Genomic DNA, 61,904 nt, shown 5'->3' with positions numbered 1-61,904 from the left:
AGGTGAGGGTCAAAAGGACAAGAGGCTAGTCTCCTTATGAGTCTTTTATGGCTATTTGATTTTTTTTTTAAGGCAGAAGAGAATTAAGGGAGAATGGAAAATGAGAGCCTTCTACTCAAAGTGAGTAGACACAAAGTCTACTCTGCATCAACTGGGAGCTTAATTGCAGCATCTCCAACCCAGCCCAGCCCTCCAGAATAAGACTGTATTTTAACACCATCTCCTAGTGATTCATATGCCCATGATGAGAAACTTAACTAGTAGTCAGGGTGTAGTAGGCCTGAAGAGATGCAGGTGTTCATCGCGGTAGTAAAGGTGAGGAAGAGCAGCAAGATTGAGGGGGAACACAACGTTATGAGGGTTCAAGTCTGAATTCGGCCCAACATTCCAGGTAACTTCACCCTTTTCACTTGCCTACAACTCTTAACATCACTGTTCTATACTCCTGACAAGCCATAATCTTCCTGTTTCTTTTCCACATTTCCTGCCCTGGTCATCACTTCCTTCACCATTTGGTTTCAGTTTTACCTCTTTCCTTCACAAAATCTGTCTTTACAAATTTTGTTACACGGCAGTTGCACACGTGTTGTTATTGTTCCCAATTTGTTCCTGTATATTGCTTACTAAGACCATATAACTTTCAATAGGCCAGATGCTCAATAAAAGTTGAGTAATTATGTTCTTTCAGATCTTCAACTTATGTGCCATAACAGATGCATACAACAGTAAGTAGCAGTCTCTGCCTTCCAGTAAAGAGAAGAAAAACAAAACACTAGAGATAAGAGCTTTGGTAGGGCAAACCCTACAATTTTAAGAGCTCTTTCATTCCACCTAAGCTAAGTAGGTATTAAAGAGAAATCCTTGATTCCCAGTCCTGCCAACTTGTTTTCATTATACTTTTATATCCGAAGTTTCGAAGGATCTATAAAGCTTCTCTAAATGTTTCAAAGGAAGTTATTAATGTATCACATAAACCATCTGTTGGTTTAAGAGGAAGACAAAACCCAAACCAAAATCTAAACCATAGTTGTTCTTTGGACCACATATTATGGAAACCACTCAAATGGATTATGCAATAGTATTTTAAAACTGAAGAAAAACACTAAGATAGTGTTTTAAAATAGTTTAATAGTTTAAAATAGTTTAAAATAGTTTTAAATTAATCTGAAATTGTGGTATCATAATTTGACAATGTAGTCTAGTTTAAATATAAAATTAAGTTTCCCTTAATATACATATAAAAATTACAAATCAAAGGCTAAATCTTAAAGACATTCAGAAGCAAGGATTAATTAGGAAGTTTCAAAAAACTTCCTATGATTAAAGATCTTATCTCCTTTATTAAAGTGAGGATTAATCTATGCAAATTGGCTTCTCTTTGCAGTGGCCCTAGCAAACAAGCTATTTGAGGTTATTATAGAACTGACAAGATGTTGCCTTCCAAAAATGATATTAAGGAGGAATTAATATATATCCACATAAGGAATTCTTTATTTTATGCTCTTCTCTCAATCACCATTTACTAGCAGAAAAATTTGAAAGTGATCCCTTAGGGGAGAATAGAGAATTTGTATAACAAATTCTATGGCCCAGAACTGTCTCCCATAAACAGGTATTTCTTTGAAGATTTATCCTTTATCTTAAAAATTTGTGCAAATCTACTCTATAATAGATCCATGGTAGTTTTTGTTTGAAAAGGTATTCATTCAGATAGAAGTAAAAATGACACTAAAAAATATATATATATATATGTATATCCCATAACTGAGCCAGCACTTAGCTCACATCTCAGTCTGAGAACAGCATATGCTATAGACCTGCCTCCTCTCCACCCAGCTGCATCATATTTGTTGTAAAACTGTAAAGACAAATACTGATCACACGATTTGTTCTAGGTGTGTGTGCATACATGTAGGGGACAGAGCAGTCTTAAAACTTCTGTGAATGAAAGTTTTTATTTTTACACCATGATCCAATTCTAGTTTTTCTTTTTTATTAATTGAATTTAAAAATTTTTATTTTTCAGCCACATTAAATTTATAAAAAAGTTCTCTCACATTACACTAAAGCATTCCTCATATTTTATTTCCAGTGCTCATTTAATGAATAAAATCACTTTAATGGGTCTCTTTTGATTAACTCCTTCAAATATACATTGCCTAAAATCTGTCCAGGTCAAAAAGGTTGATCCTGCAGTTACCTATGTAGACTCTGCTAAGCTATTACAAGTTCAATATAAATTGAAGTCTTCCAGAGTATAAGATTAATATTACGGTAACACTGCTCATCTGTTTCCACCAAGCCAATCTGGGCAAAGTACTTTGTTAAAATTCTTCTTCTGCCTGTTTGCTGCGGGACTGCTTGAGCTGCTGCAGCCGCTCAATGGTTTCAGAAATGGTACGTTCCCCATGGACTTTGTTATCTCTTGTGCGGATATTAACGGTGCCACTGTTTTTCTCTTTTTCACCAACAACTAAAACAAAAGACATAAAGCTTTGTTAGACTTAATTTAAAGATATGGAAGGATTCATATTGAACATGTGAACAGAAATGATCCTGTGACTCAAAAGCTATGCAGCTTCTAATATATTAAAACGTATATAGGAGACCATGTGTAGTTGGCCAAATGATTTAAAAATCTATTCATTTAAAAAAAATAGATAAAAACCACTTTCCAATACCTAAAACTACTGTGCTTACTGAGTCACTTAATCCAGCTAACTTAATAATAAAAACTTACTGTATAAAGAAATATGAGGTAAAGGGGAGAAAACTTTCAGACAAACCATTGAAGACTTTTTTCCCCTACAAACCAAAATTTTCCTTTGTTATATAGTTGAAGAAACATAATAGTTTAAGAATCAGGACAGGAAGGAACTAAACAGATTCTTGACCACAATTTACTTAAGCTTGCCTCAAGATTTCAGTAGATTTCCCTAAAGTTTGGCAAATTTTCTTTGCTAAGTTTCCTTTCTTACCTAGGATGAAGTTATATTGTGCTAACTGTGCATTTCTGATCTTCTTATTCAATGTACAGCCTGGATCCAGATCAATATCTGCCATGAATTTGGCATCATGGAATTGTTGCCGTACCTATTTAAACACAGATATAGAATTCATCAGATCTAAAATTAGGATTATATTTTGACTTTAAATGATTTCTTTCATTCAACATAGGATTTAGATAATCATGCAAGCATTAAAAAGGAATGCTAACAGATATATTGAAGCATATATTACTAATTTATGACTTGGGTCTACATTAAAACAATCAAAATAATCTATTTTGCTCGAGATAAATGTTTTAGAAAATCCTTAAAAATCAGAATTTAGGCAATCGACTAAATTCAATCAGCTCCTTTAAAACATACATTATAAAGAGAAAGGAATCCTTTTGAAAACATATCTCAAGTTCCTGATACTGTTGCCAGAAACAGTAGTTTATCATCTTTCATATAACATCCAATGATGGATTTACAGTCTAATGGAGAATATAGTATTTCTGATTCCACAAATAGGCTGCCAAGTTGGAAACACAAATCCATTCATTTTTGCCATTTATGTGTGCAATAGTCTTTAAAATAAAATGTTGATAGCACAAACAATAGATTAAAATCATCCCAACAGCTTCTTCTCTGTTTCTAAAAAATGGAATATAAATTGCCATATAAAATTGTCTTTTAATACTGTGTATAATGACCTAATTAAACAGAATTCTTTAAGAATAATTTAAAGATCAGATTTGAGATTAAAAAAGCAATACACTAGATCCAATTTTAATTTAAAATTAGACTAAATAAACTGGACTAAATTTTCTATCCACCTGAAAACCAATTATCATTAATATGACAAAAGGATCTTAATGAACCATTTAATTTCACTATCACTTCACATGAACCTCAGATTGAAGAAACAAAAAACACCATGTACTCAACACTTCTAAGAGATGGTCTTTAAGTGAATAAATATTAAGATCCACATAACAGAAAGTTTAACAGATTCTCCTGGCCATTAATTAGTTCCTTAAATTTAAAATAGAATAATAAAGACTTAATAGTCTGAAAATAATTTAGAGCAAATTAACAATGAGTGAATATATTTCTGCTATATGAAAAAATATATTTCTGCTCATAAACAGTATGCTTTGAGAGTTTGTCATTTTATATCTGGCTGAAAACAGTTACAGTGGCCAATAATGCAAAGAAAGGACAGAAGGGTTAGAAGCTGGAGTTCCTTTCTTATTTCTGCCATTGAGGCAGAAACCTTGGGTCCTAGTGTAAAGCCATAGGCAGTGACCACCTGTCCTTTTTTTACAAACACAGAAGTTACAAAGTTTCTGCCAAGCAGAATCACTACCACAGTTCCACACATAACACTAAGGAGAAGGGTAGGAGTTTCTGGAAGTTCTGGTCAAATGCAGAATGAATTTTCCCATGAAAACATCTTAGGTAAGGCTGAAAGTGAAACAATAACTATCAGGACTCCATTAAGTACCACTAGTAAAACTAATTTTCTTGGGTTGACCTAGGTGCTCAATTATTTCTTTCAACTTTCTATGGAAAAATATTCCAAATGATTTCCAACACACTAATTTTTCAAATCCAAGCTATATGTAAATTTGGGACTATTTGTGAATGCCAAAGTTTATGTCCTTGGGGAATATCATTTTGAAACAATGTAAATTACCTTTACCTTTGACTGTATTATACACAAGCCTTAGCTTAACTAATAGGTTTTTATGCCTTAATGATCATTAACCAATTAAACTGCTATGATTTTAAAAGCACACAAATTTCAGAAGGGTTCTTACAGAGTTTAACAATTAGAGGGCCAGGATAAGTCTATACCAGGGGTCCTCAAACTTTTTAAACAGGTGGCCAGTTCACTGTCCCTCAGACCGTTGGAGGGTTGGACTATACTATGAACAAATTCCTATGCACATTGCACATATCTTATTTTGAAGTAAAAAAACAAATGGGCAAAAACACTCGCACGTGGCCCGCGGGCAGTAGTTTGAGGACGCCTGGTCTATACCTTCAACTGTAACTTTAAGAATAAAACATCAGTATTTTAGTTTCTAGATATGGGAACTGTGTGCATATGAGATGGGCAATTCTGCAACTGAGGATAATTGCAGAGCCTGATAATTGCAGAGTGTTTAACATCTCTGGTCTCTAGTCATTAAGTATGAGTAGTACTGTCCTTTCTTTCCCCTCAAGTCAAATTAACCACCCTCCCCACCTCTAAATGAGAACCCCACCAGCACATAATTCCAAATGCCACTCAACCCTTAGAGGGAAAGGGGAGGTCAGTACTGTCTCCAGTTGAGAACTAAGATAACTAATACAGACTTTTCCTACTGTGTGAGCTTTCATAATGCAAATAAATGCAATTAATAACCATGGAACACTGCTTCTCATCACTTACAAATAAAATTAGTGTGAAGTAATAGAAACACGTTACTTATTGGCTGGTTTAATGTCCAATTATTTCCTACAGACAGTTAAGACCTGAGTGCAATTTATTTAGATAATCTGAAAACATAATGGTTTTGATGTTACAGTATTGTTCATTTATCAACTTTTAATCATTTGAAATTGCTTAGTATGGAGTTACCACTATAGCAGAACAACTACCCTGAAAAAAGTTTCAAATAGCTAAATAAATTTGCATTAAAAATGAAGCAAAATTACTCTTTCATAAAGAGCACCTTAAACTGTATTTTGCATTTGAATTTACATATCATACTGAGGTACTCGATATTTATTTAGTTTTTTAAAATACTAAACACTAAAATATACAAGTATATATAAAATATTACCTGAATATGTCTTATGATCATGGAACAATGTGGAAAAGCATTAAAGAGGTTAATATCTATTCAGGCTTATCACAGATTAAAAATAATATTGCTTGATATCACAAGCTTGCCTTACTAAGAATACAGGGCTTAGAAGATTTGAAAAGCTTCAACAGATATTAAATTGAAACAAAAGTCATATCTAAGGATTACCTTTTGGGCATATTCATCGCATGTTGGTCCAACTGGAACTACCATTACCTGGCGAGGGGACAGCCAGAAGGGCCTTTAGAAGATAATAAAAATATTTAATGTGGATCTGGGAATACTCACTAAACAAGGACAACACATTTCTTCAATATCTTTTCCTAAAAACATGTAAGGGCTACTTTTAAAACTTAGTTTTTTAAAAAATTATTCAATAAAAATTAAGGGAAGAAAATTCAGAAAAAAACTAATCCTAACACATAAAGTTTAAAAAAAATGCTTGGCTTCTAAAAGATGTTAAAATATTTGCTTACAGTGATCAGCAAGGCTGAACAAAGTCAGTCAAAAGCCAACTCATTTACTCAGTCAAAAACAACAAAAGCCATAAATCCCAAAACAAAGTTACTTGAGAAACAATCAAAACAACAAAGATGCTTCTTATTGAATAATAATTCCTAATTAGAAAGTATTATATAACATTCAAACAAATCAAGTCCTGAAATTAAAATAATAATAGCCCAGCTTATAAACAAATATTCTTAATGCTAAACAATTTGAGTTTAGATTGTGATTCCTTACTTTTTAGTGAATGCTTGTCATTAATTATTGAGAAATATGACTGAGGAATTAATGAGATGTGGCTCATAAGACCATCATTTTATTGTTTAACCCTGTATTATTATATTAAAGACAGAAACAGGAGTTTGCAGGGTTTTGCCCTGAAGGAATGTGTGGACTCAATGGTTCACTTATTAGAGGCTGCTATCATGGAAGAGTTCTCAAATCTCCAGTAAGGATGTTTTCCAAGGAGGCTTCCCGGTATCTCAAAATTTGTGAGGTTCCCTATATCTTGAAAGACAAGACAAGGCAAATATGGCCCACAGGATGGGAGCCGGAGACGCGATGAGTGCACTTTGCCCAGAGACGTGCCCCGGTGGTTATAAACAACCTGTTTTATAGAGATGGGCTTCCTGCTCTCTCCTGTCTGTCTACCTTTAAGTCCACTATAACTACTCAAAGAAATATAGTCATTATACCTCTTTTGTTATAACTTTGTTAATTGACAACTACCTCTTAGAATTTAGCCCCTGAAAGACTTTGTACCTGTTTGTTCACCTAGATAGATTATAAGCCCCTTGAGAGGACTTTAGACCCTAACCCACTACCTGTATCCCCTAGCAACTGCATTCCCTGATATGCAAATATGTTACCCTGACAACTGGTAATTGATGCCTGTGATTATAAAAACCTGTATGAATCTAACCATATTGCTGGCGTTTATGGAGATACGCAGGTCTCCTAAGTACCCCTGCTGTGTTATATCTGATCTTTTTATATATATATAAAACTATAAACTATACCTTAGTCTCTGTGTATTCTTTTATTTCTCTCTGTTGCCTATCAAAACTATAAACTATACCTTAGTCTCTGGGTATTCTTCTATTTCTCTTTGTTGCCTATCAATTTCCTTATCCTCTGTGGTGACCCCTATCTTAGAGACTTGGCTCCATGGGGAGAAGCAGCTGCTCTCCTCATGGGCCTGCCTCAAATACTCTCCCCTGCAATTAATTAGAAGTGACCAACTGAAATCATTCTTTCCATCTCCTAACTAAATTGGATAGCAGACATTTCTTCCAGTTAATTTATACTGATTAGACAAAAAGAATGATGACAATTACCATTTGCCCCCATAGTTTTCAGTGAGGATAGCAATCATTCTTTCCACTGACCCCAAGATGGCTCGATGAACAATCACTGGCCTTTTCTTATCATCACCATCATGGCTATAACGAAAAAAAAAATTTGTTTTGCCTTGTTACGTATATTTTCCCTTATATTCTTTCCCTGAAGAAGAATATTTAGGGCAGACACCAAAAACTCACCTTACAAAAGTAAGATTAAATCTGATGGGCAACTGAAAATCCAGCTGGATTGTTGCACACTGATGGTACCGACCAATTGCATCTTTAATCTGTATGTCAATCTAAGAAGCAAACACTGGGTTATTAAGAGATGCTGTTGATATTAAATCTCGACTCATTAGTGAGATTAGGGCTGACTTTTCTTTTTTAACTTATTTTAAAGTAATCTCTTCTTCACTCACAAATGAAAATCACATTATCCAAATATACTTTGGTACTGACCTTTGGACCATAGAAAGCTCCATCTCCAGGGTTTAATTCCCACTTTTCACCAAATTCATTCAGACTGTTTTCAAGTTGCTAAGGATAAAGAAAAAGTAATTTATTTCTGTTCACCTGTAACTTCTCTTCTTCTAGCCTAATTTCAAACTAAAAATACAATAATGACTTTCATGGATCACTATTCTTTGCTTTATAATTTTGTCTACTTAAACACTCTCCCACAAATCCATTTAAAGCTCAAAACCAGAAAAAAAAATTAAAACATTCAATCATTTCTGAAATACAAAAATCATACAGAAAAAACCTAGCTTACTCAAGCCTAGGAACCATTTCCAATTTTCTTTTGCTTTTATCCATTTAAAAAGGTTTGACTTTCTTACATCTCAGAACAAGCCAATTTCAAACAGTATTTGAAGAATGCTGAAAAATACCACTTACTCTCTCAGCTTGATTCCATACTTCAATATCTCCAAGGAATTTTTCAGGGCGAGTAGAAAGGTTCAGTTTAAAAGAAAATCCAAATACACTATATACAGTACGTAGAAAATCCAAACAACCTTTTATTTCATCCTCAATCTTTAAATTAAAAAAACAGAAACAGTGGTTACTTTCTTTGACTTTCTTGACACTTGTTTCAAAGTATTTTATTCCACAGGGTCTCATACCTGCTCCATGGCACAGAATATGTGTGCATCATCCTGCTGGAATCTTCGTACACGGGTGAGTCCTGTGAGTGCTCCAGACAGTTCGTTCCTATGAAGTACCCCAAAATCAGCCATCCGCAGAGGCAACTCTCGCCAGGATCTTGGCCGATGATCAAACATGAGGCTGAAGAAAAGAGAGAATTAAAATCCACTGATACTTAAGTTTATAAGAATAAAACTGCTCTTCTAACACTACGTTTAATTTCATGAAAAGCTGTCAAGAAGTCAATGATTCTACTTGCCATACAAATGACATTCCTCAAATACTGGGCTTTACATAGCAATAGAAGCACTTATATGATTAAAACAGCAAATAAATGATAATAAAACCAACAGCAGCTAAGAAAGAATAAAAAATGTATTCTCATAAGCCTGGGGTCAAAGCGTTGTGCTCAATGTCTCCATTAATTTGAGGACTGCCTTTAAGTGCTCATATTTAAAAAAAAAATCTCAGCTATATACAAATCATTTATAATACTGTAAACTAAAGTTAGATTTGCTCTCTTGTCAATCCCAAAGGTGCTTCAGTTTCCTTGTTAGTCTGAAGGTACTTCAGAAACTGAAGAATTTCAGCCAGCCTTGGTGGCTGACTTGAGGCCAGGAGTTCGAGAACTGCCTGGGTAACATAGCTGGATCCCATTTCTACTCTGGAAGCTGAGGTAGGAAGCTGCTTGAGCCTGGGAGTTCGAGGCTGCAGTGAGCTATGATCAGGCCACTGCACTCCAGTCTGGGTAACAGAGCATATAAAAAAGAAAAAAAGAAAAAAAAGGAAGAATCTGGTAAACAGAGAATAAACTCATCTGGCTTCCTGACCTATAACCCAGCCTTTTCATGGCAATTCCTCTCTCACCTCCTCTGCCCTATAGACCTAGATCCTAGGAGCTGTGGACACAGAGCTACCTGTATCCCCCAAGTTGCTCTTTACTTAACATTCTGGAGCAGCCTCAGGGAGGGAAGATTTTCTAAGAATGTTAATTCATCAGCAGTAGGTTTTGATACAACAGGTTTCTTTTTCCCTTTAAAAATTTTTTTATACAGACAGGATCTCACTGCTATGTTGCCCAGGCTGGTCTCAAATTTATGGCCTCAAACATCCTCCTGCCTTGACCTCCCAAAGTGCTGGAATTGTAGGCATGAACCATCATACTGGGCCAGAACAGGATTCTTAAAACAAAAAAACTCAAACCTAGATAATTAACTACATTCCATATTCATTCTCCCTGTTTTATATTCTACCTTCTATACTGCTATAACCCCAGTGCCATTATTAAATGTCTAAAGATCTAAGGAATACAATAATAATGTTACATTTAAATACTCTTCTGATTACATAATTTGTTTTTAACAAAAATTCTTTTAAAGGAGAGAAAGTAATCTCGGACTAATTATGGCATGTAAAAATCTTCAATAGAAACTCAAAGCTGCTGAATACCAGTGTCCTGGGCAGTTCATGGGTTTAAGAGCAAATAGCTCCTTTTCCACCTCAAATGAGAACATGTTCTCGCTGTAGTGCTGCCAATGGCCTGAGGTCATCCAGAGTCGGCTGTTGTAGATGTTCGGGGTGACTACCTCCTGGAATCCCCTTTTCCTATATTCACTCTGATAGAAAACAAACAGAATACATAAGTAGGCAAATAAATGCTCACATTTCTGGTGGGAGTAAAAATTTAAAGAGTTATACTATCTAGTGAAGTTCAAGATGCATATACACCATGACCCCGAAGTTCCATTAGTAGGTATATTCCAAACAGGAAACTCTTAGCATACATACATAAGGAGGCTTATAAAAACAATGCTATTGCAGCATGGTTAGCAATGTGGGAAAATTACACATCAGTGTCCATTAATATATGAATGAGCCCACTGTGGTAGTTATGTAATGAAATAGTGGGTAACACGTGAAAATTATCTGGATTTCTAAGTATGCAAAAAAAAAAATATAGTCTAAAACATAATGAGGCTTCATATATGTTAATCTGAAATCCATAAACACATAAATAATTTAAGAGTACATATATATGGAGTAGATGTAGATAACATAGACAAAAGGAATCCATACCAACTTCAAAATAGTAGTTTCTTTTAGAAAAGGAGGGGTATGAATCAGAAAGGAGTGCTAAAAAGGGCTTTTTAAAAACTGTAGGTGTATTTTTTCACATCTTTAACAAAAAATCTGAAGCAAATGTAGCCAAATGTAAATATTTGTTAAATCTGGGTAGTGAGTACATAAAATATTGTTTATACTATTTTCTATAAACTCATGCTTGAAACATTCCATAATTTACAAAAAAAAAAAAAAGGAATGTAAAGACTAACTTGTTTTTTTCAAAGAAAACACAAATGAAAGGTCAAAGAGAGCACAGAGCTTCTATATAAAGGACTATAGGTCCCACTTCAAGGTATCAGCTTCCATCTGCACATATACTTATGTATATGGACAAAAATCACATATTAGAAAGTCTATGAGACCTCAGATTTCTACCTTTATTTATTGTTTTATATATTTCTTCTCAAATGCAGATTATCTTTCCTTTCAGCAGACCTATTTAATAAAATCATCTTATATCCTAAATCTTCAGAAGAAAATGAATATGGTTTATTTACCCTAATGAATTCAATAAGCGTATTATAAATGTAGGCTCCCTTTGGCAGGAAAAAGCAACTTCCAGGGCTGAGTTCATGGAAGAAATATAGTTCTTGGTCCTGGGTAAAAAAAAAAAAAAAAAGCAAAAGAATATTAATATATAGGTACATGCCATCAACATAAACTGTGGTGTTCTTGAGTTCAGAATACGGTCATGGTATCTCTATTTTAATTATGCCAATCCTGAATTAACCCATCACAACATTTCTAGTGTACAATTTAATGGTACAGAATTGCAGCTGATTTACAACTTAGCACAAGTACATTCCCTATTACATTCCTCAGTCCTGTCAAGCTTACTCAAGAGTGATGTGGAGCAAGAGACTCAATTCTCTTACCACCACTATAGTAGCTCTCAAGGTTTTTAATTCCTCAGAGCTCCAAGATCTTGGTTTTTGTTGTTGCTGTTGTTTTTGGTTTTCTTTCTTTCTTTCTTTTTTTAATAGGAGGGGGAAGGAAGGAGACTGGGAAAAAGACACTGATAACAAAATAGATGATGGAGATGAAGTTGGCTGGCTTTGTGACGGTTGAAAGAAACACATCTTCCTGCCTCCTTGCTCATCACCTCTCTCACCAAATCCCCAAAGCTCTAGAGAAGGGCCCGCCAATCCCTGCTGGCTGGAATGGCACGGAGTCAAGGGAGATGGCACTGGATGCTGCCTCCAGCTCAAGCTTCATGACCTAACAGCCAAAGACCACTGGCACAGAGAAAACCCTATTTTAAGGGAGAATGTTATCAAACCTGACTTCCAGTTTAGAGGCTATTCAGGGGTAGAGAGATAAGTAAAAAGGAATGACAGCACAGAATCTAATACTTGCTGTGTAACTGTGGGCAACAAGTAGATTAAACTTTCTGGGACTTTATTTCCACATTTCAAAAATGGGTCAGTGAGAGTAGATAGTTTCCAAAGCCTAGTTCTCCCAGCTCTATGAAAGCTGCTATACTTCTCTTACAGAAAACTGTAGGTCACCAGCATGTTCTCAATAATAGTAGTCAAAATGCATTTTTGTGTGGTACTGAGCACACTTCAGAAAGATACTACAATTAGCATTTATAGCTCATATAGGACATAGTACCATAGTTACTTGAAAGCTACAGCATTGCTTCAAAATGAAAATCCCAGTTAATACAGCTAAATTCCAAATGAAATTGAAGAAAACTCAGTCTAGACACTTTAACATACCCTCCCAATTTTCCTATGATCTCGGTTTTTAGCTTCCTCTTGAAACTTCTCCCACTCTTTCAACATTTTAGGATCTGGGAATGAAATGCCATAAATTCTCTGGAGAGTCTCCATATCTGCTTTGCCTTCCCAGTATGTGGAGGAATTCTAAGGGGAAAGAAAGGATTAACTGTTAAACATTCAAATTTGTAAACACTGCACTTACTTTAACTCCCAATTGCTTTGAGGTCTAACTAGGGTGGGTCAGACTCATTCTGCAGCACAAAGTTGGCTGTTTTCTTTTTTTTTTTCTTTTGAGACAGAGTCTCGATTTGTTGCCCAGGCTAGAGTGAATGCTGTGGCGTCAGCCTAGCTCACAGCAACCTCAAACTCCTGGGCTCAAGCTATCCTTCTGCCTCAGCCTCCCAAGTAGCTGGGACTCAGGCATGCACCACCATGCCCGGCTAATTTTTTCTATATATATTAGTTGGCCAATTAATTTCTATTTATAGTAGAGCCGGGGTCTCGCTCTTGCTCAGGGTGGTTTTGAACTCCTGACCTAGAGCAATCCACCTGCCTCCGCCTCCCAGAGTGCTAGAATTTGGCTGTTTTCTTCCCTCAAAAAATGCCCACCCATCAATAACCCTCAACCCATAATTCCACGAACATTCCTCTGACAGCAAGGGCATTTCTCATAAAATGACTAAGGAAAAATGGAAATGAGCCAACAAACAAATTTTGAAATAACTCAATTACTATCCTGATTTAAAGTGCATTTGTAATAATCACCATTTATGAGCTAGTATAAAAACTGGTAGGATTAGTTTTATTAAAAAGAACGACTTGGGTAACATTAGACATTATAATTTAGACATAAAAAGGACAAAAGCACATATTCCTACAGCAAAGTCTCAAAGCTTGTAGAGTCACGATGGCTTGATTTTGTGACTCCCCCAAACCTCCATCCCTTTATGCTTGCTCTGGTGATGGCGAGTCAGTACATCCTTGAAATACTTTGAATTATAAAAGACTGATGATATACAGCACCCAGTTAGTAGACAGCAGGAGAAAAAGATCATCCTTGCATATGTAAGAAAAAAACGGTAGAAAAGAGAAACCAATGGAAGTTTAAACACACAACCATATGAGATATATATGTTTATTTAAAAGTACATTGCTTACTTTATGTATCTTTAAAGTCTTAATTTTGCCAGTGTGTCTGACGTGAGGACCTCGGCAAAGGTCTATCAAGGGGCCACACCTAAAGATAAAATGAAAGAAATTTTAAAAGAGACAAAATGACATACATGCCAGACGCATTTAATGACATTTGATATTCTCACCTATAGACTGTGGTAGTTGGAGTATTCACTTTTTCATTCAATATCCGGCACTTGAACTTATTGTACTGAAAATAGGAAAAATGATTTCTTTAATAAATCTTCCTTTTACCTCTAAAGACTATAGCTAAAATATAACTCAAAGAACTACTTATCAGAGCATTGTATAAATATAAATTATCAATATTTCATGTTTTAAAAACATTAACTTTTTCTAAAGAACAAAATATTAATAGTACACTAAACTCTAGTGATACAACTTCAAGTAACATTAATGAATAATATTAAAGTGGAGGTCACATATTATGGTTCAATATACCTTAAACATTTCCAGTAAAGTTTCTTTCTTAACTTCCAATCTTTCAAAAGCTTGTTTTTCTTTAATGATTTTCTTACATAAAGCCTCTAAAGAAGAGAAATCATTGCTGGACACACCCCTGAAGGAGAAGAAAGCATAATCTTTTTCCATTCTAATCACACCATGGCTTAACGAAATGTTTATTTGGAATATTTTAAGGGTTTTAATGTAAACAAATTAGATCTTTGCATCATATATTAGAATTTTAAACCAAACATTTTTATAAGTTATTTTTATATTTTATATCTCAGTGGCTTCTACCTTGGTCATCATGGAGACCTTTCCTACTCATGACCACTTAACTCTAACCAGATTCCATTTTATTTCATAACATACCTTAGGGCTCTACCTCCATCAATCTAGAGCAGCAATTTCATTAAAGCCTCTATTACTTGAAGTAGATTATAACATTCCAACTTTTGATAATAGGAATACTTAGTGACTATGAAGCAATGAGTTCTATGTCATTCTTCCTTTGTTGAGAGGTCTTTAAAAATAACTTATGGACCTACAGTCATTCAGACTTTATTTTTCTTTATCCATCCAGTTATATAACATACCCTTCTTCAAGATACATGTCATAATAAAATCCATTTTCTATTGGTGGACCATAACATAAACATCCACCGTAGACTCTTTCCATGGCTTCACCCATTATGTGAGCACTCGAGTGCCAATACACCTGAAAAGTTAAAAATGGGATGGTTTGAGTCTTGGCATACAAGTTGTAAATTAATGTGGTTGCTTGAAACTAGACAGATAAAATTTACTCAATACATAAAAATCTAAATTTACAAATCTATAAACTACAGTGTGATTTTGTACACAGCCAAAATAATTTAAAAGGCTTCTAATTACTAAATTATATTTGTATCTTAGAAATCATCCAGTTTAGTTGTTTTCAAGCTAATTATATTCATTCCAGCATCATTAATTAAATGGGATAGACCTTGTTCCCTGAAAACAATTGCTACTCACAATGTAACTGTCTTATTGACTGCAATGGTCCAAGTTCTTTTGAGTTAATTGCACATAGTCTCATGTCCCAGACACCATGACACACAGTTGGCTATGGAATATGACTTAAGAATCAGAGTTTTTCCTTAACTGGCCCCAAACAACTAAGATAGCACAACTTGACCGCACAACACAATGATAAAACACAAGGACAAACACAGGGACAATGAAATCAATAGCGGTACTTGATTTCATTCAAATGAGTCACAATAAATCCAAAGCAATGTTTCTAAAATTTATTATTAAAATTCCATAGTGATATTAAAAAATTCTCATAAACAACTTACGGACTTCAGAATAAACTTGAAAACCACTGATCCACTCCACTAAAAGAAAATCTTTATTTTCCCTTTATGTGGTAACATAGTCATAAAGAAATAAGAAAACTTTGCCATCAAATGCAGGTTGATTTTTATAGTTCTATTCAGCAGATATGTACTCTTGAGAAAAACTATGGAAATAAACTGTCCAGTGAGGTGAGTACTTTTAAGTAATGTTCAAATTTATCTGTTAAATATATGCGACTTGCTAAAGTGCTCACTAATAGTGTAAACAATTTTTACTTGCATAATCAATTTTTTAAAAAATTCCCAAAACATTTCCCCATTGGAGTATCTAGAGTGAAAATAAATTTATTCAACTTTACTTCTTAATTTTCTAAGACAAGCACTTTTATTATGTTGTCTAAACAAAGAACACAACAGAAGATTTCAAATATGACAAGACATCAACAAATCTGAGCCACCCGGTGGCAGGAGTAATAAGCTGGAAAAGATTGCAAATGTGCATCTTCATCCTAAAATTCAATGAATACTAAATAAAACCTTACTGCTTGAGCCGCCTCATCCTCAAACTTGAGAAGCTCCAAGGTACAATCTTCCTCCAGGGGGCGATCCAGGTCCCAAACAACTTCATTCACTTTAGCAATAACAGTGTTGTCGGCCAAGCCTTGACTTAAAAAATATACACAAATATATAAAAACAGAGGCTCTAGCAAAATACTCAATCTAAGAACAGGAAAATAAACACTATATTATATTCTAATACTACATATATTTTTTATATAGACGTATCTATATCTTTCCAAAATAAAATGGAAAAAGCAACAAAATCCAAAAAATCTACCTAAGAACGTAATTGGAAGATCCTGAAAATTCAGAACACTATTATTTGACATTCCACTTTAGTACGAGCCTCGACCATAGTCAATAGCCACAGAGGAAGGCGCACAGCTGAGCATCGACTTTAGCATTAATAACAAAACTTGACTTTTCTAATTTTTCATTTATCAAAATAAAATTGTGAACATTTAAAAATAACATACTAAAACATATATGTATACGTTACCTATTCTGATTTACATTACAAGTAAAGCTGCCTATAAAGTAAAACAAGCTTTCAGTGCTTTAAAGCTTTCCTCATCACACAAGAGCAAAACGGATTCGTCGTCAATTAACAGCACAAACTATAGTGTGGACTGAGTGCCGGCTGTGGGCAAGGTTTCGTGGCCAGTACCGAATGCTAATTTGTTAGCATTGCAGACACCTCAATGCTAACAAATAAGCAAAATCAATTTATAGTGCTTTGATTAATCTTTTGATTTCTCCAAATCAATTTTCTACAATGCCAAGATATTTAGACCCTAAAAGGAAAAATAAAAGGCCTATTAAATAACCTCTCTGGTGCTCCTCTGGCTTAAAATGTGTACCAGACCCTTTTTTTTGAGAAGCAATGCTAACCTCAGAATAAATGCTTAAGATAACAGTATTAATAACAAATATAATGGTAAATGAAGGACTATTTAATAGAACTATTTTTGTAATATGGATAAAAATATTACCTAGACCCCCAGTACACAGTACAAAACATAAAGTATCACCAAGTGATGAAATGTCAGACCCTCACAAGTGTAAAAGCCACAGGAGTTCTAAGGAGGGGAAAGCAGCAGAGGTCAGAGTAGTTTGAAAGGTTTTGAGGTTAAAGAAATAAAGGCCGGAGGATCAAAAGTTTGGACAGGAAGAAAAGAGGAGATGGCATTTCAGATGAGGGCATGGGCACAGACACAAGTGAAGATGCAAATGAAAAACCATTTGCTTTGGAAGCTGTGTGGTTAGAGCAGAGTTGAGTAAGGTGAGCCAGATTATAGATCTGAATGCACAGCTAGAGAATGACAGTCTGTAATAGTCTGGACATCTCAACAAAGGCAGGCAACACTCTCCACTATGAAGAAAAAGCATATACCCATTACACTGTTAATCTCAAATAAACCTACCACCAGAAGGCTTTAAGCGAGCTAGGCTTGCTGTGTTGGTGGTTCTTTCCTTGCTGTGTAACGGTTTATAACCAAATATATGCAACCACTCTTACATAAAGATCAAGAGAGAAGAATAAACAGAAGGTAAACAAACAACAAATTACTTTCCATTTTCAATGCTCCCACTGACTTTCCCATAGGTTACAGCCAATGTTTTCTTTCCTCCTGAGATCAGATGGAGCCAATAAAATAAATAATATGCCTTTCATAAAACATGAGTTTGGCAGAAAGAAATGTATTCTATTAATATCATATCAGTGTAAAACAGTTTTCAGAAGATTAAAGAACTGATCAAAGGTGACTAATGTTCTTTAACATTCTTTGGGAAGAAAATGCCTTTCATGATCCAAAATGGTGCCCTGAGATGCTAATAATAGTTACTTTGAAAATGTAACACAGTTACACATGGACCATACTGGACCACTACAATTTTTCAAAGAAATCTATACTTCTAAGATTTATAACTAAACTTCAAAGAAAAACTTTTTGAAGCAAATGGAGCATGTCTTTTTCTTTCTTCCCTTTCATAGTCACCACCAATGATCTGGATCTTTAAACAGCCTATTATTCATGCTATAATTTATCACAGAACAAAAAGTCATTCTGACTTTTGTAAATATGTCATAAAATACTCATAGCAGATCAGTGACTTAACTCCAGAGCTAAAGCCCATCAATGTTTTCTGTAATTCAACTTAGAATTCTGCAATTCTCGTAAAAATATTAATATCTTCCAATTGGGGTCACCTGATTAATTACAATGCAATCTAGAAGTCAACATTGTAGAAGATAGAGGAAAAAGTTCCTGGATTAAAAACAGTCTGAATTTTAATGATATATGCATATAATCTCATCAACCTGACCTCCAAAATTGTCTCTCAAATGAAAGGTTGAACTGATATTTAAAGGTCTATCCAGTTCTCTATTATTTCACATGGAAACTTGATTGATATTACAATTTCCTTATGTTCTATGGAGTAAGGCAGAAGTAACTGTAGGCAGAAGCACTTGTCAAGTTAACTGAAACACTCCATTCACTTTGTACAAAGTATTAACCAATGTCCATGGTACAATAAATGCTCATAGCTGACAGGACTAACTGCTTCTACTTCCAACAGGTGCATAATGGGCTTACCAAGAATCAGGAATGTTGGTTCCGAACCTATTTTTGTGCTTTTTATTTTACTTTTTATTAGTAGGTTCAACAATGAAATTGATGATAAACATTTGACAACCAGTATGGTGATTTATATGGTTCAACTCAATACATAATTATTATAAATAAATTTAAAAATACAGAAACATAAATTAAATAAATACTACAAGTGAATTATGGTCTATGAAAACCAAGTTGAATGCTTGAGAAGGCTTGATAAAGGTAATTCACAGAAAAAAATAGTGTCGAGTTAAATGTGGATGAAAACATAAAAATTTGGAAGGATTCTGCACTCAGACTGTTTCTCAAATGTGTTAAGATAATTTAAAAACTCTAATTAGCACTCTCTATCCCAAAAAGCCTTGGCCCTATACATATATTAATAAAATATAATTAGTGAATATATATGTATTTACATATGTTAAGTTAAAATGTTGAAGACCAAGGTTGGGAAACTTATTCTATAAAAGGCCACTTAAAACATTTTAAGACTTTGTAGGCCATACATGATCTCTGTTGCATATTCTTTTAGTTGTTTCATTTTTTCAACCATTTAAAAATGTAAGAACCATCCTCAGCTTTCAGGCTGTACTAAAACAGACTATAACCACTGTTTGCTGACACCTGGTTTAAGATATATATATCAATTTATGTTCTCCCAACTTTATCATTTTCTGATAAACTGACCAACTATTGATCCCAATCATAACTGATTAAGAAAGCTTTTACTCTATTACAAAGTATGCATCTAATTCTGTTACATGAAATATTAACAACTTCTTCCCATCTCAATAAAAGTTTTAAGATAAAGTCTTTGGTGGATTTATAAAAATAGTATATTTTTTTCATGTGTCATATATTAGTTTCTTACCCTTCCTATGTGAGATTATCTAGCTTCATTTTTAACTTCAAAACTAGGACATTTAAGTAAAAAAAGAGGTGAAACACTGTCTACCTAGTTTTGTGACATTTATATCAAATAGGATTAATAATATAAAATGCCTCATAAGACCAAAGTAGACTCTTTTGAATAAAAACTTTGAATTTTGACTATAAAGCTCAATTTCATCTTGATTGTTTAAAACCTCGAATAATGTAAATTAAGCACATTAAAAACATGGAACAGTGACATAAAAATATCATGAGAATAAAATTTGGCAAGACAATAAAACAAAGTTTAGTTAGGTTATAAATTACAGAAGGTCATGACCAATGTAGCTCATACCTAATTCCACAAGCAATTTGATATGGGGTAGTTTTCCAGGATTCCGCATCGACCTGTTTACCATCAGGCAACGTGACTTTAATTGGCCTGCTATCTTTTTCCGCCTTTTCTGCTAGAATGGAATCGTGTTCTGCTTTTAGTATATTATACATCTCGAGACGTGTGTAAATATATTCAGGCCAAGGATTCAACTGCAAGACAAAAAATGAGGAAATAATCAGTAAATATTTGCTTTCCTTTTTAGAAAAGGGAAAGAAATAACTAAAATAGATGATGCACAAACCCAGTATTACTTCAACATGTTAAATGGGCTGCCAAAATCAGCAGGCACAACTTCAATCTGGTCCTCAGTGAAGGTTTAAAAAAGGAATTAAATGCCCCCTTCTTATAATTTTTATTTTAAGAAATCTTTTAAAAAATAGAAAAGTATAAATAACAAATATGTGGGCTGCCAAAATGCTGAATTGACAACAATTACCATTTTACCATTATTTATACCAAGTGGTTTTATTTTTCTTTTAAGATGCCCTCTTCAGATCTTTTCTAACTAAATGATCTTACAAATAGAGCTATAAATACTCCATTTTGCTTCAATTTTCTTCAGATGATGGTCTGATCAGCCTATTATCTCTACTCACAACTATAAATTCATTTGACTTATGGAATCCCACTAAGTAAAGCATTTGCTGAATTCAAAGAAGCCATGATCATCTTCTTTCCTGGAGTATTTAATTAGCAAAGAAACAAAATAGCACCATACTACTTTCATAGCAGATAAAATGAACCAAAACATTTTATATAAAACACCCACTCAGGTTCCCCAAAGTTTGGCACAGAAAGAAAAGAAGAGACAACAATCAAAGATCTGACTCCCTCTACTGTCATAGACTCTATAAAACATTTTAAAAAGCGGTTAGTGAATCTGTGGTCACAAAATAAACTACTAACATCTACAGCATTTACAATCTTCAAATAACATAAATATTAATAGTGTGAAAGGAGATGGCTTACTTTTACCATGAACTTCTATCTTCATATGGATTTAAATCAATCAGCCATAATTTATTCAAATGCTGTAACCCTTAATTTTTTTTTTTTTAAAGAGACACCTTCACTCTGTCACTGGAGTGCAATGGTCCAATCACAGCTCACTCCAGCCTTAAACCTTGAGCTCTTGGGCTTAAGCAATGCTCTTACCTCGGCCTCCCAAAGTTCTAAGATTATGGGTGTGAGCCACCGTGCTTGGTTGCCAACACTTCTTTAATTTTGATGATGCTATCCAAAATTCTATATATATTAACATAACACACTTAATCTGAAAGGAGTATAAACTAGTATCTTGAGAAACTGACTTGGAATAACAGAAAACAAAAACCAACCATACTATATAGATTCACTGTCTGGCCAGCTTCAGAATGGTGGTTTCTGGTGGTTATGGGTCATGATTATCCACACATTTCCCTAAATATCATAGCCAAAATAAGAATAGCCACAACATTAAAAAAGTACATATTTGTATTTTCAACCTGTTCAAACACAATTTCTTTTTTTAAAAAATTTTATTGATTTTTTAATTTACTTTTTTAGAGATAGAGTCTTAATATGCTATCCAGGCTGGCCTTGAACTCCTGGGCTCAAATGATCCTCCCACCTCAGTCTCCCATGTACCTGGGATTACAGGCATGAGCCATCATGCTTTGACTAAATACAAGTTCTTAGAAAACAGTAAGTTTCCAATGAGAAGTAGTTTCATTTTTTTTTCCTCCTTGTACAAAATTTCCTTCCTATTTCAATCATGTCTTTTGAAATGGAAGTCCCTAATATCTTTACAATTTCTTCCTACATCAGTCTTTCCCTTTCTTTAGTCACTGATTTGCTCTCTGGGAGTTTTTCATCAAAGTTTCACAGGGTTCCATAAATCTTCAATGGTGAAGAACCAATGAATTAACACAAACTCAGAGCCTATCACTCTATAGTAAAAATGTGAACACCTCAGCCCAAAGCACATTACCTGGTCCTATCCATTCTAAAGCACCAGTGCAGTCATACCCACCTGCACAATATTATATATCCTACTACAATTATCATCATAGCCACTTGGCATTTCCTACTCAGAAGAATTTAGTGTCAAAATTTATTCAATATTCATTAAGCAGATGCTCTGTGCCTGGCTCTGAGATTACAAAGATGAATAAGATCTGCACATTGCCCTTGGAGGGGAATAAGACAGGTAGATAAATGATGAGAGCACAGAGGAGGAGGCAAAGTCTTGGACATTTCATCGTACTCTCTTTTTTGTCAGACTGATCAATAAACATACATAATCACGTGTCCCACTTTCTGAACTCTCTGTTCAGAAAAGTCCTCTAATTGCATTCTTTATTTCCCATTTCCAGGCTAATTCTCAAACTGTGACATAATATCATGTACAATTACATTGAAAGTATATAAAAAAATCAGGGAACACTTGTATTTTTCCATTTACTTGTAAATTAAAAATTGCACAGTGAACAATTTCGCTCACAATTATAGTGGGGTAAAATGGGCAAAAGACTGACCACACATAAGAGAACTGGTTAGGCAGGGCTCCAAGAAACACTACACTTGATCATCTTTAAACTTACCCTAAGTAAATGGAAAGACCATAAATTTAGTACCTGTAGCATTCATAAAAATGGCTCTTTAAAGTCAGTTTATTGTGCTACTTCTAAAAAGCCTATTCCTTTGTGATTTTTCCATCTGGTGGTTTTGTAAAGAGTCTCCAATAAAATAGCAGCAATGACTAAAGCAAAAAGTGAAGCACAGTTTGTAGCAGGTCAACTTCAAAAATAAAGCAGAAAGACAAGCTTAACTACCTCCTAGAGCAAAACACCCAGGAAGCTGATTCTGGGCTGGCTTTTGATGCATCAGTTCCTTCCAGTGTCAGCCAAAAGAACTGAAAGCATTTTCTCTAGACTTGAGAGGCCCTAAGGGGATTTGCCTGGCTTAAAACCAAATCGCCAAGGCTGAACCTGAGGAAACAGTGAGAAGGAATTCGAGGAACTGAGCTTTCTTTGATTTCTGTTGTATTCAGACTACTCAAAACACCCAGTCTTTATTCCTTAACATCTCATTTAATGAAATCATCAGAGAATAGGCATCCAATCTGACAACTGAATAGTTATCACAGTTTTCCCCTCTCTAAAACAATCATCATCTTGCAATCATACTCCAGTTGTTTTCTTTTGCAAATGTTTTTTCCCCTCTCAGACTATCCTTTCCTAATTCTTCCTGATTTTTCCATCTAGCACTATCTTACAAATCCACATACACCATGAGCATCTTTACACATAGGGTAAGCCTCTGACAGTTCCTTGTCACTGGCCGTTCTTTATGCCAGAGCCCTCTAAGATGATAACCTTTACCTCTGCTCGACCTCCATCTCCAGATACTTCTTTGCTTTTCTTCTTGCCTCCTTCCTTTCGCTTCTCCTCACCAGCATTGACCTAAATAAACAAGAAATGAAGGTTTTATATTTTAGTATTATTTGACACCATTCTAGGATGATGCCCCCAGAATAGTTTTAAAGATGTTATTCTAGTATCTGTTCATCCATGTGATCAAAATCCAATTGTCCCCCCTAAATCTGTTGAAACTTAAAAGAAAAAAAAAAAGGAAATCTGATTTTGAAAGATTTGAAAATTCCACCACTGGCAAAGACAAGTTAACAAATAACAATAAAAACAAATCCTCAAAAAGTAGAGAGGAGTAACTGATACTGTTCAAATCCTCAATTTTCATTTATTTTATTTTAACTATTCTCATGACTCTTGCTTCAGTTATATGGCCATAAAGAAGCAGGCAACTTATTCAGTAAGAGTATTGATAGGAAAAAAAAAATTGAACACAATATTTATCTATCCATTCCAGTCTATGTGCTCACAGTATTTCGTTAAACCCCGCAGAAGAAGCAAACTTAAGATCCAATCCCTGTGCAAACTTAGTCTCTCTAGGAAAAGTATGGGCATATATGTGTGAGAAACTCTTGGAGGAGAAAAAGGCAGCAATTGCAGCACTATGATTAGATGTTAAAACAAGATAGTACCACAGTAAGTGTTAGGGCTTTAGAGGACTTTAAAGGATGGAAAGGATCTCAACTGGCTGGATTTTGAGAATGAAGGAAATGTATACCTACACTTGCTGTCAGAAATGCTAAAATTTAAAAAGAAAGAAAGGAAATTACTAAGCCAACCAGACTAAAGTAGAAGGATTGTTTTAGGAAGCAATGCAAGTTAAGACAAACTAGGTCTCAGACAGAAGAAAAGAACTAAAAAGTGACCATAAGGAATGTGGACTTCAATTAGAAGCAAATGATGTCGCTGAAAGTTTGAAAGTAGTAAGTCCTGTATTGGGGCTTTGAAGGGGGGATTTTATTTACAATAGTTTTATATGTTTGTGATCTTTGATTTTTTAAAACATTCTTAGTAACATATTTATATATCATATTTTTTACTCATGTAAATACACAATCCAATGGTTTTCAGTGTATTCACAATTGTGCCACCTATCACTGCAATCAATTTTAGGGCATTTTCATCATCCCCCCCAAAGATACCTTGTATCTATTAGCAGTCACTCTCTCTTCCCCTCAGCCTTGAGACTGTGGCAATCACTACTCTAGTTACTGTCTCTTTGGATTTGCCTATTCTGGGCATTTCATATAAATGGAATCATAGACTATGTGGTCTTTTGTGATTGGCTTCTTCCAATTAGCATAATCATTTTAAGATTATCATGTGGTAACATGTATCAGTACTTCATTCCTTTCTTTAGCCAAATAATATTCCATTGTTTATCCATTTATCAGTTGATGGACATTTTGTTCATTGTCTTTTAAATCTTATAAAACATGTTATTTGTATGATTTAAAAAAAAAATTTAAAAATAAGCCTCTTAATTTTATGATAAGCTAAAACTTTCCCCACTCCAGGAGTCTGGATTTAATCAACTTTTAAGGTTCACTTATAATCAACAGATGAATAACAAATATAACTTAGGTCCATTCTAATCAAGTGAAGTACTAACCAACAGGGTTACAGGATTCCCTACATGGCTTTGTTATACTGTAGAACTGGTGTAACTAGTCAAGAATACCTAGTAAGAAGGATAAAAATTAATTGCAGGTCTGTCTATGCACATTTAAAATGGAGAGAGAATGAAGTAAGTTTACATTTCTGATAATACATGTTTGGTTTTGATGGTATGATATCTGCCAAATGAAGAGGAATAGTGAAAAAAAGGGAAAGAATTAACAAAAGGGTTTTTGTATTCTAAATACCTTTCCATTTTACAATGAGAATACTGGCTCAAAGAAGGTAAGTAAGTTGCCTATGTGAAAACAGCTAGTAAGTAGTAGAGCTGGGACATTAAAATAGGTTTTTCTGGAACCCTGAAGCCTACTATCTCTTTACTGTAACAATTGGGAAAACAGTGTGCAACTGTTCTCTATTTAAGTTTATGTTATGTATTTACGTAAAAGCAATCTAAAATTACCATTCTCAGGGATGTTTAAGAGTTGACAGAAAAGTATACAGAGAGTGTAATATAAGTAAATTCAATCCAAGTCTGACAGTTTAGATAGGTATGTCCTGGAAGTCCAATAGTTTGATGGACTATATATCCCTGATTCATTCAGGCTAGCGCCAGGGTTATGAGTACTGTACAGAATACATGATTTGAGCAAGTTACTTACTGTTGCTAGGCCTGTTACTTCATCTATACAATGGCAATAACAACAAAACCCAGTTCACAGAGTTATTAGGACTTTGTTAATGCAAGTAATGTATTAATACAGTTACCAGACCCATATTAATATTTAATAAACATTAACTATTGTGTAATTATTATTACAAGAGGGGAAATCATATTTTCGTTAGCCACACATCACTTCCAACAGAATGCACAGCAGAATATTTATGGACATGGAAAGTTGTTGATCACAGCCTATCAAGCAAAAAAAAAAAGTAAATAATACTATTTTTACTTGGAAAAAAAGATGGAAAAAAGTCTATGTATAGACACCATTTATCATCTTAAGTTACATTTACATAGTTTAGAATGTGCACAGATACAATTCACCCTGCTATGCCTTTTCTTCGCTGCCTTCCCTACTCTGGGAACCCTCCCAAGCAGTTAGGTGCTTCCTCTTCTGTAATCCCACAAGGTTGATCACACAGCACTATGGCTGCTTTCTTGTCTTTTACAGACCAGGTTGTGAGTCCCTCAAAGTCAGGGGCTGAGTCCTATGCACCCTCCTACCCGCACGGCTCAGCTCAGTGCTGGGCAGAACGAATACTTAAAAAGTGACAGCGTGAAAGTGACTTGAGAGATGTTCCTAAGCAATGGATGACACCAAAAAGAAGGTTCAAAGGTGAAATGATTAGCATGTATGGCTGCGATAAGGCACGCCCCAGCAGGAAAGGGTGTAACTTCTCTGGAGGTTGCCAGATGGGGTCATCAGGCCTCCACCATTTATGCATAAATCACACAAACTTGGGCAATTTATGCATCAGATCTCAGAGTTTCCAGTTTCCCCTTCCTTAAACTGGAAGCTCTTTAACCCCCAAGGGTGTCAGGATGGATCACGTAAATAAAGCTCTGCAGTGATCTCTGCCACCTGAAGTGAGCCAAAAACACAAGTCTGGAAGTCCCAAGCATAAGATCCTGATTCTGTCTTAGGTTCTAATGGGTGGCTCTGAGCAAGTCACTCATTCAACGGTCTCAGTGTCCTCATCTGCAAAAAGAATACAGACCCAAAGATAAACTGCAAGGCCCCATCCTACTTTAAGAACGGGCGATTCCTGCCCAAAGGGGGCTATGACTTGTCCGGGAGCTCCACCGGGCCCCCGGATTGCCCCGCCTCACGCGGCCCGGGCCTCCCGCTTCCCGCCCCGTCGCGCAGCGTCGGCACCTAGGAGAGCCCAGGCCGGACTCCAGGGCCCACCAGGTCAGCTCACCGGCTTCTCCACGTCTTCCATCTTCCCTGACAGACTGCTGGCCTTCTCCTCAAACGGCGAACCTCGAAGAGAAGACAGAAGCCGAAAGCAGCCGCCTGGTAAGAGCAAAGAAGCCGGTCAGAGGTAGTCTAGGGCGGCCAGGAATGGTGCGCGTGCGCCTGCGGACCCTGAATGGACCAGCTGATGCAATCTTAAGGCGCCCAAACCCCGCCCCTAACCAGCCGGCGGAACGGGCAGCCAATTGACAGTGGGGAAGGCGGGCCCTTCCATCTCTAAACCAATGGGAAAGTTTGCTGGGTGACGGAGCTCTTCTAGGAAATCAGGGCGCGGCGGGTGAGGGGAGGCAACTACGGACGCTAAACTCCTACTCTACGCCTGAGGTGACTGGACCTTACCCAGAGCGAGAAGTCCGCCATGCGCGTGCGCCTTTCTTTCCGGCTGACATTGTGCCGCATACTCAAAGACCTTTCCAGCCACCGTAGAAAACGAGCGTTTTGGTCTAAGCTTCCGGGAAGTCTTTGGGGAGCTGGATAACGTCCCTGGCGCAGGGACGAGTCCTGGTTTCCTGCGGTTTTGGCGCCGCTTGACCTGGCGTGAGTGTCGAGTTCTGGGCGCTCCCCAGGCCCAAAGTCCCAGGTTCCCGGTCCCTGGTCTGTAGCGTTGGATCGAGCCTTATGGCAATGCAGGCTTCCCAAGACCCGAGCCCTGGTGATCCGGGACGAGCGTTTCCTCGAACATTCTTCGGTACCTGCCACCGCCAGTCTATAATGCATTAAGGAGCATTTCCATAGGATCCCCGAAAATACAATATAATTTTTATTTTAAAATTAGGGAAATAACCACGATGGACTTCCTGGGTTCTCACGCATAGGGGTCAATGTTTGGAATCGAATGGGCCTTTTTCCTGTATTTTACTAGCCAACTGGTAATTAATGAGTGTTGAGGCAAACTGTGCTTGAAAAAGTACCTCCTTAAAAGAGAGAAGTCAATACCCCTTTACTAACTAGATCTAGAAGAAGGTTTATAATAGGAGTGGATTAATAGTAGCACTAGGTAAATGTTCTCTGGAAAGTTTCAGGAGTTATATATATATATACTATTTAATAGGCTTAAGTAGACCAATCTGGTCGTCCACATTTAAGTTAGACTGAGGAATAATAGGATCTACTCTTACCTTCTAATATAGAACAATTTAATTATGCTCATTAGACATCTTTGCATGAATTGTATCTTAATTTTAAGGATAACAAAGATCAGAGAGATCAAGATTACTAAATTTGCTAGAGGCAGAACAATGTAGGCTAACAATGAAAGTCTTTTAACTGCTATGCAACATGGTTTTGACCAGCTTCTATTTTTTTTTTTACAATTTCTTGAACATTTATGTTAGTAAGATACACCCAAATATAATATGTAGAAGGTTTAGCATCATTTCTTGCTTGACAATGCTTCCCATGTAATTTGACATATCAAATAAATGTAATTAGTTTAACCTCTCTCTTTTACAAGGTGAGGAAAATAAATCCTTTGATATTTATCAGGGACACTCTGGGAAATCTTAAGTTAGTTCTAGGTCAAAAAGACTTCATTTAGAATTTGACTTGGGAAAATTTATCAAAAATGTCAAAAGGTTTGAACGCTTCATTAAATAGGACCAAAAGTCACTATGAGACAATAGTTATCTATTAACTAAAGTGACAATAAAATATTTTAAAGACAAATACAGAAAGTTACATAGCTGTGAACAAAACTTAAGCTATTTTTTAAAATTTCAGAGTATTATGGGTGTATAAACATTTTGGTTAAATTGCTTTTGTACCATTTGAGTCAAAGTTACAAGTGTGTCCATCTCCCAGATAGTGTGCATTGTACTCATTAGATGTGAATTTCCCCATCCCCCCTGCCTGATTTCTGATCCAGCTTCTCTTAACCCCTTCTTCTCTTGCAAGCTCAGAAGCAGTTCTCATCTAAGGACAGCAAAAAGAAAAAGCAGAAGGTTTTTCTGAGTGGTTGACTGGTGTAGGAACATAGGAGAAGCCGTTATGAGTTGCTAGTGTGGGACCCTCTCAGAGAGGGATCCCAGGTGTTCTTTCATCTTGTGTGCATTTAGAGCTAAACAAAAAGATCCTTGAGCCTCCAATGGATCTCAGATCTGGAACACAACCCACTGTTATAAAACGTTTATGTTGGTGAAAACTTTTTTCACCAACAAAAAACCTGTTGATTGATTCTCAGTGTTATAATTTATGCCCACTACCCTACATACTTTATAGGACCGTGGCTCTCAACAGTTGTCTTGAGAAGTGGACCAAAATCATCTGTGAGATATGCCACAAATAATGTTACAAATAATAGAGGATTGTACATAATCAACTTTAAAAAATATGAATTAGAGAAGATTCAAGATTATTCCTATAATAACCTGTAATAACTGTCTGTGAATTTGAATGCTGACTTAGAAGTGAGTCATTCCAGTTTGTTTAGAGACCTTGCTTCCCGTACAATATTTATGTGTTGTGCAAATACTATTGCATTTGTAACAAGACTTCAGTGGGTCTTAGATATTGTTCTGATGTAATAACATCCACCATATTCCTTTTTCTACTACCTTTTTGAAGGGCATCCTAGTTCTTTACTAGCTTTTAAAATTACTTTGTTTTACATCTGTCTAACCTTTCCTTAAAGATATTTTTCTTTCCTTGCCTCTGATATTTATGAAAAATATCATAAATATTTTCTTAAGGCCACCTCTCTCTTCCTCCAGTTTAAGTTTTATGATCCCTAAAAGTTCATGTGATGGAAATTTCATCTGCAATATCATAGTGTTGGGAGGTGGGGCCTGATAAAAAGTGATTAGCCTTCATGAATGGATTAATGTCATTATTGGGAGATTTGGTTAGTTATCATGAGAATGGGCATGTATAAAAGCAAGTTTGGGGCCCTCTTGCTCTTTTACTCTCTCAGGCTCTCGTGTCCTTCTGCCTTTTGTCATGGAATGATGCAGTAAGAAAGATGTCACCAGATGCAGGCTCCTTGACTTTGGACTTCCCAAGTCTCCAGAAATATAAGAAATAAGTTTGTTTTCTTTATAAATTACCCAGTCTGTGGTATTCTGTTATAGCAACATAAAATGGACTAAGATATAAAATTGGTACTGAGAAGTGGAGCTGTTGCTGTAAAAAGTACCTGCAAATGTGGAAGCAGGTTTGGATCTGAGCTGAAAGAATTTGGAGAAGCAGGCTAGAAAAAGCCTAGATTGCTGTAAATGAAGTATTAAGGGTGATTTGGTGGGGGATTAGAAGAAGAGAAGTGCTGTAGAGAAAGTCTCAAACTGCTTTGTGATTATTTAGGTGGTCATGATTGGAATGCTGGTGGAAATATGGACAGTAAAGGCCATTTTGTTGAGGGCTCAGGTGGAAATGAGGAACAAGGTGTTAGAAACTGGAGTAAAGGCCATTAATTTTATACAATTGCAAAGAACTGGCTGAATTGTGTTCATAATCTGAGGGCTTTATGGAAAGTGGAATTTAAGAGCAATGAACTGAGATATATGGTGGAAGAAATTTCTAAGCAAAATACTGAAGGAGCAGTCTGGATACTTTTAACTATATACGCTAAGATGCAAGAGAAAAGAAATAACTTAAAGACAGAACTTATAATTAAAGGAGAAGCAGAATGAAAAGATTTTGAAACATTTCAGCCTGGCCATGTAAAGAATGAAAAATAGTGTTTGGTCAAGCAGCTGTTTGCTAAGGAGATTAGTATTGATAGAAGGGACCATCAAGGCAATGGAACATTGACCCCAAAGGCATTTCAGAGATCTTGGAGGCTGCCCAATTTTATCACAAGTCCATAGCTCTAGGAGGGAAGAATGGTTTCAGGGGATGGGCCCTGGGGCACCTTCCAGGGCTTGTTACCCAGAGCCACGTCAGGTCTCTGCTTCCCACATTGTGGTGAAGCACTTCCCAGCTACCCCACTTGTGGCCCAAGGTGTGGTTCAACCCACTGCCCTGGAAGGTACAAGCCATAAATCTTGGCAGCATCCTTGTGGTGCTAAATTGAAAGGCATGTAGAACGTAAGAACTGTAGGGACCTGGCTTCCTCCACATAGATTTCAAAGGATGTCACAGACATCCTGGGGGCCCAGGCAGAGACTTGTTGTAGAGGTAGAGCCACTACAGAGAGCCCCTACTAGGGCAATGCCTAGTGGAGCCATGGGAATGGGGGCCACTCCTGAGACCCTAGAACTGTAGAGTTACTAGCCTGTAGCATCAGTCTGGGTGAAATGCAGGCATGGAACTCCAACTTGTAATAAGGTCTACTGGGTGCAGTGAACGCAGTAAAACCACAGGGGCAAAGCTCCTGAGGCCCTGGGGTCTCAAATCCCACTTTGATGTGCTGATGATGTGGGACATGGAGTCATAAATCCAAAGTCATAATCGAAAGGAGATTATTCTGGAGCTTTAAGACTTAATGCTGTTTTCCTGTTGGGTTTTGAACTTACTTAGGGCCAGATACCCCTTTGTTATTGCCCATTTCTCCCCTTTGGAATGGGAGTGTCTATTCTATGCCTGTCCCACTACTCTATTTTGTAAGCATGCAATTTGTTAATTTCACAGGCTTACAGCTGGAGAGGAATTTGCTTCAGGATGAATCTTGCCTTGTGTTTCACCCATATCTGATTTAGATGAGACTCTGGATTCAAAAGCACAGATTTTTGAGATGATGCTGGAACAAATTAAGACTATAAAGATTACTGGGGTGGAATAAATATATTTTGCATGTGAGAAGGACATGAAGTTTAGGGGCCAGGGTGGAATGCTATGGTTTGAATGTGTCCCTTAAAATTCATGCATTGGAAATTTAATCTGCAATGCCACAGTGTTGGGAGGTGGGGCCTAATAAAAGGTGATTAGATCATTAGGGCTCTTCTCTCATGAATGGATTAATGTCAGTATCATGAGAATGGGCTAGTTATTGTGAGAGTGGGCATGTTATAAAAGTGAATTTAGCCCCCTCTTGCTCTTTTGCTCTCTTATGCTCTCTTACCCTTCCACCTTCCACCATGGGATGATGTGGCAGGAAGGCTATCACCAGATGTGGTCCTCTTGATCCTGGACTTCTTAGCACCTAGAACTGTAAGAAATGATTTTAAAAAAATGAACTCCCCAGTCTGTCGTATTCTGTTATAGCAACACAAAACAGAATAAGACAGACTTAAAATAGCTTTGAATTGCCTAACATAATAGAAATATGTCCTGAATAGCTTTTTGGAGGTTCTGAACCTTATCTTTAAAGGGCTTTTTCCCCTCAAAGTAAAGTATAAATTTATAAAATTGTGCATTTGTCTTTGGTGTACCTCCCTTCTCATTTTTTCACAGGGTATCTCTGCCATTCCCTAAGGGTCCTTACAGACCTTATGCTTTTCTCTATCTATAAAAAATAGCTTCCAGAAAAGGCTGTGAATTCATTTGCACTATATAAGTGACTGCTAGACTTTGATATATTGCTTCACCCAGATATCAAAAGCTCTTTTCTAAAGGAGGATTTTTACAACCTCAGTACTTTTGATATTTTGGGCTAAATAATAATGTGTTGTGGGGGGCTGTTCTGTGCACAGTACAATGCTTAGCAGGTTCTCTGGCTTCTACCCACTGGATGTCAATAACACCGTTTCCCCTATTGTGATAATGGAAAAATCAGACATTGCCAAACGTCCCATAGAAGAAAAATCAGTCCTAATTAAGAACACTGGTCTAAAAGGACAAAGTTCCACATGTGCAATCTTTTGGGTATAATCAAATCAAAAGGAAAAATGCATATTATGGCAGTAACTGAGAGGTTCTTAAAATACAGACTTTGAGTGCTTGTTGGTAAAGGACTAGTTGGTTCTCAAACCGTATGGTATAGTCAGATAGTTTTTCCTCCACACAAATCTTCACACCTCTCTGTTGTTTCTGAATATTTCCTATCTAGTGATACATTACTATGACTTGTGATTATGAATAAAAACATATTTTCCAATCCTGTTTTACATAGCAATATTCGGTGAATTACATATTTATTTGAAATGTCCCCTAAATTAGTCAAATTTCTCCAGAGAAACAGAACCAATAGTCTACTATCTATTTATCTATCTATCTATCTAGAGAGATAAGGAATTGCCTCAGGTGATTATGGAGGCTGAGAAGTTGCAAGATCTGCAGTTAGTTGAGTGGCAAGCTGGAGACCCAGGAGAACTCCCAGTGTAATTTCTAGTCCAAAATTCAGCAGGCTGAACACCCAAATCCAAGAAGAGCCATTTTTTCAGTTTAAATTTGAAGGCAAGAAAACACTGATATTCCAGCTCAAGCAGTCAGGCAAGGAAGAGTTCTCTCTTACTCAGCTTTTTTTTTTTTTTTATTATTTAGGTCTTCACTGATTAGATGAGTTCCACCCACATATAGAAGGCAGTTGTCTTTACTTAATCCGCCTATTCAGATGTTTATTTCATCCAGAAGCACCCTCACAGATACAACCAGAATAATGTTTGCCCAACTATCTGGGCACCTATGGCCCAGTCAAGTTGACATATAAGTTAACCATCACATCCTCCCATTGACTTGTTGGACTATCTTTAATTATGTCTTAACAACTGAATTTGGGAAAGTTGATACTAAGATTTCATTCTAAGACACTGTATTAGTTCAAGGTCATGTATAGTCAGCTGATTTTTTTCAATGAGAAGAGGCTTGGAGGCTTAATTAAAGTGGCACCCTCTACTGGTATAACCTAACCCCAGAGTTAACAAGACCATGTGCCACATTCATGCTTCCTCCTAGACATAATGAGACCCTATTTCTGGCAATAAGATGTAAGATAGATAGAAATCCAAATTCATAAGATTAAAGGCTAAAATGAGGTAAATGAGAGGCTCCAAATTACAGTGACTTAATAAGGTAGATGTTAAGTTATTTTTCTATTACAGTCATTTAAAGACACAGGTTTATTCCATCCTTTTGCTCTCCTACCTTCTAATGCAGCAGGTGGCAAACTTTTTCCTTTTTCCGAAAGGACAAGATAGTAAATATTTTAGGCTCACAGGCCAATATGGCCTCTGTTGCAACTACTCAACTTCTTTGTCATTGCAGTGCAAGAGCAGCTATAAAGACCTTGTAAACAAATGAGCATATTTGTGTTTCTTTTTTGTTTGAGACAGAGTCTCAGTCTGTTTCCTGGGCTAGAGTGCCGTGGCATCAGCCTAGTTCACAGCAACCTCAAGCTCCTGGACTCAAGCAATCCTTCTGCCTCAGCCTCCCAAGTAGCTGGAACTACAGGCATGTGCCACCATGCCCGGCTAATTTTTTCTATATACTTTTAGTTGTCCAGCTAATTTCTTTCTATTTTTAGTAGAGATGGGGGTCTCGCTCTTGCTCAGGCTGGTCTCGAACTCCTGAGCTCAAACAATCCACCTGCCTCAGCCTCTCAGAGTGCTAGGATTACAGGCATGAGCCACTGCGTCTGGCCCATACTTGTGTTTCAATAAAAATTTATTTATTATACAAAACCAAGTGGTTGGATTATGAGTGATAGTTTGTTGACCCCTTCTCTAGAGGGTTCTCATCTGCATGGTTGTACTTGGGTTGCTGACATTTCTGCAAGTCAACTTGAGAAAATGATCATGGAATTGCTCATTCTAAATGTTTTAAAGCCCATACCCAGAAGCAGCAGTTAGTCACTTCTACTCATATCCCATGGGTCCAACCTTAGTTGCTTAGTTATTTCTAGTCAGGCTGTGGTGTCTAGTATCTAGCTGGAAAGTCACATACTTCACTTACTTTCTGTCATTTTTGGGAAGAATAGGTTTTGGTGGACAACTAGTAGCCATTGCCACAAGAGACCAACCACTTAGGGGATAATTCTGCAAATTACATGATTCTCTCTTATTGAAAGTTTAATTTAATTAGAGAATTATTTTTCTTAGGAAATAATTCTCATAAAACATTTTCTCAGAATATAATATATTATTCTGTATAGTTACATACAATTTAGACTTTATATTCATAAAGAAATATTTACTAGTGCCTATTTTGTTCTAGGCTGTTCTGTAATTTGTGTCTTTGGGGAGTTAACTATATATTTGAAGAAACAAATTATCTCAACATAAAGATTACTGATAAATGGCCAATTATTGAATCAGTCACTGCATTTTATAAGCATTGAGAAGAAGAGAAGGAAGAGATAATTCATATCTCATTTCTAGAATATGAATTTCTACCTTCACGCTGAGTTGACATAGTTGCCTTATTTTGCATGGAAACAATTAGGAATTGAATTTAAAAGACTTGTCTTCAAAAAATTGCTTTTGAGTCATATATTTTAGTATTATCACACTTGATTTCAAGAGACAAAAACCCACTGAAGCTAGTTTAAACAAAAGAAAAACAGCATGGCCAGATTCAGGGGCTTCAGTGATGGTGGCCAGTCTCTGTCTGCCTCTGTTTCTCTTCTTGTGCTAGCTTCACTTTTAGAAAAGTTCTTTCCATGTGGCAAGGAAAATTGCCACTGACTATTCTAAGCCTGTATCATCTGACTGACTATTCTAAGCCTATATCATCTTTACATCATTATAGCTCAAGATCCTAGAAGAAAAGGAGGATTCTTTCCCAGTGACTTTGGCAGAAAAGTCCTTGAGTCAGTCACGGTAGCTGGGGGAAGACAAACTGGCAGTGGCCAAGCCTTGGTCATGAACTTACCTCTGGGGCTGAGGAAGACTGCGTTAGCCCCACCAAAGTGATGCAGAAAGAGGCAGTTTTCCAAAGGAAAGGTGGACAAAAGCAGTCTAATCAATGCATTTTCTTTTTGGCCACACATATCATATACAATTACCCATGCTCATTTTATAAAATCATACACTCCCCACTACATATTAGAAAGGATATATTGGCAATACACTAGCAATCCTTGCTCGGTAGAGATGACAGACATTAGATAGATAGTTACACAGGTGTGAGCATCAGTGCTAGGGTCACTATAGGTCTGGGTGTTGGAGCTACAAAGGTGAGTGGGACCTGGGGTTTCTAGCCTCATGAAACTCATGGGAAAAGTTAAACAAGTCAATAAATATTACAAAACAGTGTGATAACCACAAACAGGTATGATGACAAATAATGATTTTACACAAAGGAATAAAATTCTTCTTGTTTTTTTTTTTTTTACAATATTATTTGTTGCTCTTTTTGGCTTTTGTGAGGAGCACAAAAACATAGATAATAAACACACTGGATTTGGAGTCAGTAGACTTTGAGTAACCTCTTTCTATGTGAACTCAAGCAAGAACATACATGACCACTTTTGTATTCAGCTTTCTCAAGTATAAACTGAGAAAGTTGAACTAGATGATTCCCTAGATTCCTCAAAGTTCTAAAATTCGAAATATTTGCATGCATGTATGAGATTGTGGTAACCAATGATGACTTCACTGGAATTCTTGATTAGTCAGCAGGTGTATAAACTGACAAGCCACTAGATGTCATCCTTGTCACAGAGTTTTGCTATTCAAACCATTATTTTAAATGCCAAGAACTGGGAGTTGAGCAGGATCTTAAAAATCATATTTGTTCAATCATGTCAGTTAATTTCTTAAAAATATACTATTTAGACTAGAGAGATCAAATTATTTAGCTAAATTCACATAGCTATCTAGCATTAACACTAGACTTCCTGATTTCTATTCTAGTAGAGTCATATCTCTTTAAAATGAATACCTAAAACAATCACTTATCAACTTTGGTAATGTTATTTTATTCTTTTTCTTATTGAACTCTTGCTCAAAGTAATTTCTGGAACTAATCGTTTAGAATTTCTGTGATTCAAAATATCAATAACAACAGACAGAAAGTTATATTACTCATAGATTACTACGCTGCCTTGAGATCTAGTAGGATGTAAGAAATTGGGTAGATGTGAATAAAAGTAGAAATTAAAGTTTACAGACACCTAGCTCATCTGAAGTTCAGACTTTGACAACCTCAGGTTTTCCTTTCTCAACATTGCTCTGGATGGAAAGTGAGTTTAAAAAAGCTTTCTTTGAGAAGTGAAATAACTTTTATAAGGTTTTTGCACCAAATTCATTAACATTAAACTTTATGTCATACCTTGAGCCTTTTCTAACATGTAGCTCTTAATAAACATGGTTATCTCAATTTTGATTCCCAGTATCTAGATTGTGCAGGGGCTTTGAGACATAAACAGGACTGTAAGAAGCAGAAGTAAAGCAGAGAACCTAACAAGGAGGGAAATTGCTAGACTCAAAGAAATAAAACTATCTTACATCACTATAAAAATAACAGATGTTTATAATTACAGCCTTGTGTTTTCAAGAAAAGGTTCAATTATGTTGAGAATCCTTTGTGACATATAAGCTTTTTGAGAAGGATTTTCTACAAATGGTCAAAATGAAACTTTGGTGTCCAAGAGCAGTAAGTATTGCTTCTATGGGAAAGTCATTCATGTAGTGCTTATAAATGTGAGGTTACAATGAATCCTTTTTTTCAGAGTGGAGGTGAGGATGGATTATGTATATAAATCGTGAGTCTGTCAATACTGGCTTTGTTGCCTTAGTAAACTGAGAAGAATGGTACTACTGCATAGGGTTGCTGTGGGATATTTGAAAGACTTGTGCAAAATGAGAAGTGCTGTATGATTGTAAGCCGTCAAGATGATGACAGTTAGAAAAAGTGAATGCACACATCCTCCCAAGAAAAGCTCTCTGGGTGGAGATGAACTAAGGAAACTGAAAAGGTCCGATTTAAGGAGATAGAGGAACATAAGGAAGAGTTCTGTGAAGTGGCCGGACTGATCTACTTTCCAAAAGGTAAGTGATCAGAGAGACTCTGCCAGGGATTAGAAAATGGGAACATTCTCTGAAACAGGGCTGACATGTGACCCATCTCTGCTCATGAATGCAGGTAAGGCAGATAGGATGGAGCTCTCCAAATAGGATGGAGCTTTGTGAATGTGAGGGACCAGCTTTCGTATTCTCTCTCCCCATTGTTTGTTTTGTTTTTCCTGCTTAGTTCTAACATGAAGGAAAGCCAGCATCTATATAAAGTCTTCCTTAAACTATGTTCAGGTTTATTTTATATCTATCCCTGGGTTGGACAACTGAGATATTCTGCTGTTTTTCCTATTTTATGTGGTCAGGCTTCAGTATTTTTCTTCCTCTTTTTAATCCTCTTAATGAACTTATACTTAAAAATGAAAGTTGGTTGTTGCAGGAATATTCCAGTTGGTTTCAGAGAGGGAGCAGGACAAATTGGCCAACACATGTGTCCACACCTCTCATGCGTGCTGATTGAATTTCCATATTCCCTTAAGTCACCTCATGTTTTGCAAAATCGTTATGATGTTAGAATCAGTAAATAACCAGAAAATGTGCTTTATTTCCATGTGGGAATTTCATATTCTCTTGTCTATTACTGGAAAAAAATTATTTCCCCACATATTTTGATTACATTATCGTGGCGCCGGTCATGTTGTTGTGTTAAGGTGGTGTCAGCATTCCCATTATAAACTTTGTTTGTCAGGCCTTTGTAACTTGGCTGTAAAATTCTGCCTCAAGTCTGAGACTTGCTTTTAATCCTAGAGGCATTTGAGAAAGAAAATAAATTTATCTTAAATTGAATAAAATGTTAAAGAGACAAAATAATTAACAGCAAAGCCTCCCATTGTTCAAATCTAGTTGCTATTTTTCTAATTCTAAACACGAAAGCATAATTTTTGAATTTAGTTAAGTTCTCTCATTCTATATGACTTTTAGTATAACTTGGAATTTCATCTTTAGATCAGAGAAGGACATTTTATCTCTGCAAATAAGCCAATTCAACATCTGGGTAAGAGGATTCTATTTTTTTAAAGTTCTTTATTTTTAACAAAGGAGTTTCCTAAGGGTTGTACAATGGAAGGGCAGAGAGGACAGTCCAGAGCCCTGAAGCACCATTTATTCTGCTGCTGTCTTTCAAGTTGAGAGAGAACCCTACAGAAATCCTGCCTTAATCTTGAATTGACCATTCTTTTCCTTTCTAAAATTTTAGTTCAAATTCTACTTTTTATTTGAATAGAAAGGGAGTTCTGGTGATAGAAGTGAACAAAACATAGCTACACATCAAATTCACTTTGTAAAAGTGTCTCTTTACAGGTTATCAGTAAGTGAGACCCGGTGTTGCGGAAGTGAAATGCTTTTTCAGTTGAACTCTCTTTCTGGAAAACACTAATTTTTTTAAACTGCCAATTTGTCCGCACTCCTCCATGTTTAACCTACCTGCTCAATGATAACTTGGGTGACCCTGAGGCTTTTGTTGCACTTCCATCGGGAACTCAAGGCTCCACTCAGGGAAGCAAGCTCTCTGGGGATGTTTTCTGCTCTCACTGACTTCAAAGCAAACTGTCCAGAGAAAGATAGGCACATTGGGGATATCTGAGCCAAATTTCATATGAGAAATATTTTAGGTAGGGTTCTTGGGATGAACCAAGCTATGCACAACTTTTAATCACCTTCGAAGCCCTTAATGATAATGTTTCATTTTAGTAAGTTTGATTTGAATTGAAAGCCAATCATTTGGAAAAATAGCAGATGTGTTATGGGACCCCCAAGCTAAACATGCTTCCTGAAAGAAAAAAAAATTACCTCCTTTAAGGTTTCACAAGCCTAGTAAGGAATATGGGGTGAGAACAGGGGTAAGAGAAGCCCTCTCATCACCTTGATGGATGATTCTCACCAAGTTGCTATAATTCTGTAAAAGTCAGTTTGTAGAAGTTTCTGTCTATATAAACAAAACAAAAGCTAGCTAACATAATGGGGTTTTAAAAAATTGTTTAATGCAGGGACTAGCAAACTTCCTGGTAAGGGGAAGATAGCAAATATTTTTGTCTTTGCAGGCCACATGGTCTCTGTCACAAGAACTCAACTCTGCTGTTGTGGCATGAAAACTGCCATAGATGGTATGTAAATGAATGGAAGTGGCTGTGTTCCAATAAAACTTTATTTACAAAAAACTGGTGGCTCACAAGCCAACGTTTGCTGACTTTAGTTGGAATGTTTGCATTCTTATCAGATGACAGGTACCATGGTAGCTACTTTACATACATTACACCTAGTGAGATAGGTACTATTATTGTCATCAGTTTATGAATGGAGAAGCCAAAGCTCAGAGAAATCAATCCCAAGGACACACAGCTAGTAAATGGCAGAGCTGAGTTTCAGCATGAAGTCTACCTTCCTCAGCCTCTCTTACTCTTTTCTTTAGACAGACCTGCCTTTCTACCTAAGAACTTCCATCAGGGACTTGCAAAGCTCCAGGAGTGAATGCTAGGAAATGTGATGCAAGTCTTAATAACTCCAGCTGATGAGTGACATAGAACAGTATTTACGATAGTTTGTCACAGAACATTTTTTTCCAGATGATTCTTTAGCTTGGTAGTATGGGTCAAAATAATTTGCTTTTTCTTTTCTTTTCCTTTTTTCCCGTTTGAGACAGAGTCTCACTGTGTTGTCCAGGATAGAGTGCTGTGGCATCAGCCTAGCTCACAGCAACCTCAAACTCCTGGGCTTAATGAATTCTTCTGCCTCAGCCTCCTAAGTAGCTGGGACTATAGGCCTGCACCACCATGCCCAGCTAATTTTTTCTGTATATATTTTTGGTTGTCCAGCTAATTTCTTTCTAGTTTTAGTAGAGATGGGGTCTTGCTCTTATGCAGGCTGGCTTCGAACTCCTGAGCTCAAGCGATCCTCCTGCCTTGGCCTCCCACAGTACTAGGATTACAGGCGTGAGCCACCACGCCTGGCCCTTGCCTTTTCTGATATTGATCTACACTTGTTCCACCATATTTTAGCTTAAAGAGGCGACTCCTCTCCAAATGTATTTAGTAGCTTTTCTATCTTTTTTCCTCCCTTGAAAGCAAGAGAAGACCTATTAAGATGCACTATTTATTTGGACTTGAGTTTTCTTTTTAAGTGAGACAAATCCAAAGTATATTTTTTTCCTGTTCCCCTCACCCAAGAGGTAAAAACAAAAAAGCAGTGTTTCATAAATGGAAACAATGAGAAAGGCTTGGCAAGAACCACCAAATTGGTGAATAGTAATTCAACATGAATGTCATTCCCTTCCTCTTATGTGATTTGACAGTCACTGAAGGGCTTGCATCTTTAGCTGTATGGCGTTTGTAATATGGAAAAGTGTATGCGTTTTTATAACAAGATTGTTGGATTGTTACTCAGGCAGAACAGCTTATTTGATGAGATTTAGAAGTATATTGAGAATCCAAGTTGGTTTATCTCCATTAGGGAGGGGAGAGCTCCCCCAGTACCTTGTGTCTTCCAACTGGCTCTGCCTGGCTCCCAGAGCAGGCTGGGACTGAATGGGAAAACTAATATTAGAGTATTGACTGGCGGGTTGCCCACATTTTCAATGTAGTAAAACTGACTATCAAGGCTGAGATCTGGGTTGCCCTTCACAACTCCAGGAGATCTTTTCAGAGGGTCTCTAAAAGGGAGCATGGGCTCCAAAGGAAGGTTTGTAATGCATCAGATATTCCCAATGAACCTGTGTGAACTTCCTCAATTCAAAGGTTACCTCTTGATCAATCAGACCCGGAAGGGCACAAACAGCTCCCCAGGTCTGGGCTTCCAGGACAAAACCATCCACTTATGTGTGTGTACTTCTATGGCTGAAACTCCTGGGGTACCTTTTTTTTTTTTTAATGATGTAGGCTTTCTGGCTTCTGAAGCTTGCCCTAGTATTTAGATTGCAGCATGAAATGTTTTGTGGACAATAAACCTCCTTGACAATTCTCTTAAAGTCTTCTTGGATTATTAACTCTGTTGGGGTCTGATTCAACCAAATCGGCATTTCTGGTTTATTTTCTGGGAGTAATGCTGCAGGCATATGGTTGCCACTAACATTATCATCATCACGTGGTAATTAGTGACTCATTGAGGACAATACTGTACTCGGCATCAGTGCCACACAGCTCTTTCCAGAGTCCCTCATTTCTAGGAACCTCCACATTCTGGTGTCTCCATGCTCATCCCTCATTTTTTTTTTTTTTTTTTTTTTTTTTTTTTTTTTGAGACAGAGTCTCACTCTTTGCCTGGGCTAGAGTGCCGTGGCATCAGCCTAGCTTACAGCAACCTCAAACTCCTGGGCTCAAGCAATCCTCCTGCCTCAGCCTCCCCAGTAGCTGGGACTACAGGCATGCGCCACCATGCCTAGCTAATTTTTTCTATATATATTAGTTGGCCAATTAATTTCTTTCTATTTATAGTAGAGATGGGGTCTCGCTCTTGCTCAGGCTGGTTTTGAACTCCTGACCTTGAGTGATCCTCCCACCTCAGCCTCCCAGAGTGCTAGGATTATAGGTGTGAGCCACTGCGCCCAGTCTCATCCCTCATTTTTATACCCCACCCAAGCCTGGCCTTTCCAGGCTTGTTACATATCTCTTTATCTTACTCATTTCTCTAACTCTAATATACACGTTGCTCATGTTAGAATAGAGTCTCACTGTGTTGTTCTTAGGAAAATTAATCTTCCTTTTTTATTGCAATTAGAATTGAAAAAGAGAAAACTAGATTAAATTTCCTTTTTGCTGTGTTTTTTTCTAACAAAGGAATAGAAGTACATTGGATACTAGGTTAAATTATAGTTCTCCAGGCAAGCAATTTTTATGTGTAATATTCAAGTGCATGGTTACAAAAAGGATAATATTAAACTTTTGAAGACCAGATGTTTCAAGGAGAAACTCCTTAGAAATGAACTAGCAAGTATATGTTTATGATACTAGCATATAAAGCAAGCTACACATGTCAACCATTTCAACTCTTTTTGGAGACACCAGGGCAAAGATGTGATATTTGAATTTTTGAATTGTCCAGGGAGTTCAATTAATTATCTACTTATTGATGTGGAATTGATCTTCTAGGAAATTACAGAGCTTATTTTTATAATTATTTCCAGAGAAAGGTAATTATGCTCTTGTTTTTCATTTCTGGTAAATTTACTTTGCTGGAAAGAGTAAAAGTCACAGTAAGATTAAAAATTTAATTACAAGCCAGCGGCAGAGGAATTTGTCAATTCTTATATCTATATTGTTCTTTAGAAACACGTTTCATTTTAATCTATTATTTTGGTATGTTGATCCCAAATACTTTCTTCTAAATATACAGCAGAGTCAGAGTTTTTCCTAGGAAATCATATTATCCAAAGCAAATTAATGACAGAGTAACACAACCTCCTCCTCCCCCCACACAAAATTTTATGTTTATAAAAGGAATATATGCAGTACCCCTTTCCCCCTTCCATGGTCTCGCCACAGTTTCCATTAGCCGTGGTCAACTGTGATCTGAAAACATTCGATGGAGAATTTTAGAAATAAATAGTTCATCCGTTTTAAATTTCATGCCATTCTGAACAGCATGATGAAATCTCGTGCTGTCCCACCGTGGACATGAATCATCATTGTGTGCAGCAGATCAGCACTATAGATACTACCTTCTTGCTAGTCACTTAGTAGCTGTCTTGGTTATCTGATCCATATTCTCACCACTTTTATTAAAGCATATTATTATAATTTTTTTATTTGATTATTAGTTATTGTCGTTAATTTCGTATGTGCCTAATTTATAAATTAAATTTTATCAGAGGTAGGTATGTATAGGAAAAAACGAAGCATATATAGAGTTTGGTTCAGGCATTCACTAGGGTCTTGGAACATATTCCATGAGGATCCAGGGGGACTACTATATTCACTCTAGAACATTTAGATAATAGATAATAGTATATGAAATTATATAAAAATGTCATTCATAATCCTACTGTCCATAAATAATCACTGTTACTATTTTGGTATATTTCCTCCCAGCCCTTATCCATGTAGGTATAAATCAGTGTGTACATACCAGTAGGGTCACAGTAAAAATTTTAACCAAAATTTAGCTGGTTTATATATTCATCTGCATAGCTCTGGCCTCCAATTTCAACCTCCAGTTCCCCATCACCCCAGATATTTCTGGGAGTCCCTAAGATGTCCCAGATGAGCTCATAAATAGTTTTGCATGTGCTGCTCTCTTTCTCTTATTGCTTTCTTCTGCCCTTGCTTCCTGTTCACTATAGTATCTTCCGCATCGTAGAGAATGGCTGGCACAGAAAGCCACTCAATAAATATTTATTGAGGTGCTCAACAAATAAAAATAAAAAATACTTCAACAGTGTCCCAAGTGCTGGCTCTGTGTCTGAGGACACTGTTGTCCCACTAAGGGAGCATCTCCCCATGCTCTTCTTAAAGTCCTCACTGTGATGGAAGGGTGCTTCATACAGAGGTGTGGAGAAGGCCCCACTTCCTAGCTCTGTGCCATATTTGTCACCCATAATCTCAATACACTGTGTAGGTCCCCACGTCTCACATTTGGAAACATTTCCTTTGGCTGCTGCCTGCAGTCAGTCCCCTCTGCACTGTACTCAGACATGAGTCCGTAGGGTTGGGAACCATATCTAAAACAGACACTATGTTGTCACCCCCAGTTTTATGTCATTATTCTCTCCTCTTCTCCAAATGTTTTCATACAAGTGAAGTTTGGTTACCAGAGAAAAAGAAATTACATAGTTTATACTCAACAAATCTTTTTAGAAGGTGTCAACAGTGGGTACAATATTCCAATGTCTCAGTGGGGTGTTTTGCCTGAGAAATGTCTGAGAAAGTGGGAGAAGGATAGTACTATCTTACCTACTTTGGAAATAATGGTGACAGAGGTAATAAATTAGAGATGGCTGTCTATGCCTAAAATTTTTAAAAATCTCAGGAGATCGTTTAGCTGCTTCTTCATGTTTTTTCTTCTAAAATCAATGCCAGTCCTTTATTGTGGAATCTCTCTTTTTTTCTCTCTCTTCCAGGCATATACATGCATATCTATATTAGACAGATTACCTTCATCTCTCTCTTTCTCTTTTTCTTTTTCCCAGCCAATCTTTCTGAGAAGCTGATGATGTTATTGAACTCTCTTTCTTCCGCTCTTTCCTGTAGCAGGCTTGTCTACTGATCTTTTTCAGGTTTTGATGAAAATTTTGTTTTAGGTTTATTTATGTATTTATTTGTTTTGGTATTGATTAATTTAATTTTTTATTATAATTTAATAACAGATTAGGATTAATTCAATTTTTTGACTCACATAATTATGATCACTTTTTTATGATTTACATAATCTGTTCACTGATGCCAGACTTTTCCCTTGACACAGATGAAAAATTTAGCTTGTGTAAGACAAAAGGAATCAAGTCCATTTTGATATTCAGGGTCAATACTAAAGGGAGAAAAGCGATGAAGGTTTCAGTTTTAGAGACACAATGATTGTTTCTGTTCCTGGGACTTTGATGTGTGAATTCATAATTTGAATCCCAAAGATGATGCCTTTCAGGGACTGAAGACTTGGGGATGCCTTTCACTGCTAGCAAAGCTGGCAGGACAGAGGGACATTTTGCAATTGAAGAGCTAATGTGGGGACAGTACCCAGGAAAGTCATCTGGGATTCCTCAGCATGACTTTGAAAGCTATCTTGAATCTAATTTTTCTTCTTTCCTGACATGAACTTAGTCCCTGGCTCATATCAGGCTCTTTCCTGCTGCTCTGTCTCCTCTCATGTCATTCCCAACTTGGCATCAGGGCCATGGGAAAGATACTGGAATGGCCCTCCGGATCCTTTTCCTGAAGCTGCCTGTGTTCTCCAAGGCCTGGCTTGAGTCAGTCCTCTTCTTTGTTGCCATCTCTAACTGTCCAGCCCTTGTTGAGTTTCCTTCTACTCTGAACTCCTCCAGCACTTGTAGTCTGTCTTGCATTATTTGGCACTTTGCTAATATTTGGTATTGGTCAAAGTGGACTGGGAGTCAAGATGCTTATATTTTAGCCCAAAGTCCATTTAATAGTAGAAGTTTTTAGGTTGTATCACATTTCCGATTTTCTGAGTCTAAATTTTTTAAATATAAAAAAACAAAAGAGTAGGTAAATCTTCTCTAAGATGGCTTTTAGTTTAATGCCATCACTTTTGCTGCTTAAGTAGACCTGGATTGCACATAGGCCCATCTCTGACACTTCTATCTTCTCCATGCCTGGCTGAGAGCTGGATACAAAGAAGAGCTCAAGAAATGAATGCTTAGTGGCCGATTCAAACCCCAGAAGGTACAAATATTTTAATAACTTTAAATTTTTCTATGAATAGGGCAAATAATATAAAACATTTATTGTTATGTTTTGGACTCAGTCTAAAATAAGTCCAAGGTTTTCTACATTTTTTTTACATCCAATAAGGTTGTAAAATGAGAACTGGTAGTGAGAAGATGACTCTGAAATCTATTAATTTTAAGTATCTCTTCCTGTAGGACAGAGGTTCTCAGCCACAGCAATTTTGTCCCTCAGGAGATATATGTGACAATAACTAGACATTGTTTTGATTGTCACACCTGGGGGAGTGCTACTGTCATCCAGAGGGTAGGGGCCAGAGATGCTGTTAAACATCCTACAACATACAAGACAGCCTCCTACAATAAAGAATGTTAATAGTGTCAAAGTTGAGAAGCCCTATTATATAATAAGCCTACTGAGTGTAGAGATTGTGTCTCATTTATATATTTTTTCTGGAGATCAATACTTGTTTCTCACATTCTCCAAAAATTGATCTAATTCTTTCAGTCTGTTGTTAACTTTAGATATATTTTAGGGACTGATCATTTTTGAAAATTGATAATTTATGTGGAACACTTATTTTATAATTTTTAAATGATTAGAATATTCAACTAGGCAGAACAATCACCATTTTACCTAATAAGTTTCAGCATTAGAACTTATAATACCATAGTTCTCTGTATATTGAGCCTACAAAATGTTATCCATACATAGTAATATAATCACACTATAATGAATTCCCTGAAATAGACATTTTACCCTGAAGTCAAGTTTAATTATGATAAATAAGTTGCATGAATGACTGAAGCACATTTCCAGATGGGAAGATGAGAGTGTGATGATATCCTGTTCCTCAGAAATTGAATTAGTGAGTGAAGAAAGACAGAAAGGAGAGACATGTGGTACTTATACCTTTACTGTTAATATTTTCGTTTTCCCAACTTTAGTTTTGAGCATAGTACAGGCTTTTTAAAAAAATGATTTGAAGATTTCATTGTTATTTGACAAAAATGGTGCAGACATTTAAAAGCTATTAGTTCCTAGATTGATTGATCCATTCCATTGATTGTTCCACCAACCAATCAAACATGTGTAGATTACTCTCACGTACAAAGTGTTCTATGTTAGATAAAGATTGAGGATCCAGGATTCTGTTCTCCAGCATCATATAGGCAATATGTGTATATCTCTAATGTGAAAAATAAATTTAAAAGTTTATGGGACAGATGCAAATAAATGGCTATTGTAGTTCAGAGGAGGAAGGGTGATTTCAAATTGGTATTTATGGTGGTGGGAATAAGTCAGGGAGGAGTTTGGGATTGGCAAATATGGACAATGTGTACAGATACACAAAGTGCTATTTGGCCTGGTAGTCTTTGCTCTTCCTGACCAATAACAAAACCAGTATTTATTGGGTGTGGAACTTCTCAGAGCCTTTGATATGCTGAGTGAACTTCAAGAGAGGGAGAGATTATGCAGCACATCCCAAACTTATTAGAGTATATATCCCTTTATCTGTCAGGGTTAGAGTTCCACAGGACACATTCCAGAAAATGCTATTCTACTCTAAAGGAGCTGGGTAAATGTGGAGGTATACAGGCCTCTTGATTTCTGACATCACACTTGAGGAAGGAGAGGGGAAGCAATGACTCTCATGTGACAGGAATTGTGCTGTGTCCTGTCCATAACCCATTTCATGGGCCACCAAAAAGCTCCAGCCCAAGGAAAGAGCTGGTTTTGAGACCACCTGAGTGCAGGCTGTTGGGTGCTCTGTGGGGCTGTGCAAGTGTCCCATGACACAGGTATACACCAGGGATCCATTTAGCTCCATAGTGACTGGCAGACTGGCGGGCTCACTTAGCCTGCTCATTTTCTGTAATTAAACATGAATGGGTTCCATCCAAGTTGTTACAAAAAAATTAAAAAAAATAAAAAAAAACAAAAACAAAAAAACCATGAATGGTATATGAAGAGCAGGTTCCAGGCACTCCCTCTTTTTTCCATTTTTAGGATCACGAATGTAATCTTTGGAGTTATACTTTTTGTTTTTCTTTTAAAAATAAAACAAGGATGGCCATTTTGAAAGTGGTATGGAATGCTTCTTTAATTGTAAATAATTGTTTCATATATTTGGCAACGGGGCCTACTCAGAATGGAGGTGTTCCCTAGGTTAAAATGTGGAATCCATTCGGACATCAAAGCCTTCTCTGTCCTCTCCAGAGGGCAGAGAGCAGATACGTCAGCTTGATCCAACACGCATTTTTCTTGCAACCAATCAGTCACGTATTGTTGCTGCACATGCTGACAAGCAGTGAGACAAGGCAGGGACAGGCGAGGCATCTTGCCAGGGCATAGGGCCCTATGCATCTGTAAGGGAACATCATAAAATCACAGACCATTAGAGTTGAGGGGAAATCCGTGATTCAAGTAAAGGAACCAGCTCCCCTAGACCAGGAAGGAGGAAACGGAAGCCCGGGAAGGTCAAGTGATCTACCTTGATTAATCAAGAAGCAAAAGAAGTTCTGAGTAGTACTCCATGGTATACATATACCACATTTTAGTAATCCACTCATGTATTGATGGGCACTTGGGTTGATTCCACATCTTTGCAATTGTGAATTGTGCTGCCAAAAACATTCGAGTGCAGATGTCTTTTTTATAGAATGTCTTCTTTTCCTTTGAGTAGATGCCCAGTAATGGGATTGCTGGGTCAAATGATAGGTCTACTTTTAGCTCTTTGAGGTATTTCCATACTGTTTTCCATAGAAGAGGTACTAGTTTGCAGTCCCACCACCAATGTAAGAGTGTTCCTATCTCTCTGCATTCACACCAACATTTGTTGTTCTGGGCCTTTTTTTTTTTTTTTTTTTTTTTTGAGACAGAGTCTCGCTTTGTTGCCCAGGCTAGAGTGAGTGCCGTGGCGTCAGCCTAGCTCACAGCAACCTCAAACTCCTGGGCTCGAGCGATCCTTCTGCCTCAGCCTCCCGAGTAGCTGGGACTACAGGCATGCGCCACCATGCCCGGCTAATTTTTTTTTTTTATATATATCAGTTGGCCAATTAATTTCTTTCTATTTTATAGTAGAGACGGGGTCTCGCTCTTGCTCAGGCTGGTTTTGAACTCCTGACCTTGAGCAATCCGCCCGCCTCAGCCTCCCAAGAGCTAGGATTACAGGCGTGAGCCACAGCGCCCGGCTGGGCCTTTTTGATAAAAGCCATTCTCATTAGAGTTAAGTGATATCTCATTGTGGTTTTGATTTGCATTTCCCTGATGGTTAGAGATATTGGGCTTGTATTATCCTGGATAGAGCTGGAGCCCATTCTACTAAGTGAAGTATCATAAGAATGGAAAAACAATCACCGCAGGTACTCACCATCAAATTGGGACTAATGGATCAACATTTATGTATACATATAGTAGTAATGTACATTGGGTTTTGGGCAAGTGGGAGGGGGGAGAAGGGATGGGTATATTCCCACCTAATAGGTACGGTGTGCACTGTCTGGGGGATAGACATGCTTGTAGCTCTGACTTGGGTGGGGCAAAGGCAGTATATGTAACCTAAACATTTGTACCCCCTTAATATGCTGGGGGAAAAAGCAGATTCTGGATTCAACATCTTATTCTTAAGTCTGTGTTCATTTTCCTACACCACAAATTAGGTTTCATAGTTTGGATTTCAGTATACAACACAGTCTCTGTGCATATTTGGTTTTTTCACTTTTAGTTTGTTTGAGGGTAAATTAGGGTTCCCTGCTATCTTTTCCCTGGACCTAAGCTTTTGGAGCCATCTAACTTGAAACACTAGATGGTTCTGGCATTTGGATGGAGTGGGCGCAAACAGATCTGCAATGGGGATTCAATTTTGTTGAAAACTCACTGAGGTTGAAAAATGATAGACAAAACCCACAGGTAGGAATCTGTTTGGGGTTTTAGTGAATCCAGAATATTGAGAAAGTGTTGGAGAATTTGGACCAACCTGCTTGTTGCTTGGCTTCTTCAGCCCTGCAGGAAAGTATGGTGGAAAACACTAGAAATAGGTTTAGTCTATAAATATCTCAGCAATAACCAGTCCACCAAACAATCTTGAGCTCATATTTTCATTCTTGATATATTCAGTAAATGGAAAATATTTACTAAGCATCTACTGTGTGCCAGGCACTGGGGATACAATGCCTTTTAGAGGCATAATGAAAACATTATTTAGATTATAGCAATGTAAGTATTATATACCTTGATACCAGGAAATCCAAGTAGTCCATTATGATAATGGCTTATTTCTTATACAGCCTTTTGTTTGAATAAGACAACAGTTGGCACAATTTTTCTGTAATAGATAGTGAATATTTAGGCTTTGTAGGCTTTATGGTCTCTGTTGAAACTCCTCAAATCTGCTGTTGTAGTGTGAAAGAAGCCAGAGACAATATATGAATGAATGAGCATGGTTACGTTCCAATAAAACTTTATTTACAAAAACAGGAAGTGGACCATAGTTTGCCTACCCTTGGTAAAGGGAATTCTGGTTGCCTTTTCCATTTTTCTTTATTGTTCACCTTATCCAATTCTTAACTTTGTCAAATGTCTCAAACAAACTACCAAGTCTATGAGACTCTTGTTTTTTCTCTAATAAGTCCCTGTGGTATCTGTTTCAACTTCTGGTCTGATTGAGACTTATGGCTTTCTTTTTGCTTGTTGTCCAGCTGTCATTCATTCATTTATTTATTTAGCACATTATTTTTGAGTGCCTATTATATACTAGGCAATATTCTAATTCAGAGTGCCTTGGGGTTAGGTTTAGTTTTACTTTATAAAAATAATGTCTTTTTTCCACACTTGTTTTTGTGCAGACACCAGCTATAATGAAGCTAATATAATAATTATATCTAAAACATACACATGTATAATAATGGCCAGCATTTATTAGGTTTTGATTATACTGTGCTTTTTTACATGGATTATTGTCCTGTTGCCTCTCATAAGTCCTACTAACACATTGGAAAGACATTGGTATTTGGGAGGAGGGGCAGTTACTCCCATTTTTTTGAGGATAGTGGTTAAACCAATTAGTTACAAGGTTAGAGGTCTAGGAACAGAATAACTTCAAAATAAATAAATAAATAACTAAAATCAGATTTGTGATTTTAAGTTCATCTAGAGGGCCTACGGGACCTTCAAAGAATTTAATGACATGGGTATCAAGAAAATAAAATCACCATCAGTGACCTCTAATCTCTATTTTACCACTTAAAGACCCTTCCCCTGCTTAGTCATCTTTTGATCTGGCTTTACCTTAAAAGGTGAGTGTCATCCCAGACAATTGTTCTTTAGGCTGTCAATTCTTATCTTTTTATCAGGTCAACCCATGGTTAATGCCTGGTTGGGGAATCTAATAATTTATTTTTTTCATATTTTCACGCAGACTACAATGGTTGGTGTCAGAGTTGATTTTTGCCCATCACAGAATGAGTCTCTCATTACTTGATATCCTGCTGTTGGTAACAATAATATAACTCCTCTCTCCTCCCTCCTTATCCCATTAATTCAGAGAGCTCAGCACTTTGGGCAGCTCTGGTCACTCTGCCTTTGAAACCCACCACTTGCATTCTTGAACTTCCTCCAACCAAATTACTAAAAGAATGTATTCCTCAGGCAATTACACTGGTGATTATCCTGGTTTTACTCTTTTCTGGTGACAGGTGTTGGGACCATGGCAATTATGACTCACTGGGGCAAAACAAAAATCTTAAATAGAATGCAGTTCAGGACCTAGGCACCCGGGCTGTCCGGAGCTTACTGTGTTTAACAGTGCTGCAGGAAGGAGGTCTTATTATCTCAGTCACCACCCATTTAATGACATTCTCTTTCCAAGTTGTCTATCGGGCCTGCCTGGGGACCAGCTCTTAAGCCGGGGATTTGAGACATTCATTTATTTTTAAAATTTTTTGTCTCCTCCCCACCCACTCCTTGATATATTCATTTAGATCCTTTCTGATTGCTAAGGACAACAGAGGCCATGAATTTTCCCTGGTTCAGCCAGCCCTGCAGAGCAGCATGGTTGGGCTTGCATTCATGGGTGTTATTTTTTTCATTATTAGGAAAGTTTCATTATTAGGGAGGTTACCAGAGAGCAAATAACCCTAAAACTGTGAATACTTCAAATTTCTCTGCCCTTTGCAGACAAGATATTTTGGAACAATGCGCCTTCAAGAATTTACAAACCCACTGGAAAAATAAGATGGGTAGGCAACTAACTCTAAAAGAGTTTCTCAGTGTGCATTAAGAATCCTTAGGGGAAATATAAAAAATATATGTGATAAAATAATTAGTAACAATAAATAAATAATAAAAATAATGATCACTAAAATTTCTTGAACACCTACCATACGCTGGGCTGTACTAAGTACTTTAATAGACTATTTCATCATTGTTCAAGGTGGGTGCTAATACCATCTCTATTTTCAGAGGAGGAAACTGAAGCTCACATAGAGTGAGTGACTTGCCCAAGGTTCCGCTGCTGATGGGTGGCATAACTGGGATTCTCATTGTTTGGGTTATATTTTTCCCCCTCTATAATTATTCCACAGACAGATGCCTACAGGAATTTGAACAGGGCTGATGATTGGAGAAAGTTTTGGAGAAGTGAAATGGGCATTGCAGGTAGAAGAAGTGATGGACAAAGGCTCCATGAGCATTGTTTTCACTTTCATCTGGGGACTCATCTCCCCAGTGCCTGCTGCCTGTTTGTATATCCCACACAGGTGTAATTTCTATTGTATTATGTTCTGACATGGTTGTTGTGTTAAGGCCACTTCACCATGACTAGGTAATGGGGTCCCTTCTAAAGGAGTGTCCCAAACACCAGTGTCTCTGAGTATATCTTTGGAAGAGATCAGTTTGTGACAGGACATTGATTCTCTTAATCTTGGGGAGCAAGCTCTTAGCCAGGGAGAGAGCATCTGCTCCTTTTAAGTCTGTTTCTTTGTGAGTCTGGACTTTGAGACAGATTTGAGGGCCCTACTGAACAGTGGGGGAAGATTCCTATTTTGATATGGAGGGAGGGAGGCACACTAAGAGGCATCCCTGTAGAATATATTTTGGAAGACATAGCTGAGAAGATAGATTATCTTGTTTCCTATAACTTTATGTTTCTTTTGTGATCCAAAAACCTTCATCAAATTTTTATTTGAATGTTTAAACTTGATTTTGGCTGCATTATGCTATTTGAGCCAAAAAACCCAGTAATGCCCTCTGAGGTCAGGGTGGTGGGGCAGCAGTAATTTATTCACTTCACCCCTTTACCTACCTCCCTTCTCTTTCTCTCTCTTTCATACTTACTCTTACTTTCTTGCTAACCCTATACTGCTAAACACTTTTGGAGTGCAGGCTATGTGCCACACACAGTGCTAACAACTTCTTGCATAATATCTTAATTAATACTCATGCCAACCCTTGAAGTACGTACCATTAGTATTTCTATTTTTTGAGGGTTACAGAACTTGTGATAGTTTCAGTTATCTATTGTCACAACAATTCTGCGTAATAAACAATCACAAAACCTTAGTGACATTTAACAGTAAACATTTGCTTTGCACATGAGTCTGTTGGAGGTTAACTAATCTAGTCTAGATGTGGCTTATCTCAGCTGGTCTCACCCTTGTGGCCAGCTCTGGGATGGCTTGGTGGCTCTACTGATCTTGGCTGGGCTTGCTCCCATGTCTGGAGTTTGGCTGGCTATTGGCTGATTGAGGATGATCTTGGATGGGATGACTGGGAGTTTTTCTTTCTTACCATTTCTTGCTCGTCCTTGCTAGTCTAGGCATGTCCATTTTATGGCATGGCAGATGGCAAGAGAAGTGAGCAGAACCATTTGTGGATCACGTCTGCTAGTATCCTGTGGGGAAAGTAAATCACATGACCAGAGTAAGAAGGAATGACAAAGTTACATGGCAAAGGACTTGGATAGGTACAAATTGGGGCCATTAATTCAATTAACCTGCTATAATGGTGAAGCTCATGCCCTTGCTTGTGTTTCTATCTCTCTCTAATTGGTGAAGTAATTAGCCAATACTTATCCAATTATTCTTTTCTTACTTTCCTCAAAGAGAGGATGAACCCTAGACTAGAAGATTTGGGGCTGAAAGGTCGAGCCATCTCTTCTCGTGGGGCTTCTCCCCACACTGGTAACTTCAGAAAAGCTGTTTGCTTCTTCGTAACATGTGTATTCATATCCAGGAATTATGATGACTCATCGGATTCCAGGTTGAAGAATTTTCCTTGGTGCAGTGGTTATTAAGATTCCAGAGGATGAAGACTTTTTTCAATAACAAAGCACTCACAGGACCTTACGTGAAATGAGCTGTGTCAGACTGAAGAAACATAACAGCAAAGAGTTATTCTAAATTCAGTCCATGTGTTTAGACTAATTTGCATCTTATTAATCCCAATAATATCTCTATGCATTTGGAAAATAGTGGTACTTATATATGTGAGATGTTATGTATGTATTTTACAGATAGTGCAGTTTGTGCATTTGAATTCTCTCTTTGCAACGACTCTGAGGCTTCCCTTCCAAGGGAAGACACACATGCAAACGCATACCTATCCACCTCCTAGCCTTAGTGACAGAGGATTTCTTATTACATATTTTACAAAATACCTTATAGCTAATGTAGGGCTAAAAGTGCAAAGGGAGCCCATTTGCAATGAGGTGCAGGAATTGGCAACCTCCTGGCTTTCTAGAAATATTCTTCATGGCATACAGGAGAAAGACTTCACTCTTCAGTCATGGATAAAATTGGGCATAAACTTCGCTTTCCAGCTTTTGCTTTCACATTGCTTTACAAAGTGTTCCTCTACCCAACATGCATTTTGCTCATTGCTACTTTTTGCTTTACATGTAATACCTTGTATATGTACCTCACTGCCCCTCAAGGCCAACTTCTCTCTTCCCTGAAGCCTTCTCTGACTTGGTCCCCAGCCTATCTTTTACTTCTTCATCCTGTTCATCTTGTTACTTAATTGTCTTCTCAATTGGATTCCATTCATTTCACGTTTATTAAGCACTTTCAGGCACCACACAGCAGGCCAGGCCCCAGGATTATAGAGTAAAAACTCTGTCTCTGCTGTGAAGAAATCCAGTTGTTTTCTCTTGTACATTTTAAACCCCCCAAGTCTATTGTGAGCATTTTATTTTTATATACTCTATAGCACCAAGCAAATAGGAAATGGTTTAAAAATACATCTCGAATTGAAATCATAAAAAGGAAATCACTGATGAGATTTTCCCTCGGGAACTACAAATCCCTTGGGTCTAAAATCTAAAAAAGACCAACTTCTGTGGCATCATAATATTTTCCCCTAACCATGGCAAGGAGGCTGATTATAAGACAGTCAAGCCAAGTGTTGGCTCAACGCTGAACCTGGACTATCATCTGAGAAGTCCACCCTGAGCTCAGATGGAAAGCAGAAGGGCAAGAGCTGTTTCATTAGGGACGAGGAAGAATACCAAGGGATACCGCAGAGTGAGACCCTGGTGGCTCTGGGCACCCGGCAGTGGTTCACTGTGTCGCTTATACTGTATGAATGTTGAAAAAGTCAGAAAGGAAATGACTAGGTTTTAGATTTAAAGAAATGGATGCCTCAGTTAATTCTTGGCCCCATGGCCTGTATGTCAAAACTTGGACTGTTCCTCTTCCATGTCCCCTGTCGGGTGGAAGCAGGACAGATCAGGATCTCCCAGTAATCCCCCTCCGGGGTGGCAGAAGGGACTGCCATGATAGATGCCCAATAAATATGCCAGTTGGCTTTAAGTTTTCCAATGGAATGACCATGGTGGGATCAAGTGATTTCCTTGCCAACCAAAACCACAGATGTTAATGGAGGAAGTGACAGAAAAACAGATGGAACTTGGCAACAAGCATCTCATTTATATCTTATCTTTGACCAACAAATCCCATTAAGGGTACTGTGTCCTACTTATGGGTATACCAACCTACCATTACCCACTGAGAAGGTCTGCCTTGACCTCCTAAACTTACGTGTGACAGCTGCTGCAGAATCATGAAAAAAAAATGCCGACCTTTCCATGTCTAATTAGCGGAATAGTTAAAACTGGAGTGAGGCCATTCCAAATTACAGCCGTTCCTGGCTATCTGTTGTAATGGTGTTCAAGAGCTTTCTGTTCTTCCTGTGGCCTTGCAAAAATCAACAGTATGTCATTGTATAAAACGTCTGTAAGGTTTTATGCACTAAACAATGGTCAATTTATTTTTGTGCAGTAGAGCCAAATCACATAACTGACTGGCAGTCAATTTTGCACATAATTCTGACTTTAAGTTTGACTACTCCTCTAGTACTGTGCTTTATTGGTTGATTTTTGGTCCTTTGGGATGGCATAATGGGATGGTTAGGAGGAGAGCTTGACAGATTCTTTGCTAAACTAAACTTTAGTTAGGCTCCTGAACCTTCTCCTAGTTCCATCTGGGTACTTCCTTATAAAATCCAGTTTTAGCAAGAAGCCTGCTAAGTTAGCTTAGCAAGAACCCCTACCCTTGATATCTGATTACTGTCAATGTCTGATCGGATTCCTCCACCTCCACTATCTCCCAGGTGATGTCTGACCACCCTGGCCAGACATCTACTTTCCTTAGACTAGCTGTCAATAAACTACATTGCTTTTACCACTGGTGTGCACAGACTCTTCCATGGGGGTTGAGTGGGGTGAGAAAAGTTTAGAGAATTATTTGTTACATCCTAAAGGTCTATGTTTATTACTTTTTCCTAAAATTGATCAACCCGCAGTGAATGTCATTCTAATTCCCTTTCCCAACTTTCTTTTATAATCACCTTTCTACAGCTAGATGTTATGTTAAGTGAAATAAGCCAGGCACAGAAAGACAAATATCCCATGTTTTCTCTCATATGTAGAAGCCAAAAAAGTTGTTCTCATAGAAGCAGAGAGTAGAATAATGATTACTAAAGGCTGGGAAGGGTAGGAAGAAGGGGGATAGAGAGAGGTTGGTTAATGGTTATAAAATTACAGCTGGATGGGAGGAATAAGTTCCAGTGTTCCATAACTCTGTAGGGTGACTATAGATGATGTATAGACTATGGCTAGCAATAATTTATCGTATATTTTCAAATAGCTGGAAGAAAGGATTTTTGAATGTTTTCCAAACAAAGAAATGATAAATATTTGAGGTGATGAATTTGCTAATTGCCAGTGTCAAAAGATCACATTACACCCCATAAATGTGTATTATTATTGTGTCAGTTAAAACTAACAAAAAAAAAGAAAGAAAAAAGTGTACACTTCCCATCCATTCCTGACTTTACTATGCTTCATTGCCTCAGGCTGTAAAAACTTCTTGGGGATCCAACAAACAGACGATTTGAAATATTGGAGTGTGCACAGCCTTCTTTAAACAAAGAATCATACCAGGTCTTCTCATGTTATATCTTATTTCTTTTTTTTATTGCACTAAGAAATTATGAAGTACATTATATGTATATGAGGCTTATTTATTTATTTTTATGCAGGATTATTTTCATTTCAGGGTTATTGAGGTCTAACAGACAGACAACAAATATCACATTTAATGTATATTTCAATGAATTTTAACAAATTTGTATTGTCATGCAATAATCATTAAGTTATAGAACATTTCCACTATATCAAAACGTTGTGTCCTTTTTTTAAATTTCAGCATATTATGGGGGTACAAATGTTTAGGTTATGTATATTTCCCTTGCCCCCCTAAGTCAGAGCTTCAAGCATCTCCATCCCCCAGATGGTGTGCATCACACTCATTATGTGTGTATATACCCATCCCCTCATCCCTCCTCCCATCTACCTGAAGCCCGATGAATGTTATTCTTATATGTGCACTTAGGTGTTGATCAGTTAAAACCAATTTGATGGTAAGTACATGTGGTGCTTATTTTTTCATTCTTGGGATACTTTACTCAGTAGCATGCACTCCAACTCTATCTAGGATAACTCAAGAGGTGCTATATGACCATTGTTTCTTGTAGCTGAATATTACTCCATGGTATACATATACTACGTTTTATTAATCCACTCATGTATTGATGGGCACTTTGGTTGTTTCCACATCTTTGCAATTGTGAATTGTGCTGCTATAAACATTTGAGTGTGGATGTCTTTTTTACAGAATGTCTTTTGTTCTTTTGGGTAGATGCCCAGAATTGGGATTGCTGGATCGAATGGAAGATCTATTTGTATCTCTTTGAGATACTTCCATATTGCTTTCCACAGAGGTTGCAATAGTTTGCAGTCCCACCAGCAGTGTATGAGTTTTCTTATCTCTCTGCATCCACACAAACATTTATTGTTTTGGGACTTTTTGATAAAGGCCATTCTCACTGGGAATAAGTGGTAGTTCATTGTGGTTTTGATTTGCATTCCCTGATGATTAGAGATTTGAACATTTTTTCATATGTTTGTTAGCCATTATTCTCTCTTCTTTTGAAAAGTTTCTGTTCATGTCCTTTGCCCATTTTTTGATAGGGCTATTTGATTTTTTCTTGCTGATTTTCCTGAGTTCTAAATAGATTCTAGTTATCAGCCTTTTATCATATGTGTAACATGTGAGTATTTTCTCTCATTCTGTAGGTTGTCTGTTTGCACTTGTGATAGTTTCTTTGGCTGTGCAGAAGCTTTTTAATTTGATCAGGTCCCATTTATTTTTGTTTTTGCTGTGATTGCCTTTGAGGTCTTCTTCATACATTATTTCCCTAGGCCAATGTCTAGAAGAGTATTTCCAACATTTTCTTCTAGAATTCTTATAGTTTCACGCCTTAGGTTTAAGTCTGTTCCCCAGCATGAGTTGATTTTTGTGAGAGATGAAAGGTGCGGATCCTATTTCAGTCTTCTACATGTGGCTATCCAGTTGTCCCAGCACCATTTATCGAATAAGGATTCTTTTCCCCAGTGTATGCTTTTGTCTGCTTTGTCAAAGATTAAATGGTTATATGAGAATGGGTTTTGTAACTGGGTTTTTAGTTCTGTTCCATTGGTCTGTGTCTCTGTTCTTGTGCCAATTGCATGCTGTTTTAGTTACTGTAGCCTTGTAGTATATATAGCTTGAAGTCTGGTAAATTGATGCCTCCCAATTTTTTCTTTTCTTTTCTTTTTCTTTTTTTTTTTTTTTGAGACAGAGTCTCGTTTTGTTGCCCAGGCTAGAGTGAGTGCTGTGCTGTCAGCCTAACACACAGCAACCTCAATCTCCTGGGCTTAAGGAATCCTGCTGCCTCAGCCTCGCAAGTAGCTGGGACTACAGGCATGCACCACCATGCCCAGCTAAGTTTTTCTATATATGTTAGTTGGCCCATTAATTTCTTTCTATTTTTATAGTAGAGACGGGGTCTCGCTCTTGCTCAGGCTGGTTTCAGCAATCCTGACTGAAGCAATCCTCAGGATTGCTGACCTCGAGCAATCCTCTTGCCTCGGCCTCCCAGAGTGCTAGGATTACAGGCATGAGCCACCTCACCCGGCCCCCAATTTTTTCGTTTTGCTTAACATTGCTTTCCCTATATGAGATCTTCTCTGGTTCCATATAAAGCATAGAATTATTTTTTCTATATCTGTGAAAAATGAATTAGTATTTTATAGGGATTGCATTAAATCTGTAGATCACTTTGGGTACTACAGACATTTTAACAATGTTTATTCTGCTGACCCATGAGCATGGTATGGTTTTCCACATGTTTATATCCTCTGCTATTTCCTTCCTCAGTGTTTCATAGTTCTACCTGTAGAGGTCTTTTACATCCTCAGTTAAATATATTCTCAGGTATTTCACATTCTTTGTTGCTGTTGTGAAGGGCATTGAGTCTTTGATTTGGCTCTCAGTTTGACTGTTGTTGGCATATAGGAATGCTACTGATTTCTATACATTGATTTTGTAACCTGAGACTTTGCTGAATTTGTTTACTAATTCTAGTAATCTCAGTGCAGAATCTTTGGGGTTTTCTAGATATAAGATTATATCATCAGCAAAGAGTGATAGTTTGATCTCTTCTACCCCCATTTGGATGCCCTTGATTTCTTTCTCTTGTTTAATTGCTCTCGCTGGGACTTCCAGCACTATGTTGAATAGGAGCATTGATAAAGGGCATCCTCATCTGGTTCCAGTTATAAGTGGGAATGCTTTCAATTTTTCCCCATTCAGTATGATGTGGGCTGTGGGTTTGTCATATTTGGCTTGTATCATTTTTAGATAAGTCCTTTTCTATGCCTATTTTGTTAAGCGTTCTTATCATAAAAGGGTGTTGAATTTTGTTGAATGCTTTTTCTGCATCTATTGAGAGGATCATACGGTCTTTGTTTTTGCTTCTATTTATGTGGTGAATTACATTTATAGATTTGCATATGTTGAACCATCCCTGAATCTCTGGGATGAAACCCATTTGGTTGCAATGGATTATATTTTTGATAAACACCTGAATTTGGATTGCTAGGATTTTGTTGAGAATTTCTGCATCTATATTCATAAAGGATATTGGTTCGTAGTTTAATTTTTTTTGTTGGGTCCTTTCCTGGTTTTGGTATCAGGGTGATGTTGGCTTAATTAAATTTGTTGGGAAGGATTCCTTCCTTCTCGATGTTGTAGAATAATTTCTGCAGGCTAGGCACCAGTTCTTCTTTGTAGGTATGGTAAAATTTGGGTGTCAAACCATCTGGTCTGGGACTTTTCCTTTTAGGAAGATTTTTATTGCTGTTTCTATTTTAGTACTTGATATTGGTCTGTTCAGCAATTCTATTTCTTTATGATTGAGCCTATGGAGGCTGTGTGTTTCTAAGACTTTGTCCATTTCCTCCACATTTTCCAGTTTGTGTGCATTTAGGGTTTCATAGCATTCATAAACACTATTTTGCATTTCTGTGGCATTAGTTGTAATTTATCTTTTTTCATTCTTGATGGCACTTATTAGAGTTCTTTCTTTTCTACTTCTCATTAATTTAGCCAGAGGTGTGTGAATTTTATTTTTTCAAATAACCAACTTTTTGTTTTATTAATCTTCTGCATAGTTTTTTTTTGTTATCAGTTTCATTTAGTTCTGCTCTGATCTTTGTTATTTCTTTTCTTCTGCTGGGTTGGGAGTTGGTTTTCTCATTCTTTTCCAGTTCTTTGAGACAATTCATTAGATTGTTTATTTGTGATCTTTCTGTCTTTTGGATATAGACATTTATGGATATAAATTTTTGTCTCAGGACTGCTTTAGCTGTGTCCCACAGATTTTGATAACTTATGTCTTCTTTATCATTTAGTTCAATGAATCTTTTGATTTCCATCTTTATTTTCTCCTTAACACAATGATCGTTCACCAGAAGGTTGTTTAGTTTCCATGACTTTGTGTAAAGATGAGAGTTTCTATTCGAGATGATTTCTAATTTTGTTCTGTTGTGATCTGAGAAGATGCATGATATAATTTCTATTTTTTAAAATTTGTTGAGACATGCTTTGTGGCCTAGGATATGGTCAATCTTAGAGAATGTCCCATGAGCTAATGAGAAAAATGTATAGTCAGTGGTTTTGGGAAGATGTTCTGTAAATGTCAATCAGACCCATTTGTTCTAGAGTTCTGTTTAAATCCATTGTTTCTTTGGT

At 37.0% G+C, this 61,904-nt stretch overlaps 1 protein-coding gene across 1 annotated transcript; it reads right to left on the bottom strand.

Annotated features, from left to right (window-relative positions):
* Positions 1-1,936: 1,936 nt before the first annotated feature.
* Positions 1,937-27,267, bottom strand: TARS1 (threonyl-tRNA synthetase 1). The gene is made up of 19 exons (XM_020290050.2): positions 27,067-27,267; positions 23,476-23,556; positions 20,072-20,262; positions 16,207-16,330; positions 14,921-15,042; positions 14,322-14,439; positions 14,006-14,070; positions 13,845-13,923; positions 12,684-12,830; positions 11,460-11,558; positions 10,288-10,454; positions 8,817-8,979; positions 8,590-8,727; positions 8,152-8,229; positions 7,891-7,991; positions 7,687-7,791; positions 6,014-6,086; positions 2,979-3,093; positions 1,937-2,473 (listed from the first exon to the last, which is right to left on the bottom strand). Exons 1-19 carry the CDS (start codon positions 27,085-27,087, stop codon positions 2,325-2,327), a joined length of 2,136 nt encoding a protein of 711 aa, XP_020145639.2. The 5' UTR covers positions 27,088-27,267; the 3' UTR covers positions 1,937-2,324.
* Positions 27,268-61,904: the final 34,637 nt, after the last annotated feature.

The sequence above is a fragment of the Microcebus murinus genome, chromosome 11 (genome assembly GCF_040939455.1).
Source record: "Microcebus murinus isolate Inina chromosome 11, M.murinus_Inina_mat1.0, whole genome shotgun sequence".
Taxonomy (NCBI): domain Eukaryota; kingdom Metazoa; phylum Chordata; class Mammalia; order Primates; family Cheirogaleidae; genus Microcebus; species Microcebus murinus.
This window is presented reverse-complemented; position numbering and strand designations above follow the sequence as displayed.

Bases quoted from the DNA above. Each gene is read 5' to 3' on its own strand.
- TARS1 (XM_020290050.2), bottom strand. From the start codon at position 27,087: ATGGAAGACGTGGAGAAGCCG. The intron at 8,980-10,287 runs GTATTCAGCAGC...TCTTTTCTTCAG, and splicing joins ATGAACTGCCCAGGACACTG to CCTCATGTTTGATCATCGGC. The intron at 8,728-8,816 runs GTATGAGACCCT...TTTAATTTAAAG, and splicing joins TATTCTGTGCCATGGAGCAG to ATTGAGGATGAAATAAAAGG.